This window comes from Muntiacus reevesi, chromosome 2, assembly GCF_963930625.1.
Source record: "Muntiacus reevesi chromosome 2, mMunRee1.1, whole genome shotgun sequence".
Lineage (NCBI taxonomy): Eukaryota > Metazoa > Chordata > Mammalia > Artiodactyla > Cervidae > Muntiacus > Muntiacus reevesi.
In genome coordinates, this window is record NC_089250.1 from 263,642,783 (window position 1) to 263,714,724 (window position 71,942).

General features: G+C 43.2%; 2 protein-coding genes and 2 non-coding genes across 5 annotated transcripts; 3 read left to right on the forward strand and 1 right to left on the reverse strand.

The window, feature by feature from the left end:
* Positions 1 to 811: 811 nt before the first annotated feature.
* On the forward strand, positions 812 to 31,255 carry LOC136158801 (seminal plasma protein PDC-109-like). 2 transcript variants are annotated; one of them, XM_065920614.1, is made up of 6 exons: positions 812 to 910; positions 2,204 to 2,284; positions 3,421 to 3,444; positions 3,941 to 4,072; positions 4,531 to 4,686; positions 31,142 to 31,255. In XM_065920614.1, exons 1-5 carry the CDS (start codon positions 835 to 837, stop codon positions 4,674 to 4,676), a joined length of 459 nt encoding a protein of 152 aa, XP_065776686.1. In that variant the 5' UTR covers positions 812 to 834; the 3' UTR covers positions 4,677 to 4,686; positions 31,142 to 31,255. The 2 variants fall into 2 exon arrangements, with proteins under 2 accessions (XP_065776686.1, XP_065776687.1); XM_065920615.1 differs by lacking the exon at positions 31,142 to 31,255 and adding an exon at positions 5,221 to 5,382 and having other exon boundaries at positions 4,531 to 4,692.
* Positions 27,053 to 31,266, forward strand: LOC136158802 (seminal plasma protein PDC-109-like). The gene is made up of 5 exons (XM_065920616.1): positions 27,053 to 27,128; positions 28,742 to 28,804; positions 29,693 to 29,824; positions 30,460 to 30,608; positions 31,131 to 31,266. The coding sequence occupies exons 1-4, from the start codon at positions 27,053 to 27,055 to the stop codon at positions 30,600 to 30,602; spliced, it is 414 nt and encodes a 137-aa protein (XP_065776688.1). The 3' UTR covers positions 30,603 to 30,608; positions 31,131 to 31,266.
* Positions 31,267 to 35,920: 4,654 nt separating this feature from the next.
* Positions 35,921 to 35,993, forward strand: TRNAW-CCA (transfer RNA tryptophan (anticodon CCA)). The gene has a single exon. It is a non-coding gene; the product is annotated as a tRNA-Trp (tRNA).
* Positions 35,994 to 48,472: 12,479 nt separating this feature from the next.
* Positions 48,473 to 48,544, reverse strand: TRNAA-AGC (transfer RNA alanine (anticodon AGC)). The gene has a single exon. It is a non-coding gene; the product is annotated as a tRNA-Ala (tRNA).
* Positions 48,545 to 71,942: the final 23,398 nt, after the last annotated feature.

A 71,942-nucleotide genomic window follows, 5' to 3' on the forward strand; every position in this document is an offset into this window, starting at 1 on the left:
TCGATTGGCTTTCCGCGTAAACCAGGGGATATCAGCCTTTCTCTCTCTTACTCTCCGGACCACCAGGTTCCGGTCCATTAAAGGACCAACACTCTCAGGTGTGTATCTCTGCCTGACTTCTGACCTACTAGATTCTTCTCGTTAGAGAGAATGCTCACACCCTCTCTCTCTGGGTGTGCATCTCTTGCCTAACTTCCGAGTTGGATAAACACACTTTTTCTGTGTGGTCTCGCATCTGTTGTGCAGGGTCTCTAATAATAGCCTTGGTACTTGTTTTTACAGTTTTTGATTCCTTGAAACTTTCTTGCTTCCAAACAGGGGCAGGAGCCAGGGCTCCTTAGCTTCTAGACCCTAGCCTAAGCTGGTTTAGTGGCTAGGACTCCTAGTTTTCATCCAGGTGACCCAGATTTAATTCCAGGGCAGGGAACTAAGGTCTCTCCAGAGGACTCCTCACTGCTCTCCCTCCGAGATCAGTTGCTTTAAGCCTGGGAGTTCATTAGTGCCTTTTCCTATTTATTGGTCACACGGTGCGACTTGCAGGATCTTAGTTCCCAACCAGAGATCAAATCTGTGCCTCAGCTGTGGAAGACGGAGCCCTAGGCCTTGTTTTAAATGCATTTCAAACCCCTGAGGCTTGGAGACATTAGACTGCCAGCCAATGTCCTGTACTTTGCATCTGAGAGATAAACTTGCCCTGCATACTCTCAGGCTGGGGAATAATCAGGCATCGACCAGGTGAGGCTGCTTCTTATCAGGTTGAAGGGATGTTGGGGGGGGTCACTGGTTAAATAAGAAGCAGATTGACATTGGTCAGCCACAGGAGAGCAAGCTACCATGGCACCGCGTTTGGGGCTCTTTCTGATTTGGGCTGGTGCGTCTGTATTTCTACAACTGCACCCTGTGAATGCAGGTGAGGGGGGGGGGAGAGACGAACTAGAATTGGTGACAGAGACCCTGCCCCAGACATGGCGATTGTGCAGCCCACTTGACTGTAGCCCATCAGGTTCTCTATCCATGGAATTTCCCAGGTTCTCATCCATGGAATACTGCAGTGGGTTGCCATTTCTTTCCCAGGGGGTCTTCCCGACCCAGGGAGCAAACCCACGCCTCCTGCATTGGCAGGTGGGTTCTTTAATGCTGAACCACCAGGGAAGCCCACCCCAGACGTGGACTGATGAGTAAAAGTCATGACAATAATAATACTGTGACCAATACCATGCCATCTCTTGAATGTGTCAGAAGGGTCAGCCGCTATGACACTTACATTTTATTTAATTTTCCAGCAATTCTATGAACTTGAAACCCAGGTGAGTCTGGCAACAGAGCCAACGGCCTTTCTGGGAGCTGTCTCATTCCTAAATCTCCATTGCATTGTCCCAGACATGGGCAACCTACGTCAGGGTTGGTTATGTTGTTCAAATGAAGAGTTTTTGATGTTTGTAGAGCTGACTGTTTGAAATATTGGGTTGGCCATAAAAAGTTCCTTCCTGTTTTGCTGTACCATTGTATTGAAAAACCAGGACCAACTTTTGGGCCAACCCAGTAACAGGGACCATGTGGTCTCAGGGCAGGTCCAAAGAACAGTGAGTGTCTGACTTTGTGGTTGAATCCATGTGACTCAGTAGGGGAGCAATGCAAATGTGTCAGGGTCTCCCTCACCTGTTCTGTTTACCCTCTAGTCATCGAGTATACCTGTTGAGGGTAAATAAGGACTTCAGAATATAAAAGAAAATAAAAGAGATGCAGGGCATGTCCTGCTACTGACAATAGTCTGGTTGTGGCTCTGCTTTGGGGTTTTTTGGTTGCTGTTGCTATTTTTTGTTGTTCTTATTTTGTTTTTTATTTTTAATTGGAGGATAGCTGCTTTACAATGTTGATTTCTGCTGTAAGACAATGCAAATCAGCCACATATATATATATATGTATGTGTATATATATATTTATGCAGTCTATGGTGTAGCAAATATATATATATTATATATATATATCCCCTCCCTCTCAAGCCTCCCTCCCACCCCCCATCCTCTAGGTTGATGCAGAGAGCTCCAGGCTGGGCTCCCTGTGTTACACCGCACCTTCCCACTGTCTGTTTTATTGTGTATATATGACAATGCTCCTCTCTCAATTCATCCCAACTAACCCTAAACCTGCTTTGTTCTTACTCCTCTTCCATCCGTCTCCTCTGCTCCTGCCTTTCTTCTAGATAAGCCGCTGATGGATGAGTACTACCTTCTTCCTCCGATTTACACTACAGAAGTTCCTGGCACCTTTGCTGATAGTAAAGGTAATCAACCACTGAAGAGAATGACAACAAAGCAACAATCAAATGCAACAAACTAACATGCGTGTCCTGGTCACTGTGACGGGGATCCTCCAAAGATACTTAAGGGCAGGAACTAATTTTAACCTCTCAGTCACAGGAGGAGGCAGGTGGGCACATTCCCCAAGAGGGCTTATCCCAAGAGCATCAGGGATATGCCTCTGTAGATGGTGAGGCTGGAATCTGAACCCAGGGTCCGGGATTCAGAGCTGGTGTCATGATAAAGTAGCAACTCCCCAGATTCACATCAGTACACCAATCCTCACAACTTATATACTTTTAACATGCCAACTAGCTACTCTTCACATTTATTTCTTTGTATCTATAGACACATGTATATCTCTAAATAAATTTTTTTTCACTGTCAAAAACAAAATAAAAACTGCCTACAGTCAGAGAACCCTTCCCAGTCCGTGAGGGAGGGACTACATCATATTGACCTTGACATCTCAAATGTATAGCTGGATGCTAAGGAAGATAAATGGAAGGAAGAGACTCTGGGGAGGATTAGTGGCAAGAGAAAGTAAGAGGGAGGCACAGAGAGGACAGCACAATCCTTAGTGTAGGCATGACAGAGCAGGAGTCGATGTGGGAAGAGCAAGGGCATAGGGGAGACAGTGCGTCCCGGTTTTGTGCTTGAATCCCGTGTGTCCTCCGGGAGCAATGAGAACATAAAAGTTAGAGATGCAAGGCAGGTCCCACTACAGATGCTCTTCTGGTTGTAGCTCTGCTGTGTTCTTTTGTTTTGTTATTTTTTCTTATTTTGGTTTTGTTTTTATTTTTAATTGCAGGATAATTGCTTTATAATCTTGTGTTGATTTCTGCCACACAACAACACAAATCAGCCAGAAGTATATCCATTTGCCCTTCTCTTGAGCCTCCCTCTCACCTCAGCCCCCATCCTACCCCTTTACGTTGACAGTACAGAGCGCCAGGCTGGGATCCCTGTGTTAAATAGCAGCTTCCCACCAGCTATCTATTTTACTCAAGATGGTGTATATATGTCAATGCTACTCTCGCAATTCCTCCCTCCTAATCGTAACCCTATTTTGTTTTTGCTCTTCCTCCGTCAACCTCCTCAACACCTGCTTTTCTTCTAGTGGAGGAGCCGCATAAGGAAGAAAGTACGTATCCCAAAGTCTACTCTCCTTATTCAATTCCTTGAGGTAATCAACAAGGAATAGAATGACAGGAAAACAACAATCAAATGCAATAAACTAACACATGTGCCCTGGTAACTGTGATGGGGATCCTCCAAAGATACTTTACAGGCAAGAGCGAATTTTATCCTCTCAGCCACAAGAGGAGGCAGGTGTACACTTTCCCCAAGGAGGCGACCCGGGAGAGCATCAAGGGTGAGCATGTGTAGATGGTGGGGCTGGAACCTGAACCCAGGGTCCGGACTTCAGAGCTGATGCCACATGCTAAAGTAGAGACTGTCCAAAGTTAAAGAAATCTCCTGATCCCTGAGGGAGGGACCACAATAGATGGACCTTGACATCCCCAGGGCTTAGCAGGGAACTCTGTACATGACAGTCTCGAATGGAGACTTTGCCAGAGTTACCCGAGATCATGAAAGCCTACGAGTCAAAGAAGGGAACAAGGACTTTCTTCTTCCAGGTCCTCCATGTGCTTTCCCATTTACCTATAGAGGCGTAAAGTATTATAAGTGCACGTCCGTAGATTTCGCAGCTGAATGGTGCTCTCTCGATGAACATTATGTAGGAAGACGGAAAACATGTAGTCGTGAAGGTAAGCGGGCAGCTTGTCTTCATATGATGAGCACGTGTCTTCCCAGATGAAGAGGGTTGGTTCCTAACTGTCTCCTAGATGGAAGCCTCAGACAGCTTCTGACCCAGCCCGATGAGTTCCATTCATGCCTGTTTCTGAGTCTTGTTGCGGCCTGTGGGCTTTCTCTAGTTGCAACAAGTGGGGGCTGCTCTTCCTCGTTGTGTGGGTTTCTCATTGCAGTGACTTCTCTTGTGGAGGTCAGGCTCTGGGTGCACCAGCTTCTGTAATTGCTATGTGTGGACTCAGTGGTTGAGGTATCCAGGCTTAATTGTTCCTCAGCATTGGTTTCTTCCTGGACCAGGGATTGAGCCAATGCCTCTTGCATTCCAAGGCATTCTTAACCACTGGACCACCAGACAAGCCCCCTTTTCTTTTTATAACCCTCCCACCATTAATGTTTTCACCCATTCTTTTTTCAGACCGTCCCAAATGTCACTTCCCCTTTACATATCGCAAGAAACGATATTTCCGTTGCACAACAGAAGGGAGTGCGTATGGTTACGCTTGGTGTTCACTCACTCCAAACTTTGAGCAAGATTACATTTGGCAGTATTGCGATCGATAAAAAAAAAAAGGTGAGAGTGTTCTGGGGAGGATGGTAAGAGACAGGGGTGAGCAGGGAAGAGGCAGAGCTGGATGAAGAGGTGGAGTCAGATGCCCAGTGAGGAGGGAGGAGGCAGGTGGAGGGAGGGGATGATGAAGAAAGATGCAGGAGGGACAGTGAAGAGCAGAGTTTCATGAGGAGAAACATACAGAGAGGATGAAGAGGAGAAAGGGGACGAAAGATGCAAACAGAGGAAGAGACAAAGGCAAAATGCAAACAATGGAGAGAGGAGAGTCCCAGAGGGAAGAAGAAAGAGAGTTTGCAGGATGACCAATGGAAGGAGGAGGATCTGGAGAGGATCAGTGCCAAGACAAGGTGGAAGAGAAGGTGAAAGAGGGGCAGAGGCAGGACAACATAATCTTGGAGCAGGCATGAGACAGCAGGAATCGAGATAGAAAGAGCAGAGAGCAAAGGAGAAATAGACCTTTGCCCTCTGTGGGACTGACTGAGAAACGAAACTGACTCGTTAACATTGACCCCAAAACTATGTTCTGTTACCATCCAGGGCATCCGTGGCCATTGATGCAGTCAAGCCTTTGAAACCTCAGTGAAGAAAATCAAGAACTCTCAAGCATGAAGGTGATGCTCTGAATGACAGAGGTGAAATCCTTTCCCAACTTCTCCACCATGCTCCCCCTGTGCGTGGGTCCAATCAATAAACACTTTCTCGGCAGGTGTGGTCTTTCTTTGTCCCACAGAGAAACCTGTGTATCAAATAAGAGCGTCTCAGCATGCTCAGGTTAACCAGGCAGGATCTTCTAGTGTTCCTTTCCCTTCCTTGGAGCCCCAGTGGAACATCAATACACATCACAATTGTCCCTCCTGGGGTTTGATTGACAGATGGAGACCCAGTGGTGAGATCTGAGGTGGGGGTGGGAGGAGAGTCCCAGAAGGGATGGAGGGCTGGTCCTTGTCGTAAACGATCTGTCTTTTCCCAACTTAGCTGAAATGTTATTTCTTCCTGGAGTTATTCTCTGACTCCCCAGTGTAAGGAGGCCCAATCGAGTCTTCCCAGTTTATCCTTTCTCTGCTTACAGTTAAACTGCCCATCTTTCCAGGTGGACAATATTGACAGGAAGGGAACAAGGAGAACTGTGCTTACCCTGGCCTCAGTCCTAACATCCTTTGCATTTATCAAAAGGACTACTCTCCTTTTAAAAACAAGTAAGAATTTTAGAGAATAGCACTGAAACATGTATATTACCCCATGTGAAATAGATCACCATTCCAAGTTCGATGCATGAAACAGGGCACTCAAAGCCGGTGCACTGGGACGCCCCTGAGGGATGGGATGGGGAGGGAGATGGGAGAACGGTTCAGGATGGGGACACATATACACCTGTGGCTGATTCATGTCAATGTATGGCAAAAACCACTACAATACTGGAAAGGAATTAGCCTCCAATTAAAATTAACTGATTAATTAATTTTAAAAAATTAAAAGGAAATACTGCAAAATAAGTGAATCATCTGGATGGTAGAATTAAATTTGATATGAATTTTGTAAAAAAAATAAAAGATAGGAATTTTAGACAAATATTTTTTCTATCACTAACAGGGCCTGACTGAATGAAGGTCAAATTCATAGGTGTCAGAAATAATGAAGGGCCTGAAAGGGCCTAAACACTAAATTTTATCCTCTTCAAAAACACCTAGAGTCTATCTAAGGATCCTCGGGATCTGGTGATGGATGTTCAGTCACTATCTGGGGAAGAGATGCACAGACTTTTAATCACTGTGCAGGAAGGAGGTATCGATACAGTATTTGTCCTCTGTGATTTAAGGCCAGAAACTTGGAGCCTCACTTAAAACCAGGACCTAAAAATAAATAAATAATTTTTAAGGTAATAAATAAAAAGTTTTCATTATAAATGTTTTAATAAAAATAATTAAAAGGAAACAATCATGATGATGTATGGCAGAAACCAACACAATATTGTAAAGCAATTATACTCCAATTAAAAATCAATAAATTAAGATGTTAAAAAAATGCCTAATAAAAATATACAAATAAGAAAAAAAAAAAACAGTGCTTCCCCTGGAGGATCAGTGGTAAAGAATCTGCCTGGCGATACAGGAGACGTGGGTTTGATCCATGGTCTTGGAAGCTCCCAGAAACCTCGGAGCAACTAAGCCTAACCACGACTATTGAGTCTGTGCTCTAGAACCCGGGAGGCAGAGTTACTGAGTCCCACAACCGCAGAAGAGCCTGTGTCCCACAACGAGAGAAGCCACTGCGCTGAGAAGCCTGCCCACCGAAACTGGAGAGCGGTCCCAATTCGCCACAACTAGAGAAAAGCCTGTGAAGCAAGGATGAACCAGCTCACCAAAAATAAAATAAATCATTTTAAAAAATTTTTTTAAAGAAAGAAAGCCAGACAATGTAAGCACTATGCAGTTAATAGGGATCAGAAGATCTCTCCTGGTCCTAGAGAAAGAACAAAAAAGCTTCCATTTTTGACTCTCTGAACAGATTCTATAGAAATATTGCCCTTTGGGTGAAGTCTTTTCCCAAACCCTTCACACAGTGGTTTACGGCACTAAAATCACACAAGTGAAAAATGGAAAGATCACACACACACACACACACACACACACACACACACACATACACAGACACATGCATTCCCAGTTGAAGAATAATGAAAAGTCTACAGCATTGGCAGAAAAAAAGATTTAGAACCAATCACGAAGGGAATTCCCTGGCAGTTAGTTGGTGGTTCAGAGTCAGCATTTTCACTGTCAGGGTCAGGTTCGATCCCTGGTGGGGAAACTAACATCTCAAATGCTGCTTGGTGCAGCCAAAACATAAATAAATAAACACAAATAAAACCAATCTTGATGCTTCTACCAAAAACAAACCAAAAAACTAGCACATCTCAGACAATGCATGCTAAATAATTGGTATATTAGATATCACTGGTCATGACAAAGAAAAAAATAGAAAATATTATATAAAAAATGAACCTTATTTTCATTCTTTATTTTTTACATCAATGAACTCTAATTGAAAGTCCAGAAATAATCCTTCACATTTGCAATTGATCTTCAACAACACATCAAGATAGTTTAATGTGGGGACTTCCCTAGAGGTCCAGTGGTTAAGACTCTGCAGTTCCAATGCAGAGGGTACGAGTTCTAACCCTGATCAGGGAACTAAGATCCCATATGCCACGAGGTGTGGTCAAGAAAAGAAAAGATAGTTCAACACGGCAAGAATAATATTATACTCTTTGCAACAAGTGGTTCTGAGACAAGCATATGTGTGTGTGTGATAGTTGCTCAGTCACATCACTTGCTCTTTGCGATCCCATAGACCATCGCCCGCTAGGCTCTTCTGTCCATGGAATTCTCCAGGCATGAACACTGGAGTGAGTTGCCAATCCCTTCTCCACAAGACAAGTATATCTGCATGCAAACTAAATAAACTGGATACCTACTTCATACCGTATGCAAAAGTAAAGTCAAAATGAGTCATATGCTTAATTTTAAAAGATGAATCTATATAATTCTTGGAAAAAATATACAAGTAAATCTTCAAGACCTTGGGTTAAGAAATGAGTTCTTATATGTAACACTGAAAGGACAAATGACAAGAAAAAGGTTTACAAATTGGACTTTATCAGAATTAAATTTATGCTTCAGTTTTCAGAGAAATGAAAACTGACAGAATGGGAGAAAAGTATTTGCAGGTCAGGTATCAGATAAAGAACTTGAATCTAAAACTTGTGGAGAATACTTGACACCTCAATAATAAAGTGACAACACAATTTAAACGTGAGCTAAAGCAATTGAATGGATACTTCCCCAAAGAATATGTACAAATGGCTAATAGACACATGAAAAAGTGTTCAACATCATTAGACATAAAGAAAATACCAATGACATACAATCTAGAAGCAGAAGATTAAGAAGAGGTGGCAAGAAAACACAGAAACAACACAAAAAAGTTCTTAATGACCCAGATAACCACGACAGTGTGGTCACTGACCTAGAGCCAGACATCCTTGAGTGTGAAGTCAAGTGGGCCTTAGGAAGCATCACTACGAACAAAGCTAGTGGAGGTGACGGCATTCCAGTTGAACTGTTTCAAATCCTAAAAGATGATGCTTTGACAGTGCTGCATTCAATATGCCAGGAAATTTGGGAAGCTCAGCAGTAGCCACAGGACTGGAAAAGGTCAGCTTTCATTCCAATCCCAAAGAAAGGTAATGCCAAAGAATGTTCAAACTACCACACAATTGCACTCATTTCACATGTAGCAAGGTAATGCTCAAAATTCTTCCAGCTAGGCTTTAACAGTACCTGAATTGAGCACTTCCAGAGGTACAAGCTAGATTTAGAAAAGGCAGAGGAACCAGAGATCAAATTGCTGACATCTGTTGTATCAGAGAAACAGAAAGAGAATTCCAAAAATCATCTACTTCTGCTTCATTGACTACCCTAAAGCCTTTAACTGTGTGGGTCACAAGAAACTGTGGGAAATTCTTAAAGAGATGGGAATACCATACCACCTGACCTGTCTCCTGAGAAATCTGTATGCAGGTCTAGAAGCAACAGTTAGAACTGGACATGTGACAATGGACTAATTCAAAACTGGGGAAAGAATATGTCAAGGCTGTATTTTGTCACCCTGCTTTTATAACTTCTATGCAGAGTTTTTGTTGTTCAGTCACTCCGTCATGTCCAACTCTTTGTGACCCCATGGACTGCAGTGCACCAGGCTTCCCTGTTCTTCACCATCTCCTAGAGCTTGCTCAAACTCATGTTCATTGAGTCAATAATGCCATCTAACCGTATCGCCCTCTCCTCCTGCCTTCAATCTTTCCCAACATCAGGGTCTTTTCCAATGAATCAGTCCTTTCATCATCGGATGGCCCAAGTATTGAAGTTTCAGCTTCAGCATCAGTCCTTCCAATGAATATTCAGGGTTGATTTCCTTTAGGATTGACTGGTTTGATCTCCTTGCAGTCCAAGAGACTCTCAAGGGTCTTCTCCAACACCACAGTTCTAAAGCATCAGTTCCTTGTGACTCAGTCTTCTTTCTGGTCCAATTCTCACATCCATACATGACTACTGGAAACTATAGATTTGACTATACAGACGTTTGTGGGCAAAGTAACGTCTCTGCTTTTTAATACACTTTCTAGCTTTGTCATAGCTTTTCTTTCAAGGAACAAGCATCTTGGTGTCGTAAGGGTGGTGTCATCTGCATATCTGAGGTTAGAGTACATCATGCAAAATGCCAGGCTGGAAGAAGCTTAAGCTGGAATCAAGATTGCCAGGAGAAGTATCAATAACCTCAGATATGCAGATGACACTACCCTAATGGCAGAACATGAAGAGGAACTAAACAGCCTCTTGATGAAGGTGAAAAGAGGAGAGTGAAAAAGCTAGCTTAAACTTAACATTCAAAAAACGAAGATCATGGCATTAGGTCCCATCACTTCATGGCAAATAGATGGGGCAAAAACTGGAAACAGTGACAGACTTTATTTTCTTGGGCTCCAAAATCACTGTGGGTGGTGACTGCAACCATGAAATTAGCTCTTTGGAAGAAAAGCTATGACAAATCTATAAAAGTGTTTTAAACACCAGAGGCATTACTTTGCCAATAAAAGTCCATATAGTCAAAACTATGGTTTTTCCAGTAGTCATATACAAATGTGAGAGTTGGATCATAAAGAAGGCTGAGTGCTGAAGAATTGATGCTTTCGAACTGTGGTGCTGGAAAAGACTCCTAAGAGTCTCTCGCATAGTAAGAAGATCAAACCAGTCAACCCTAAAGGAAATCAACCCTGAATATTCATCTGTAGGACTGATGCTGTAGTTGAAGCTCCAACACTTTGGCCACCTGATGTGAAGAGCTGGTTCATTGAAAAATACCCTGATGCTGGGAAAGATTGAGGGTAGGAGGAGAAGGGGGCAACAGAGGAAGAGATGGGTTGGATGGCATCACCGAATCAATGGACATTAGTTTGAGAAAACTCCAGGAGATAGTGAAAGACAGGGAAGCCTGGCATGCTGCAATCCATGGGGTCACAAAAAGTTGCATATGACTGAGCAACTGAACAAAACAGCAAATAGATTTAAAGGAAGATTTAATGATATTGATATATCAAATAGAGAATACCAATAATTAGAAATTTTTTCAAAAGGACCAAATGTAAATTCCTTAGTTGGAAAGCACAATAGCAAAAACAAAAAACCTCACTAGGAGGCCCCAACAGCAGACTTGAGCTAACAATAGAATCAGTGAGCTTGGTGATAGATCAATAAAGATAATCCAACCTGAAAAACTGGAGGAGGAGATGGCAACCCACTCCAGTGTTCTTGCCTGGAGAGTCCCCATGGAAAGAGGAGCCTGGTGGGCTACAGTCCATGGGGTAACAAAGAGTAGGACAGGACTGAGCGACTAAGCACAATTTTGAAAAAATAAAAGAATGAAGAAAATTCAATGAGGCCTGGGCAATCCATGGGCCACTATCCCGTTTAGCAACATGCACACATAGGTATATCAGCAGGAGAAGAAAGGGGCAGAGATGATAGTAAGATCAATTTGTCGAGTATTGCCATTATAACAATGTTAAGTCCCCTCATCCATGAAAATGGAATGTCTTTCTATGGATTTACATCTTCTTAATTTCTTTCTGCTCTGCACACATCAAACAGGTGGGTTTTTGATAGGCATGCAAACTATACTCAGCAAAGCTCTTTTTAAAAACTAGAATAGGGAATTCCTTGATGGTCCAGTGGCTAAGAATCTGCTTTGCAACACAGGGTGTACTGGTTCAATCCCTAGTCAGGGAACTAAGATCCCAGATATTGATGGGCAACTAAACTTGAATGCCACAACTAAAGACCCAAAACAGCCAAATAAATAAGTAAAAAGAAAGAAAGAAAAAATACAGACTTAAAAAAAGAAAGAATAAAAGGAAGTTCTGAGGGTGTTTACACTGGGTCCCATGGCCTGGACCATTATCCAGTCAGCCAGAGAGGTGGACAATGAGTTCTTCTCTTTTACTGATTGAATGTTCTTGATACTAATCAGAAAGTCCTAGACATCTCCCAGGGATTCATCTATATGCATATTACCCCTCCCCCCGCATCAACCTCATGAATTTTCATGACTGGATTTTTCCTTCAAACTAAGAGAACCAGGGGACACCTCCTCCTCTTATTGCCACAAAGCCTGCCTTCTGCAGCTCCTGCTTATTCACTCTGCCCCTAAGTGCAAACCCTGGGTGGCCCCACGTGATGTGGAATGTTCTCCTCTCCCAGACTGTGGATCTATGTGGCTCATACACTGCTGTCAACCTCATCTGTGCAGTGTTGGGTGTTGTACGTGTGGTCCATTCCTAATATTTAAGGTGGACTGAATAGAAGCTGATCAGAACAGCAAGGCTGTTTCCCTCATGATGCTACCAGTACTGCTGAATTGCAAGGGGCAGAAGGCCCACTTCTCTGGCAGCCTGCATACCTCCATCCTCCTCCTAATACTGGGAATCTGCTATGACTCTCACTGTTTCTATTCCCACATTCCACACTAAAAAAAAAAAAAAAAAAAAGCAAAAAACAAAACATCTGCCTTATTTTTCCTTTTTATTTCTCCCTTACTCCCATTGTTTCTATTACTCTCTACATCTGTTTCTATTGCTCAGATCTGGTATAAATTTCTTGATGAGTCCAGGTTTTCACAAAAAAACAAGAGTGTTTTTGTTGCTGTTTTTGTTTGGGATGGTTTTTGGTCTGGTTGGTTGTTTTGTTTTTTGCCTCGGTGCTTATGGGATCATAGTTCCCAGACCAGGGGTTGAACCTCGGTCCAAGGCAGTGAAAGTGCAGAGTCTTAACCATTCCGTCGGCAGGGAATTTCACTAGCTTGTCTTTTTTTTTTTTTTAACAGTCAAAGATGCTAGGAAAGGTTTCCCAAGTGGCTCAGTGGTAAAGAACCTGCCAGCCAATGCAGGAGACACGAGATTGAGCCCTGATCTGGGACGATCCCACGTGCCTCGGAGCAACTAAGCTTGTGTGCCACCACTGTCGACTCTGTGCTCTGGAGTCTGCACGTGGCAACAAGAGAAGTCTCCACAATGAGAAGCCTGAGCACTAGAACTAGACAGTAGACCCTGCTTGTCACGACTAGCAAAAAGCCTTTTCTTGTTTTTGTTCTTCATTGCTGGAGCAATGAAGATCCATCACAGACAAAAACAAGTAAATAAGGAAAAATTATAAATAAAGAAAAAAGAGGAAAACAGGAGACAGGGACTAATGGAAGGGAAATTCAAAAAGGAGGGGATATATATATATATATATATATATATATATATATATATATATATATATATATGTATGGCTGATTCATCTTGCTATGCAGTAGAAGCTAACACAACATGGCAAACCAACTATGTTGTTACTATTTCGTCACTATGTCATGTCCAACTCTTTTGTGACCCCCATGGATTGTAGCTTGCCAGGCTCCTCGGACCTTGGGATCTCCAAGGCAAGAATACTGGCCTGAGTTCTGTTTCCTTCTCCAGGAGACCTTCCCAACCCAGGGACCAAACTTGTGTCCTCTGCGTTGGCAGGACAATTCTTTACCACTGAGCAGCCACCAGGGAAGACCAAAGAACTATACTGCAATAAAAATTATTTAATTAAAAAAATACGATTTATATCATAAATCCTATACACTAACAATAAAAACAGTATAGAGGGATTTCCCTGGTGGTCCAGTGGTTAAGACTCCAGGATTCCACTGCAGGCCTGGGTCCCATCGCTGGTCATGGAACTAGCGAACTCCCATGCCACAAAAGGGGACCAAAAAAGACCAACCAACAACAACCAACAAAAGAGAGTAAGCACCCTGAGAGGTTGAGGGTTCAGCCTGCATTGTAATCAAGTTGCCAAATCAGCCAATGGCCAGATGAGGTTCTGTGTTTCATTTCCAGCAATTTCAGCCCTGCAGCTCTGGGAGAAAGGGGTCAAGAAACTCCCAAGTCATTTAGGCAGCACTTGGGCTGAAAGTTTGAATTCTTGAGTTCATCTTTTTATTTCACCATTTTGTGTGCTGATATCAGGAGCAACAAACCAAGGTCATCATATTCCTTAGTTTCCCCCAAAACGTTCAAAATTATCATCTACAGAGCCACATAACACCCTGTTTGTTATAAGTGATTGATTAGACACATCTAACAGATATTTTGCCTGGTCTGAAAACAGTTCACACCATGGACTATCAGTGGTCTGTTTATGACTGGGAAGTCAGTAGAGTCGTTTTTGGGCCACACCATGCTGCTCATGGGATCTTATTTCCCTGACCAGGGGTTGAACCTATGCCCCCTGCAGTGGAAGCATGGAGCCCTAACTCAGGCAGGAGATAGGCTCCAGGTTAGATATTTATAACTGGCTTCCTGTTTGGATTTAATGGGGCATGAAGAAGTAGGCTTCAGGCTGGATATTTAGACCTGTTAGGTTTTCCGAGACAAGAGATAGATGGACTCCTAAGTATTTACCATCAGCCTCCAGTTTGCTCTCTAGAATGGAAGTAAGAGACACAGGGTTAATAGAAAGTCTTTGTCTCTTGAGAAAATAGTCATGGCAATCATCAAGGTAATAATCAGGCAAAGACAAAGAGGGGAAAAACCCTGTTTGAGTACAGAATTAAGGGATTTCTCCCCCCTCGATTTTTGGGACAAGGGAGATACTCCGGGTGTGCAAAAGGGCTCCTTGTGGTCAAAAGTCAGGGGATAACAGCAGGCCATAAGGAGTCTTGCTCCTCCCGGAAGCCTTCACTTGAGATCCGTCTTGGTTGAGGGGTGCATGCGCTCCCAGAGGAGGATCCCACGGTAGGTCACGTGTAGGAAAAGAAACCGGATAACTGGCAAAAGACAAAGACCCTGAAGAACTGACTTATATACATGACTTAACCGCCTCTTTACCGCGGACACCCACACCCTCACTAAGGCGGACACCCACACCCTTTCCCTCTGGGTGTGCATCTCTGCCTTGCTTCTGTCTTAATTAAACAAACTCTTTCTCACTGCGTGCTTTCCCACTTGTGCTATGTCTCTAAGAACAAATTTTGCACCCACATTTATAGTTTTTGCCTCTGTTAAATGGATTTTTCACCGGGGGCAAAAATTCAGGGAAAATTTGCTGCTAGAGTCTAGCCTTTGCTGTCTGATGGCTAGGATTCCAGGTTCTTATCCAGGCTACTTCTATTCCTGGGCAGGGAATTAAGATCTCACTTCCTGCTGGCACTCTCTGCTGCCTCCTTGAGATCAAAAGGACTGGACCTTAGTCTCCTTTTAAATGTGTTTCAAACCACTGAGGCTTGGAGACATTAAACTGCCAGCCAATGTCCTGTACTTTCCATCTGAGAAGTAAACTTGAACAGCATGCTGTCATGCTGAGGAATGATCAAGCTCCGTCCAGGTGCAATTGATTCTTATCAGATTGAAGGGATGTTGGGGTCACTGGTTATATAAGAAGCAGATCGACATTGGTCAGCCACAGGAGAGCAAGTTATCATGGCACTGTGTTTGGGAATCTTTGTGGTTTGGGTTGGTGCGTCTATGTTTCTACAACTGGACTCTGTCATTGGAGGCGAGAGAGGGAAGACAGGCTAGAATTGGTGGAAAGACACTGCCCCAGATGTGGATTGACACGCAAAAGTCATAATAATAATAATAATAATCTTGTTGTTGTTCAGTTGCTAAGTGATTTCTCACTCTTTGCAACCCCATGGACTGCAGCCTGCCAGGCCTCCCTGTCCCTAAGTGTCTCCTGGAGTTTGCCCAAGTTGATGTCTGTTGAATCAGTGATGCTATCCAACCATCTTATCCTCTGCCATCCTCCTCTCCTTTTGCCTTCAGTCTTTCTCAGCATCAGAGCCTTTTCCAAAGAGTCGGCTGTTCACATCAGGTGGCCATGGTGATGGCAAACACGTCTACTGTTTCTTAAGTATGCTGGAAGGGCCAGATGCTATGAAGGGCTTCACATTTTATTTGATTTTCCAGCAATTCTATGAAATTGAAATCCAGGTGGGTTTGGCAGCAGAGACAAAAGCCTTTCTGAGAGCTGTCTCACCCTTGAATCTCCATGGCACTGTCCCAGACGTGGGCAACCCACACCAGGGTTGGTTACATTGCTCAAGTGAAGAGTTTTTGATGTTTGAAGAGTCCACTTTTGAAATATTGGGTTCAGTCTGTGTTTTCCCTTAACATCGTATGAAATAAGAGGGACAGTGTGGACTCAGGGTATATCCTATGAACGGCGTGACACAGCGGAGTCTGACCTTGTGGTTGATTTCATGTCTGTCCGTAGCTAAGCAATAAGAGCAGGTCAGGGTCTCCCTCCCCTGTTCTGTTAGCCCTCTAGTCCTTGAGTCTATCTGTCAGGGTAAACAAGGACTTCAAAATATAAAACAAAATCAAAGTTTGAGATGCAGGGTAGGTCCCACCACAGAAGGTATTCTGGCTGTGGCCTGCTTTGCTCTATTTTGGCTGTTGCTCTTTTTCTGTTATCTTGTTTTGTTTTTTATTTTTAATCAGAGGATAATCGCTTTCCTATGTTGTGTTGCTTTCTGCCATACCACATCGTGAATCACCCATAAATATGTATATATATACATATATGCATACATGAATATGTATATATTATATATACATATGGGATACAGATATCTCCTCCTGTTTGAATCTCCTTCCCACCCCGCCCCTCATCCTGTCCCTCTGTGTTGACAACACGGAGTGAGCCATTGGCCCCCTGTGTTATAACCGCGGCTTCCCACTAGCTGTCTATTTTACACAGGGTGGTGTGTGCGTATCGAAGTTATCCTCTCGATCTGTCCCACCTAACCCTAACTCTGCTTTGTTCCTGCTCCTCCTCCGTCCATCTCCTCTGCTTTTCTTCCAGATCAGCAGCTGTCTGAGGACTACTTCATTCTTCCTGAAGAGATGGAAGACGCTGCTTCTGGCGCAGAAACCAAAGGTAATCAACAACAGGAGAGAATGACAACAAACGACAATCCAGGGCAACCAGTTAACATGTGGGCAGGGTAACTGTGATGGGGATTCTCCAGAGATACTTTACAGGCAGGAGCTAATAGTACCCTCTCAGTCACGGGAGGAGGCAGGTGTGCATGTCCCCCAAGGGGGCATCCCCAGACAGCATCAGGGTGGAGGCATCTGTAGATGGTGTGGTGGGAATCTGAACCCAGGGTCAGGGCTTCAGAGCTGGTGGCACTAAAGTGCTAAAGTAGAAACTGCCTGATCTCACATCTTTACACCAGACCTCACAATTTATATATTTTTAACATGTCAGCTAATCACTCTTTACATCTAGCTCTTTGTATCTATAAACGGGCATATATTTTTAAGTAAAATTTTTTCACTGTCAAAAAAAAATTAATAAAGCAAACACTGCCCAAAGTTAGAGAACCCTTCCTAATCCCTGAGGGAGGGACCACACCATACTGACCTTGACATCCCCGATGCTTAGCAGGGAGCTCCGTACCCGGGAGGCTGAAACAGAGACTTTACCAGAATTACCACGGAAATCATGAAACCCTAAGAGACAAAGAACAGAACAATGTCTTTCTTCTTTCAGATATGAGATGTGTTTTTCCGTTCATCTATAGGAGCATCTTTATGTAATCCCATGAAGTTTTTTGACTGCATATTCCACAATTCCATATTCCTTTGGTGTTCTCTCAATGCAAACTATACAGGGAGGTGGAAATACTGTACTAAGACAGGTGAGTGTGCAGACTATTCTCATAGGAGGAGCCCATGGCTTCCCAGATGAAGGGGGAAGGTCAAAGAGCCTCCTAGACGGAAGGTTCAGACATCTTCTGATCCAGCCCCGTGTGTTCTATTCACATCCCTTTCTCCCTTTCTCTCTTTGGCTGCTCTGGGTCTTCACTGTTGTGCAAGGACTTTCTCTAGTTGCAGCGAGTGGGGTCTACTCTCTGTTGTGTGTGGGCTCCGGTGCAATGGCTTCTCTGGTTGAGGAGCACAAGCGAAAAGGGTGCTGGCTTCATTAGGTACCTCAGGTTGGCTCAGTACTTGAGATGCCCAGGTTTAATTGCTCCTCCGCCTATGGGATCTTTCAGACCAAGGATCGAGCTGATGTCCCTTGCATTGCAAGGCGTCCTTAACCATTGAACACCAGGGAAGCCTCCCTTTCTCTTGATGAGACTAAAAATGACCCTCCCACAATTAATGCTTTCACCCATTCCTTCTGTTTTTCAGACTATGCTAAATGTGTCTTCCTCTTTATCCATAGAAACAAGTCTTATCAGACTTGCACAAAAACTGGGAGTGTTACTAAAAGGTATTGATGCTCACTCTCTCCAAACTTCAACGATGATAGAGCTTGGAAGTATTGCTAGCAATAAAAAAAAAAAAAAAAGGTAAGAATGCCCACGGAGGGTGGGAAGAGACAGGGGTGAGCAGGGAAGAGGCAGAGCTGGATAAAGAGGTGGAGTCAGATGCCCGGTGAGGAGGGAGGAGGCAGGTGGAGGGAGGGGATGAGGGAGAAAGATGTAGGAGGAAGAGTGAGGGGCAGAGGTTCATGTGGAGAAACATGCAGAGAGGATGAAGAGGAGAAAGGGGACAAAAGATGGAAACAGAGGGAGAGACAGAGGCAAAATGCAAACAATGGAGAGAGGAGAGTCCCAGAGGGAAGGAGAAAGAGAGTTTGCAGGATGACCAATGGAAGGAGGAGGATCTGGAGAGGATCGGTGCCAAGACAAGGTGGAAGAGAAGGTGAAAGAGGGGCAGAGAGAAGACAACAGAGTCTTTGGAGCAGGCGTGAGACAGTAGGAGCTGAGATGGGATGAGCAGAGAGCAAGGAGAAACGGACCTTTGCCCTCTGTGGGACTGACTAAGAAACAAAAGTAGACTCGTTCACACTGAGCCCAGGCCCACGCTATGACGGTCCAATGCATCCACCCATGGCCAGGGTGCAGTTCAGACTTTGAAACATCAGTGAAGAAAATTAAGAACTCTCAAGCATGAAGGTGATGCTCTGATGACAGAGGTGAAATACTTTCCCTGAATCTCCACCATGTTCCCCTGTGCGTGGTTCCAATCAATAAACACTTTCTCTGCCAGTGTGGTCCTGGTCCCACAAAGAAACCTGTGTATCAAATGGGAGGATCTCAACGTGCTCAGGTTAACCAGGCAGGATCTTCTTGTCTTCCTTTCCCTTCTTCGGGGTCCCAGTGGAGCATCAGTGTACATCACAATTGTCCCTCCTGGGGGCTTGATTGACAGGTGAAGACCCAGTGGTGAGATCTGAGGTGGGGTGGGAAGAGAGTCCCAGAGGGTATGGAGGGCTGGTCCTTGTCATAAAGATTTTCCAGACTCAGCTGAAATGTTATTCCTTCCTGGAGCTATTCTCTGATGCCCCTGTATAAGGAGTCCCCATCATGTCTTCCCAGTTCATCTTTTCTCTCCTCACAATTAAACTGCCTGTCTTCCACAGGGGACTGGAATTTGGAGGAGCATCAGGAGGGACTGTGTTCACCGTGGGTGGCCTCACTCCTAAGCGAAGAACCTGACATACCCTTGGTATTGATCAAAAGGGCCACTCTCCTTTTTAAAACAAACAGGAATTTTAAACAAATATTATTTCCATCACTAACTGGGTCTGATAGAAAGAAGGTTCAATTCACAAGAATCTGAAACAATGAAGGGTCTGAAAGAGCCTAGTCACAAAATTTCATCTTAATCAAAAGCACCCAGTGCCTATCTAAGGAATCCAGGAGACCTAGTGATGGACTTTCGGTTACCATCCAGGGAAGAGGTACACAGACTTTTAATCACTGTGCAGGAAGGTTGTGTTGATAGAATATTTGTCCTCTGTGATTCAAGGCCAGAAACTCAGAGCCTCACTTGAAACCAGGACATAAAATAAATAAATTTAAACTTAAAACAGAAAAAAGTGTTTTAATTAAAAACACTTCAATCAAAATAAATAAAAGGAAACCAGGGGCTTCCCTGGTGGCTCAGTGGTAAAGAATCTGCCTGCCAACGCAGAGGACACTGGGCCATCACTTGGCCGGGAAGTTCCCACACGCCACAGAGCAACCAAGCCCACGGGCCACAACTATTGGGCCTGCGCTGTAGAGCCTGGGAGCAGCAAATGCTGAGCCCAAGGGCCACAATTTTGGAAGCCCATGCACCCTAAAGTCCATGTTCTACAACAAGAGAAGCCACAGCAATGAGAAGGGCGCAAAGTAGGGGATTAAGAAGTTAAAACCACTACGATAAAATAAATAAGGTACAAGGACATATTGTACAACATCAGAGCCAATTTGTACAACAGAGCCAATTGTACAACAACTATATAGCCAATAGTTGATAATAACTATGAATGAAATAAAACTTTAAAAGGTGACTCACTGCTTTGTATACCAGAGACATACAATGCTGTGTATTAACTTATCTCAATTTTAAAAAGGCAAAATAAAAATAAAATGTCCACATACACGTTGCTATATTTAAAATAGATACCCAACAAAGACCTACTCTATAGCACAGGGAACTCTGCTCAATTTTCTGTAATAACCTAAATGGGAAAAGAAATTGAAAAAGAATAGATACATGTATAATGGAACCACTGAAACTAACACAGCATTATCAAACAGCTCTAGCCAATATTAAAAAAAATTTTAATAAAGTGTTCGATTTCAACAAAAATTATGAGCTATGCAAACATTCAGAAAAGGGTACTTTACACGCACAAAAAAAATCAGTAGTTACTGTCTTTCGGAGATTCAAATGATAGACTTTTATCAGACAAAGATTCCAAAGTTTATGTTATGAGTATGTTCAAATAACTTGCTTTGCTCAGTACTACTACCATCTCTAGGCCCATCCATGCTGTTGCAAATGGCATTATTTTGCTCTTTTTAAAAGTCTGTTAACTATGTTATTGTTGTTGTCGCCGAGTTGTGTCCAACTCTTTTTCTACCCCATGGACTGTAGCCCACAAGCTCCTCTGTTCATGGGATTTCCCAGGCAAGAATTCTGGAGTGGGATGCCACTTCCTTCTCCAGGGGAGCTGTCAGACCCAGGGACTGAATCTATGTCTCCTGCTATGGCAGTCTCCCTGGTGGCTCAGACGGTAAAGCATCTGCCTACAACGCGAGAGACCCAGGTTCAATCCCTGGGTCGGGAAGATCCCCTGGAGAAGGAAATGGCAACCCACTCCAGTGTTCTTGCCTGGAGAATCCCATGGATGGAGGAGCCTGGTGGGCTACAGTCCATGGGGTCGCAAAGAGTCGGACACGACTGAGCGACTTCACTTTCTTTCACTTTCATGGCAGGCAGATTCTTTAGCACTGAGCCACCAGGGAAGCTCTCTATTAACTATACCCTCAATAAAAAAAAGAAAAGAAAAATTTGAGGGCTAAAAAAAAAACAATCCATGACATAGATTTAAAAGCAAATTTAATGATATTGATATATCAAAGAGAGAAAACTCACTATCTAATAGTGAGTTAGAAATTGTTTTCAAAAGGACCAAATGGAAATTCTTAAGTTGGAAAGTATAATAACAAAATTAAAAAAAAAAAGTCACTTGAGGGCCCCAACAGGAGATTTGAGCTAGCAAAATGAAAAAAATCAGAGAACTTGATGATCAATCAATAGAGATTATCCAACCTGAAGAAAAGAAAAAGAATGAAGAAAATTCAGGGGAGCCTTGGCAATTCATGGGATACTATCGGGTTTAGCAACATCCACACATGGGGATACCTGCAGGAGAAGAGGGAAAACAACAAAAATAAAAACAGTAAGATCAACTCGGTGAGTATTTTCATCTTGTCAATGTTAAGTCTCCTCATCCATGAACATGGAGTGTCTTTCTATCGATTTAGATCTTCTTAATTTCTTCCTGCAATATTCTGTACACATCAAACGGGTGGATTTTTGATCAGCAGGCAAACCATACTTCAGTAATTTTTTTGAAAGTTGCTCAGTTGTGTTTGACTCTTTGCAACCCCATGGCCTTCCAGACTCCTCTGTCCATGGAATTCTCCAGGCCAGAACACTAGAGTGGGTAGCCATTTCCTTCTCCAGGGGATCTTCCCAACCCAGGGATCTAACCCAGGTCTCCCACAGTGCAGGCAGATTCTTTTCCATCTGAGCCACCAGGAAGCCTGTACTTCAGTAAAGCTCTTTTTAAAAACAAGAATAGGAAACTATAAGCAAGGTGAAAAGACAGCCTTCAGAATAGGAGAAAATACTAGCAAAAGAAGCAACGGACAAAGAATTAATCTCAAAAACATGCAAGCAACTGCTGCAGCTCAATTCCAGAAAAATAAATGACCCAATCAAAAAGTGGGCCAAAGAACTAAACAGACATTTCCTCAAAGAAGACATACAGATGGCTAACAAATACATGAAAAGATGCTCAACATCACTCATTATCAGAGAAATGCAAATCAAAAGCACAATGAGATACCATTACATGCCAGTCAGGATGGCTGCTATCCAAAAGTCTACAAGCAATAAATGCTGGAGAGGGTGTGGAGAAAAGGGAACCCTCTTACACTGTTGGTGGGAATGCAAACTAGTACAGCCACTGTGGAGAACAGTGTGGAGATTCCTTAAAAAACTGGAAATAGAACTGCCATATGACCCAGCAGTCCCACTGCTGGGCATACACATCGAGGGAACCAGAATCGAAAGAGACACGTGTACCCCAGTGTTCATCGCAGCACTGTTTATAATAGCCAGGACATGGAAGCAACCTAGATGCCCATCAGCAGATGAATGGATAAGGAAGCTGTGGTACATATACACCATGGACTATTACTCAGCTGTTAAAATGAATTCATTTGAATCAGTTCTAATGAGGTGGATGAAACTGGAGCCTATTATACAGAGTTAAGTAAGCCAGAAAGAAAAACACCAATACAGTATACTAACACATGGAATTTAGAAAGGTGGTAATGATAACCCTGTATGAGAGACAGCAAAAGAGACACAGATGTATAGAACAGTCTTTTGAGCTCTGTGGGAGAAGGTGAGGGCAGGATGATTTGGGAGAATGGCATTGAAACATGTAAATTATCATATGTGAAATGAATTGCCAGTCCAGGTTCGATGCATGAGACAGGGTGCTCGGGGCTGGTGCAGTGGGATGACCCAGAGGGATGGGATGGGGAGGGATAGGGGAAGGGTCTCAGGATGGGGAACACATGTAAACCCATGGCAGATTCATGTCAATGTATGGCAAAACCAATATAATATTTTAAAGTAAAAATAAATTAATTAATTAATAAAAAAATAAACTATTCCTCTTACTTCCTTCACCTTGTAAAGAAAAAAAAAAAAAAAAAAAAAAACAAGAACAGGAAATTTGCTGGTGATCCAGTGGCTTAGAATCTGCTTTGCAACTCAGGGGTTGTTCGGTAGCCAAGTCCTGTGTGACTCTTTACAATTCCATGGACTGCAGCACTCCAGGCTTCCCTGTCATTCACTGTCTCCCGAGTTTGCTCAAACTCATGTCCATTGAGTCAGTGATGTCATCCAACTATCTCATCCTCTGTCCCCCTCTTCTCTTCCTGCCCTTAATCTTATCCAGCACCAGCGTCTTTTCCAATGAGTCGGCTCTTTCCAACAGGTGGCCAAAGTAGTGGAGCTTCAGCTTCAGTGTCAGGGTACTCGGATTCAATTCCTGGCTATGGAACTAAGATCCCACATGTTGATGGGTAGCTAAGCCTGTGCACACAACTAAAAGACCTGGAGCAGCCAAATAAATAAACAAAAAGAAAAAATATATATGCTTTAAAAAGTTACAAAACAAGAATATAAGAAAGTTCCTTGGGTGCTCACAGTGGGTTCCATGGTTTGGACTATTGATCAGTCAGCAGGAGAGGTGGGCAATGAGTTCTTCTCTTTTACAGATTGAATGTTCATGATACGAATCAGAAATTCCAGACATCTCCCAGGGATTCACCTACATGCATATTATCCCCCTGCATCAACTTCATGAGTTTTCATAACTGGATTTTTCCTTCAAACCAAGAGAACCAGGGGACACCTCCACCTCTTGTTACGACAAAGCCTGTTTTGTAGTAATAATAAGCCTGCAGCCCCTGCTTATACACTCTGCACCTAAGTGCAAACCCTGGGTGCCCCACGTGATTGCAATGTCCTCCTCCCCAGACTGTGAATATACATGGCTCATACACTGCTGTCAACCTCATCTGTGCAGTGTTGGGTTTTGGGTGTTTGGTTCTTTTCTAATACTTACGGTAGGCTGGACAGAGGATGATCGGAAGAGCACGGCTGTTTCCTTCTTGATCCTACCAGTACTACTGAATAGCAAGGGGTAGAGTCAATGGTCCGCTTCTCTGGCAGCCTGCATACCTCCATCCTCCTCCTAAGACTGGGAATCTGCTATGCCTCTCACTGATTCTGTTCCCACACCCCAACTTAAAAAAAAAGAAACCTTCTCTCTCCTTTTGCTTTCTCCCCTACCCTCTTTGTCTCTATCTCTCTCTCTCCATTTATTTCTATCTCTCAGGTCTGGTACAAGTTTCTCATTGAGTCTAGGCTTTCATCTAAAGCAAGAGTTTTTTGTTGTTATATTTTGGGTGGTTTTTTTGTTGCTGTTGCTGTTCTTTTGGCATGGTGCTTGTGGGCTCATAGTTCCCGGACCAGGGATTGAACTTGGGCCCTGGGCAGTGAAAGTGCAGAATCTTAACCATTCTATCACCAGGGAATTCCACAAGAAGTTATTTTTAACATCAAAGATGCTAGGAAGGGTTTCCCTGGTGGCTCATTGGTAAAGAATCCATCTATCAATGCAGGAGGCCTGAGGTCGATCCCTGATCTGGTAAGATTCCCATGTGCCTTGGAGCAACTAAGCTTGTGCGGCCCCAGTACCAAGTCTGTGTTAACACAGACTCTGCCCTACAGCAAGGGAAGCCACTCCAATGAGAAGCCTGAGCACTGGAACCAGAGCATAGCCCCCCCTTGCCACAACTCGCGAAAAGCCCTTGGAGCAGCGAAGACCCAGCACAGGCAAAAACAAAGAAATACATGAGAATCGTTTTAAAAAAAAAAAGTAAAGACAGGGACTATTGGGAGGGAAACTCAAACTCAGAAAGGAAGGGATATGTGTGTATGTATGGCTGATTCATTTTTCTCCGCAGTGGAAGCTAACACAGCTAAGCAGTTATGTTGCCGTTCTTGTTCCTGTTTAGTTGCTAAGTTATGTCCAACTCTTTTGTGATCCCCATGGACTGTCGCCCTCTAGGCTCCTCTGACCTTGGAATCTCCAAGGCAAGAATAAGGGCATGAGTTGCCATGTCCTTCTCCAGGAGATCTTCCCAACCCAGGAATGGAACCTGTGTCCTCTGCATTGGCAGGTGGATTCTTTACCACTGAGCTACCAGGGAAGACCAAAAAAAGAAATAAAGTTTTATATCATAAATCCTATACACTAAGGACAATTAAAACGATAGACAGGGACTTCTTTGGTGGTCCAGTGGTTAAGACTCCAGGCTTCTACTGCAGGGGCCTGGGGTTCCACTCTGGTCTCAAAATTAACAAATCCCCAGGACACAAAGTGAGATCAAAAGAAACAAAGAAACAACAAATGTAGGCTATAGAGAGGCTGAGGGTTCACTTTCATTGCAATCAAGTTGCCAAATCTGTCAGTGGAAAGATGAGGTTCTATCTTTGATTTCCAGATTTCAGCCATGCAGCTCTAGGAGAAAAGGGTCAAGAAACTCTCAAGTCGTTTAGGCAGCACTTGGGCTGAAAGTTTGAATTCCTGAGCTCACCTTCTTCTTTCACCATTTAGTTTGGTGACATTAGGAGCAAACAACCAAGTCACTATGTTTCTTAGTCCCCCCACCCCACCCCACCCCCCCAATATCCAGAAGTATCATCTACAGAGTCACATGGCACTCTGCTTGCTTTAAGTGGTTGGTTAGGCAAATCTAACAGATATTGTGCCTGACTCTAAAACAGTTCACACCACGGACTATCACTGGTCTCTACAACTGGGAAGTCAGTAATGTCTTTGTCTCTTTTTTTGGCCATACCCTGTGGCTGGCAGGATCTTAACTCCGTGAGCAGGGATTGAACCCATGTCCTCTGCAGTGGAAGCATGGAGCCTTAACTCAGGCAGGAGATCAATGAGTTCCAGGTTAGATATTTACAGCTAGCCTCCTGTTTGCATTTCATGGGATATGAAGAAGTGAGCTTCAGGCTGTTAGCATTTTCTGAGACAAGAGATAGATGAGCTCCAGTTAAGGCACTTACCATCAACCTCCTTTTGCTCTCAGAAGTGGAAGTAACCATAGAAACAAGGTTAATAGCCAGTCTTTGTCTCTTGTAAACACCTTAAGGTAATGTTCATGGCAACTGTCAAGGTAATAATCAAGGCAAGGACAAAGAGGGGAAGACCCCTGTTTGAATAAAGGATTAAGGGATCACCACACTCCCGATGCTCCACTGTTGGGAACAAGTGAGTCACTCTATGCGTGCAGAAAGGCTCCTTGTGGGTCAAAAGTCAGGAGATAACAGGAGGCCATAATGAGCCTTGCTCCTCCCAGAAGCCTTCACTTGAGATCCATCCTGGCTGAGGGGGTACATGAGCACCCAGGGGAGGGCCCCAGGGTAGGTTAGGTGTAGAAAAAGAAACCAGATAATTGGCTAAAGATAAACACACACCCAGAAGAACTCACTTATGTAAGTGACTTAACAGTCTCTGCTGCGCTCCTCTTCTCTAAAAGGGACACCCACACTCTTTCTCTCTGGTTGTGTATCTCTGCCTTGCTTTTATCTTAACTAAACTGTTTTTCCATGTGCTCTCCCACTTGTAGTTGTATTATGTCTCTAACACTAAACTTTGTACTTGCATTCAAAATGTTTGCCTCTGTGACAAATGCATTTTTCACTGGGAGCAAAGATCCAGGGAAAAATTGCTTCTACAGTCTAGTCTTTGCTGTCAGATGGCTAGGATTCCTGATTCTCATCCAGGTTACCCAAGTTCAATTCCTGGACAGGGAATTAAGATCTTGCTTCCTGCTATCGCTCACTTCTGCTTCATTGAATTCATAACCACTGGACCTAGGTCTCCTTTTCAAAGCATTTCAAACCACTGAGGCTTGGAGACATTAAACTGCCAGCCAATGTCCTGTATTTTCCATCTGAGAGATAAACTTGAACTTCATGCTCTCAGGCTGGGGAATGATCAAACCCCATCCAGGTGAGCTTGATTCTTATCAGGTTGAAGGGATGTTGAGGTCACCGATTATAAAAGGAGCAGATGGATGCTGGTCAGCCACAGGAGAGCAACCTACCATGGCACTGCATTTGGGGCTCTTTCTGATTTGGGCTGGTGCATCTGTGTTTCTACAGCTGGTCCCTGTGAATGGAGGTGAGAGAGGGGAGATGGGCTAGAATTGGTGAGAGAGATCCTGCCCCAGACATGGACTGATGTGTAAAAGTCATGGCAATAATAATAGTGGTTACAAATATGTCTCCCATTTCTTGAGTATGTCCCAAGGACAAGACGTTATGAAGGGTTTCCACATTTTATTAATTTTCCACCAACTCTATGACACTGAAACCCAGGTGAGTTTGGCAGTAAAGCCAAAGGACTTTTTGGGAGCTGCCTTATTCCTAAGTCTCCATTGCACTGTCCCAGACGCTTTATCACCTGAGCCACCAGAGAAGCCAACCTACTCCCAGAGTTGGTTATCTTGTTCAAATGAAGGGTTTTCCTATCCTTATAGAGTTTGCTGTTTGAAATGTTGGGTTGGCCGAAAAGTCCATGCAGATTTTTTTCCCGTAACGTCGTGGGAAACAAGAAGGACAGTATGGTCTCCAGGCAGGTCCTATGACTTATCTGCTACAACAGTGTCTCTGCTTTGTAGCTGAATCCACGTGGGTCCACAGGCAAGCGGTGAGAATGTGTCAGAGTCTCCCTCACCTGTTGTGTTAGCCTTCTAGGCAGCAAGTTTACCTCTTCAGGGTAAACAAGGACTTCAAAATATAAAAGAAGATAAAAGTTAGAGACGCAGGGCAGGTCCCACTACAGATGATATTCTGGTTGTGGCCCTGCTTTTTTCTTTTTTGGTTGTTGTTATTTTTCTGTTATCACATTTTTGGTTTTTTATTTTTAATCGAAGGATCATTGTTTTACAGTGCTTTGTTTGTTTCTGTCATACAGCATCTCCAGTCAGCCATAGGTGCATGTATATATATAGATATGTGTGTGTGTGTGTGTGTGTGTGTGTGTGTGTGTGTGTTGAGTCGCTCAGTTGTGTCCAACTCTTTGTGACCCCATGGACAGTAGCCCACCAGGCTCCTCTGTCCATGGGGATTCTCCAGGCAAGAATACTGGAGTGGGTTACCTGGCCCTCCTCCAGGGGATCTTCCCAACCCAGGAATTGATCCCAGGTCTCCCGCATTGCAGGCAGATTATTTACCATCTGAGCCAGGAGGGAAGCCCATATATATGTGTGTGTGTGTGTACATATATACATATATATTTATATATGCACATGGGCATCTCATGGGGTTGGTGGTAAAGGAATCCGATTGTCTATGCAGGAAGTGCAGGAGACACTGGTTTGATCCCTGGGTTGAGAAGATTCCCCTGGAAGAGGAGATGGCAGCCCACTCCAATATTCTTGCCTGGAGACTCCCATGGGCTTAGGAGTCTGGCGGGCTACAGTCCATGGGATTGCAAAGAGTTGGATGTGACTGAGCACGCACACACACTTACATATGCATATGTGTGTGTGTGTATATATCCCCTCCCTCTGAACCTCCCTCCCACCCCCACCATCCTGTCCCTCCAGGTTGATAGCAGCGGGCTGGGCAGGGCTCCCTGTGTCTTATAGCGGCTCCCCACTGGCTGTCTATTCTACACACGGTGGTGTGTATATGTCCACGCTACCCTCTCAATTTGTCCCACCAAACCCTGACCCTGCTTCGTTCCTGCTCCTCCTCCATCGGTCTCCTTTTCTCCTGCTTTTCTGCCAGATGAGAACAACGGTGTTTCTACTGAACATACCGGAGACGAGTCTGCTGCTGAATCAGCTGAAGGTAGTGTTCCTGGCGCAGATACCCAAGACAATCAACAAGGGAAGAGAATGACAACAGAAGAACAGTCCAGTACAACAAACTAACGTGTGCGGCAGGGCAACTGTGATGGGGGTCCTCCAAGACACGTCACAAGCACGAGCCAACGCTACCCTCTCAGTCACACACACACCCCCAGGAGTTATCCACACCAGCATCAGGGGCGAGCATTCTGGACTCTGAACACAGGGTCCAGGCTTCAGAGCTGGTGTCAGATGCTAAAGTAGAAACTCCCCCAAATTCACATCAGTACACAAAACCTCCCAATTTATATCTTTTGAACATGTCGACTAGTCACTCTTTACAGCTTCCCAGGTGGTGCTAGTGGTAAAGAACCTGCCTTCCAGGGCAAGAGACACAGGTTTGATCCTTGGGTGGGGAAGACCCCCTGGAGAAGGAAATGGCAACCCACTCCAGTATTCTTGCTTGGGAAATCCCATGGACAGAGGAGCCTGGCTGGTTACAGTCCACAGTCTCAAAGAGTCGGACACAACTGAAGCAACTTAGTAGTCACTCTTTATATCACTTTCTCTGTATCTATAGACAGACGTGACTAAGCAACTAAGCGCAGAACAGCACACAGACAGGCTTATATTTCTAAATAAAATTTTCTTCGCTGGCAATAAATAAATAAATAAAGTAGAAACTTCCCAAAGTTAGAGAAGCCTTCCTCGTCCCCGAGGGAGGGACCACACCACACTGACCTTGACATCCCCGATGCTTAACAGGGGGCTCTGTACAGCGCAGGCTTGGGGGTGATGGGCAGGCGTGAAAGGAGATTTTGCCAGAGTTACCACAGACATCAGGAAACCCTAAGTGCCAAAGAAGCGAACAATGTCTTTCTTCTTTCAGATGATAATTGTGTTTTCCCATTCATCTATGGAAACAAAAAGCATTTTGACTGCACATTCCAGGGTTCCATATTCCCGTGGTGTTCCCTCGATGCAGACTACACAGGAAGATGGAAATTCTGTACTAAGAAAGGTAAGCATGCAGCCTGTCCCCATGCGAGAAGCACCTGGATTCCCAGATGAAGGGGGAAAATCCATAACTGTCTCCTGGAGGGAAGCCTTGGACACGAGTATGAGCAAGCTCTGGGAGTTGGTGATGGACAGGGAAGCCTGGCATGAGGCAGTCCATGGGGTTGCAAAGAGCTGGACATGACTGAGTGACTGAACTGAATTGAACTGAGAGGGCAGTCTCAGGTGTCTACTGACCCAGCCCCATGTGTTCCATTCATGTCCCTTTCTCTCTCTCTCTCTCTCTCTCCCCTGCTCTGGGTCTTGTTGCTGTGCCCAGCTCTTCTCTAGTTGCAGTGAGTGGGGTCCACTCTCCGTTGGTGTGTGGGCTTCTCATTGCAGTGGCCTCTCTCGTTGGGGAGCAGAGGTTTCTAGGAGCACAAGCTTCAGTAGTTGCAGGGTGTCAGCTCAGTAGGTGAGGTGCCTGGGCTTAACAGCTCCTCCACCTGCTGGATCTTTCAGACCAGGGTTTGAACCCATGTCCCTTGCATTGCAAGGCATTCTCTACCATGGACCACCAGGGAAGCCCCCTTTTCTCTTGATATGATTAAAAATAACCCTCCCGCAATTAATGTTTCACCCATTCCTTCTATTTTTCAGACTATGCCAAGTGTGTCTTTCCCTTTATCTTTGGAGGCAAGAAATATGAGACGTGCACAAGAGATGGAAGTCTTTTGGGGTATTGGTGCTCAATCTCTCCAAACTATGACCAGGATAAAGCTTGGAAGTATTGCCAGTCATAAGAAGAGGTAAGAGTGTCCGGGGAGGGTGGGAAGAGACAGGGGTGAGCAGGGAAGAGACACAGTTGGATAAAGAGGTGGAATCAGATGCCCAGTGAGGAGAGAGGAGGCAGGTGGAGGGAGGGGATGAGGGAGAAAGATGCAGAAGGAAGAGTGAGGAGCAGAGGTTCACGTGGAGAAACACGCAAAGAGGATGAAGAGGAGAAAGGGGACAAAAGATGGAAACAGAGGAAGACTCAAAGGCAAAATGCAAACAATGGAGAGAGGAGAGTCCCAGAAGGAAGGAGAAAGAGAGTTTGCAGGATGACAAATTGGAGGAGGAGGATCTGGAGAGGATCGGTACCAAGACAAGGTGGAAGAGAAGGTGAGAAGAGGGGCAGAGACAGGACAAGAGTCTTAGGAGCACGGTGCAAGATAGCAGGATCGAGACAGGAAGAGCAGAGAGCAAAGGAGAAAGAGACCTTTGCCCTCCGTGGGACTGACTGAGAAGCAAAATAGGCTCGTTAACATTGACCCCAAAACTATGCTCAGTTACCGTCCAGGGCATCTACCCGTGGCCGTGGATGCAGTCAAGCCTTTGAAACCTCAGTGAAGAAAATCAAGAACTGTCAAGCATGAAGGTGATGCTCTGAAAGACATGTGAAATCCTTTCCCAGCATCTCCACCATGCTCCCCCTGTGCATGGGTCCAATCAATAAACACTTTCTCTGCAGGTGTGGTCTTTGTTTTCTCCTCCACAAAGAAACCTGTGGATCTATTGGGAGGGTCTCAACGTGCTCAGGTTAACCAGGCAGGATCTTCTTGTTTTCCTTTCCCTTCCTTGGAGTCCCGATGGAAAATCAATACACATCACAATTGTCCCTCCTGGGGGCTTGATTGACAGGTGAAGACCTGGTGGTAAGATTTGAGGTGGGGGGAGGAGGGTCCCAGAAGGTATGGAGGACTGCTGCTTATCATAAAAGATTTGTCTTTTCCCAACTTAGCTGAGATGGTATTCCTTCCTGGACCTGTTCTCTGACGCCGTAGGATAAGCAGTCTGAATTATGTCTTTCCAGTTCATCCTTTCTTTCCTTAAAACTAAACTGCCCATCTTCCATGGGGTGCTGTAATTTGGAGAAGGGTCAGGATGGACTGTGTCTTCCCTGACCTCAGTACTAGCACAGAATCTGACACATCCTTCGTATTTATCAACAGGACCACTCTCCTTTTTAAAACAAACAGGAATTTTAGACAAACATTTCCATCACTAACTGGGCCTGATTGAAAGAAGGTTAAATTTATGCATGTTAGAAATAATGAAGGGCCTGAAAGGTCCTGATCACTAAATTTTATCCTGGTTAAAAACACCCAGTGCCTATCTAAGGAATCCATGAGACCTTGTGATGGACTTCCCTTCACCATTCAGGGAAGAGGTACACAGACATTTAATCACTGTGCAGGAAGGATGTGTTGATAGAATATCTGTCCTCTGTGATTTCAGTCCAGAGACGCAGAGCCTCACTTGAAACCAGGACATAAAATAAATAATGTTTTAAACTTAAAACATAAAAAGTATTTTAATTAAAAAGACTTCAATTAAAAACAAATAAAAGGAAATCAGGGGCTTCTCTGGTGGCTAAGTGATAAAGAACCTGCCTGCCAATACAGGAGACACTGGTTCCATCTCTGGTGTAGGAAGATCCCACACCCTACAGAGCAACTAAGCCTGTGTGCTGCAAATATTGAGCCTGAGTTCTAGAGCCCCAGAGCTGCACCTGCTGAGCCCACACACAACTGCTACTGAAGCCCGTGGGTCCTAGAGCCCGTGCTCCGCAACAAGAGAAACCACAGCAATGAGAAAGAACCCTGGGCATCGCAACTGGTGAGTAGCTCCTGCTCGCCACCGCTAGAGAAAAGTCGACACAGCAACAAAGACCCAGCACCGCCAAAATCAACCAATAAAGATTAAAAATTTAGAAAAGGAAACTGGGGCATTGTAAGAGCAATGCAGTTAATGGGAATCAGAGGATCCTCCCTCCTGGTCCCAGAGAAACAGCAAAGAAGCTTCGTTTTTTGCCTCTCCGTGTAGATTACAAGGAAATATTGTCCTTGGGGAACATCCATTCTCATACCCTTCACACACTTGTTCATGGCACTGAATTTACACAGGTGAAAAAGGGCCCAAATTATACATATAGCATATGCGTGTACACATGCATATACACACAGTACACATGGCATATACACAAACATGCACATATACACACATGCATTCCTAGCTGAGGAGTGACAAGAAGTCTACAGCATTGGCAGGAAAAAAGATTTAAAACCAATCTATAAGGGAATTTCCTGCCAATCCAGTGGTTAGGACTAGGTGTTTTCACTGCCAGGGCCAGGGTCGATCCCTGGTGGGGAAGCTAAGATGTTACAAGCTGTGTGGTGCAGCCAAGACATAAAAAAAATAAAAATAAAACCCGTCTTGACGCTTCTGCCGAAAACAAACCAAAAATTCAGCACATCTCAGATGTGTCTGATATATGAGGTCTCACCAGCTAAGACAAAGAACAAGTAGAGATTAAGTTATAGAAAAAAAAATGAACCTTATTGTTATTCTTTATTTTTTAGATCAAGGAACTCTATCTAATTGAAAGTCCAGAATTAATTCTTCACATTTGCCATTGATCTTCAATAACATATCAAGATAGGTCAGTGTGGGACTTCCCTGGCATTCCAGTGGTTAAGATGCCACACTTCTAATGCAGGGGGTGGGAGTCCAAACCCTGGTCAAGGAACTAAGATCCCACATGCTGCCAGGCACGGCCAAGAAAAAGAAGGTAGTACAACATGGCAGGAATAATATTATAATTGCAACAAGTGGTGCTGAGACAAGCATATTTGTATGCGAAGTAAGTAAGCTGGGTACCTTCTTCATACCATGCACAAAAGTTAAGCCAAAATGAGCCACAGACTTAATTTGTAAAGGTGAAACTATAATATTCTTAGAAAATATAAGATTCAATCTTTAAGACCTTTGGTTAAGAAATGAGTTCTTACGTACAACACTAAAAGGACGAACAACAAAAGAAAATGTTTATAAATTGGACTTTATAAAATTAAACTGTTTATGCTTTAATTTTCAGAAAAATGAAAAGAAAACTGCCAGAATAGGAGAAAAGTGTTTGCAGGTCAGGTGTCAGATAAGGAATTTGTACTAGAACATGTAGAGAACACTTACACCTCAATAATAAAGTGAAAAACAACCCAATTTAAAATTGAGCTAAGAGACTGATGCTCCTCTGGTGGCTCAGATGGTAAAGAACCCGCCTGCAATGCAGGAGACCTGGGTTCGATCCCTGGGTCGGGAAGATCCCCTGGAGAAGGGCATGGCAACCCACTCCAGCATTCTTGCCTGGAGAACCCCATGGACTTGTGTGCTATAGTCCAAGGGGTCCCAAAGAGCAGAACATGAGTGGGTGACTAACTCTTTCTTTCTTTTCCTTCTAAGAGATTGACTAGATACTTCACCAAAGAATATGTTCAAATGGCCAATAGGCACATGAAAAAATGTTCAGTATCATTAGAAACAAAGAAAACCTCAGTGATATACCTCTTCATTCCAACAGGATGGCCAACAATGGATACTTGCAGCCCAGTATTCACAGTAGCATTACTTATAGTTGCCAAGATACAGAAGCAACTTAAATGTCCATCAGGTAAATGGATAAAATAGATGTGGGCTGTATATACAATAGAATACTACTCAGACATTTTTATGAAATGTTGTCATTTGCAGCAACATGCTTGGACTTGGAGGGTATTATGGTAAGTTCCTTGGGTGTTTGCATTGGGTCCCATGGTCTGGACTGTTATCCAGTCAACAGGAGAGGTGGACAATGAGTTCTTCTCTTTTACAGATTGAATGTTCTTGATACTAATCAGAAAGTCCCAAACATTTCCCAGGGATTCATCTATATGCATATTACCCCCGTGCATCAACCTCATGAATTTTCAAGACTGGATTTTTCCATCAAACTAAAAGAACCAGGGGACACCTCCACCTCTTATTACTACAAATCTTGCCTCCTGCTTATTCACTCTGCACCTAAGTGCAAACCCTGGGTGGCCCACGTGATATGCAATGTCCTCCTCCCCCAGACTGTGAATATGTGTGGCTCATACACTGCTATCAATCTCATCTGTGCAGTGTTGAGTGTTGTGTATTTGAAAGTATTAGTCGCGTCCAGCTCTTTGTGACCCCATGGGCAGTAGTCCGCCAGGCTCCTCTGTCCATGGGATTTCCCCGGCAATGAAGGAGGTAGCCATTCCCTTCTCCAGGGCATCTTCCCGACCCAGGGATCGAACCTGGGTCTCCCACATTGCAGGCAGATTCTTTACCTTTGAGTCAACAGGAAAGCCCTAGGTTTGTCCCTTTTAGAAAGATAGCTACATGGAGGCTGGACAGGAGAGGAGATAAGCTGGGAAGAAACTGCAGTAGTTCAAGTGATCATGAAAGCCTAGAACAGTGGCTTTCAAACTGTGGGTCACAGCCCACAAGTGGATCTTAAAATGATTTTTATCAGTCACACTTGCACTGGGAAAAAACAGGCTCAAATGGAAAAGAAAATATTAAAGAGTCTTTTGAAATAGGTGGTGGGGTGGGGTGGCGGGGGAAGCAGCGATCAGAACACAGATCTCCGCTATCTGGAAGGCAAGCAGGCAAATTGCTCCAGGAACACAGGCATGGCAGCCTGTCACGTGGGTGGGGGTGGTGGATGAGTACCTGCTACTGTGCAATTGACTGAAATGAACCACAATTTACATCAAGCCTTCCCCTGGAAGTTAAGCCTGTCGACAGACGCTGGTGCTGTGAGAGCATGCGCAGTCGTGTCCGCCTCTTAGCGACTCCATAGACTGTAGCCCGCCAGGCTACTCTGTCCACCGGATTCTCCAGGAGAGAATACTGGAGTGGGTTGCCATGTCCTCCTGCAGGGAATCTTCCCAACCCAGGGATTGAAGCCGCGTCTCCTGCATTGGCCAGCGGATTCTTTACCACTGAGCCACCTGGGAAGCCCTCCAAAATAGTTATATCCGACAGATTCTGCCGGTGCAGTTGTTGTCTAGGTTGGAGAGACAGACTTCTGGTGCTTCTCTCTGTCACCTTCCCACTGTCTGCCAGAGTTATTTAAGTGGCCTAGACCAGCAGTTCTAAATGCTAAGTAAAAGGGAATTCACAGGGCAAAATGTGAAACAACAGCACAGGATGTAATCAGCAAAACCCAGGCTGCAGAAACTCTGAATGATAGTGACCTGGATTTGTCAAAAATTAATTTTAGTTTGGGACTTCCCTGGTGGTCCAGTGGTTAAGACTCCAAGCTCCCAATGCAGGGGGCCCAGGTTCAACCCCTGGTCAGGGAACTAGAACCCACATGCCACAACTAAGAGTTTGTGTGCCACAACTAAAGGTCCAGCTAAGAGCTGGCATAGCCACAGCAATAAATATTAATAAATTTTTAAAAATAATTTTAATGGGATAAAAGGAGAGAGAGGAAGGAAGCTATAGCTCCAAAAGAGACTTAAACACACAAAATCAAGTGCAGTATGTAAAACTCACTTGGCTCCTGACTTGGAAAACCAGGAAAAATACTTTTATGAGACAGGTAAGGAAATCCATTCCTTGATTGGCTATTTAACCTGCATGAGGTATTTTAAATTCTCTTAGACAATGCATTTGGAACTATGCATTTCAACATGACTTAATGGTTTGTTCCAAGAAAATCTTACCCAGAAGGATGTCTGTAAAATAATACATAACTCATTATTTACCCCCAGGAAATTCATACAAACCAGTTTATCTAAGAAAACAGTTTATTCACCTCAGCAAACAGGTCCTTTTTCAGGATAACAGATTGCTCATGTAGGCAATGAGTTCACTTATTACACAAAAGTTTGCTTATCAAGGCTTGTTGCAAGATTGTCGTTTCCTTGTGTTCACCAACCCTAAATTATTGTGCCATAATCTTGGCTTAATCTTAGCTACTTACTCGCTTAGAAAAACTCATCCCAAATAGCCTTACTTAATTTCCCCTTTTGTGGCGCTACTGAGACTCTGGTGGTCTTTGTGAGAACCAACTGTTGATATTGTATAATCACATTGTGTACAATAATATTAATAATATAATAATATTTTATATTATAATAAATATTTAATAATTTCTAGTGGCATGTTTATTTTAAAAGGGAGGGGAGCTTAACATATCTGGACAAACCTGCTTTCTTGAGTAATCATAACTTACAGGGGTCTCCCATATTTTTTCTATTTATAATCCCCAAGTGGGATTCACGGTTTAATCACCTACTTTGTCCCTTTGTTGCTGCTGTCCAGTCGAAAAGTTGGGTTCGACTCTTTGCAACCCTATCAGTCTCCTGTGGCCCATCACTTTCCTCAATCCATGGGATTTCCCAGGCAAGAATACTGGAGTGGGTTACCATTTCCTACTCCAAGGAGAATGGAATATTATTCAATCATAAAAAAAGAATGAAATAATGCCATTTTCAACAACATGGATGGACCTAGAGATTATCATACTAAGTGAAGCAAGTCAGAAAGAGAAAGACAAATATCATAGGATATCACTTATATGCGGAATCTAAAATATGACACAAATTAACACAGCTATAAAACAGAAACAGACCCACAGAGAGAGCAGACTTGTGGCTGCCAAGGGGAAAGGCAGGGTGGGATGGAGTAGGAGTTTGGGGTTAGAAGATGCGAATGATCATATATAGAATGGATAGACAACAAGGTCCTACTGTATAGCATGGGGGACTATATTCAATATCCTGTGATAAACCAGAATAGAAAAGAATATGAAAAACAGTGTATATGTGTAACTGAATCATTTTGCTCTACAGCAGAAATTAAGACAATGTTATAAATGAGCCATACTTCAATTTAAAAAGAACAAACAAAGGAGTTATGCTTGACCTTCCTCTCTTCCTCACCTAACCTATACCCAGTAGGTTAGCATATCTAACCATCAAACTTCCTCTAGAATCTGACCATTTCTCATGACCTTCACTGCTACTTCCTTGGTCCAATTCACCACCCTTTCGCTCCTTGATTATTGTTGTGATTTCTATGTTGCAAACTTACCCCTTCCCCAATCCCATTCTATTTTCAACACAGCAGCCAGAGAGACCCTTTTCAAAAAATAAGTCTAATCTTTTTGAGCATGGATTACCCATCTGATTATGCAGCAGGAGGGAGGGGGGGATCCTACAGAGGTCATGGAAGGCTCTTTTGAGTTAAGTCTAGAACTGAGCCTTCAAGTATGTATAAGAATTATATAACCAGAGAGGATGCTTCAGATGGGAAACAGCATGAGCAAAGGTACTGATAAAAAAAAATACATTGTATATTTGGCTGTAGCCTTTTGAATATCAAGTTTAAAATTTGTTAAATCACCCTTCACCTTTTGCTTCTATAACCAAGGAGGACACTATGGGGCCTTGAGGGGGAGCAGGCCCTTTCCCCGCGTCCTCTGCTTTAGCTCCTCTCGGCAGTATCTAGATAATAGTATTTGGTGCACATTTCCTGAGTTGTTTTACAGAAATAAAAACCCCACCAAATGGAACGTGTTGACTACCTGATGACACTGACCCCAGGTCTACTGGAGTCTGAGGATTGATACTGTTAACCCCTGTGACACGACCCTGTTCCCTCACCATCAATCAATCAGAGAGTTGTGCACAAGCTGATTGTATACCCTGGGACACCCCCTCACCTGGCCACTAAAAATGCTTTGCTGAAAGGCCTCCAGGGAGTTTGGGGTTTGGGGGAGGGGCACAAGCCACCCATCTCCTTGTCTGGCCCTGCAATAAATCTTTCTCCAATCTCTGAAAAATACATAAATAATAAGTCTAGGGGACTTCCCTGATGGCACAGTGAATAAGAATCCACCTGCCAACGCAGGGGACCCAGGTTCGATCCCTGGTCCGGGAAGATCCCACATGCTGTGGGGCAACTAAGCCCAGGAGTCACAATTACTGAGCTCATGCTCTAGAGCCTGTACTTCCCAACAGGAGAAGCCACTGCAATTAGAATCACAAGACCTGAGGCAAAGAGTAGCCCCTGCTCGCTGCAACTGGAGAAAGTCCATATGCGCAGCAACGAAGACCCAGTGCAGCCAAAAATAAATAAAATAAGTCTAAGGAATACCCCGGTGGTCCAGTGGTTAGGACTCAGCACTTTCACTTTCACTGCCTGGGTCCAGGTTGGGGAACTAAGATCCTACAAGACAAGAAGTGCAGCCAAAAAAAAAAAAAAAGTCTAGACAGACTCAAGGTCCAAGTTCTTACAGCAGCCTGCAAGGTCCCACACTCTTTGCACTACCTTTTTCTCTCTCTGCCCTCCTCTCCTAAGTCAGGTCCTTGGGGTCCCTCTCTTCCAGCCTCACCAGCCTGCCTCCTGTTCTAAGGCACCAGGAACACTCCCACCTCATGACTTTTGCACTTGCTGTTCCTTCTGTTCCATGCCTCCACCTCCTTCACACAAAGGTCCCCTTCTCAAGCAGACCTTCTCTGACCCCCTAGTTAGAACTGCAGGGACTTCCCTGGTGGTCCAGTGGCTAAGACTCTGCACGCTCCCATTGCAAGAGGCCCGAGTTTGATCCCTGTTTGGGGATCTAGATCCCAGATGCCACAACTAAGATTAAGTGCTGCCAAAAAAAAAAAAAAAAGAGTCTGCCTTTCCATGCAGGGCACATGGGTTTGATCCCCAGTCAAGGAACTAAGGTCCCATATGCCGCAGAGCAAATAAGCCTGAGCGCTACCATTATTACGGAGCAAAAAAAGCAACCGAGACCTGACTCAGTCAAATAAATAAACATAAAAAATAAAATAAGTTATTTTTAAAAATAAAATAAAACTGCAACCATCTTTCCCAACCCAGGCACTCCTGCTTCCCCCACCTGTTTTCTCTCCTTCGTATCCATAGCCATTACATGTCATACTTGCTTACAGTATTTAGCATCTCCCTCCTGGGAAGACAAGCCCCACATGAGCAGGGATGTCTGTCTATTCCATCCCTGCTGTAGCCCCAGTGACTGGAAGAGTGCCTGGAACAGAATAGGTGCCCGGGAAATATTTATTTATCCAGTGACGCTGGTCACCATCATACTTCCATAAGGTGTCCTCGGCCACTTCACAGTTCCTCCAGGGTTCAAATTTAGATGCTAAATCCGGATGGGACACTTAGGAAAGAAAGTCTTGATTAAAAAAAAATTATCCTAAGGGAAGAGAGGCAGGGTCTTCACACTGCAGTCTACAGGTTTGCACCTAAATGAGGAGCCCTGGAGCAGAACTCTGTGAATTCACCCGGTAGCGTGGTGCCCCCTAGCGGTGAACCCAGGTCTTTAAACAAACGGCATTACCCATAAAGGTTCAAACTAGCAAAGAATGCTCAAACTACTGAACAACTGTGCTCATTTTGCATGCCAGTAAGGTTATGCTCAAAATCCTTCAAGATAGGCTTCAGCAGTACCCCCAAGAACTTTGAGATGTACCAGCTGGGTTTAGAAAAGGCAGAGGAACCAGAGATCAAATTGCCAACATTCCTTGGATCATAGAAATTCCAGAAGAACATCTACTTTTGTTTCATTGACTACACTAAAGCTTTTGATTGCATGGATCACAACAAACTGTGGGAAATTCTTAAATAGATGGGAATACCAGACCACCTTACCTATCTCCTGAGAAACCTGTATGCAGGTCAAAAAGCAACAGTTAGAACCAGACATGGAACAACACACTGGTTGAAAATAGGGAAATGAGTAAGACAAGGCTATATACTGTTACTCAGATTATTTAACTTATATACAGAGTACATCGGTGTGAAATGCCAGGCTGAATGAATCACAGTCTGGAATCAAGATTTCCCGGAGAGATATCACCAACCTCACATATGCAGATACCACTCAAATGTCAGAAAGTGAAGAGGAGGTAAAAAGTTGTTTGATAAAAGTGAAAGAAGAGAGTAAAAAAGTTGGCTTAAAAACATTCAAAAAATTAAGATCATGGCATCTGGTCCCATAACTTTAGGGCAAATAGAAGAGGGAAAAGTGGAAATAGTAACAGATTTTATTTTCTTGGGCTCTAAAATCACTGCAGATGGTGACTGCAGCCATGAAATTAAAAGACGCTTGTTCCTTGGAAGGAAAGCTATGATCAACCTAGAAAGCACTTTAGAAAGCAAGAGACATCACTTTGCCAACAAAGGTCCGTATAGTCAAAGCAATGGTTTTTCCAGTAGTCATGTTTGGATGTGAGAGTTGGGCCATAAAGAGGGCTGAACGCTGAAGAATAGATGCTTTTGAACTGTGGTGTTGGAGAAGACTCTTGAGGGTCCCTTGGAGGGCAAGGAGATCAAAACAGTCAATCCTAAAGAAAATCAGTCCTGAATAGTCACTGGAAGGACTGATGCTGAAGCTCCAATACTTTGGCCACCTGATGGGAAGAGCTGACTCATTGGAAAAGACCCTGATGCTGGGGAAGATTGAAGGCAGGAGCAGAAGAGGGCAGCAGAGGATGAGATGGTTAGATAGCATCACTGACTCAATCGACATGAACTTGAACAAACTCTGGGAGATAGTGAAGAACAGGGAAGCCTGGAGTGCTGCAGTCCATGGGATCCCAAAGAGTTGGACATGACTTAGCAACTGAATAACAACAACAACAAATAAATTATCTAGTGTGGTAGCAGATTGGAAAAAAATGTTACTTTTCCTTCCCTAGAAACCCAGGAAATACAAACTAAAAAACAATATATTACCTTGGCAACTTTTCAAACAAGGGAGGAAACTAGTCAAAAATAAGCAAACTTCGTTCAAGACAAAATTTTAAAGCAGTGTTTTGATTTCTTCAGCATGTCTCAAGACACATGGCTCAAGTTTCTGACTCGTTTTAAAAGACAGAAATAATAGGTGACCTCCCTGGTGGTCCAATGGTTAAGACTCCGAGCTTCCACCGCATGGGGCCTAGGCTCAATCCCTGGTCAGGGAACTAAGATCCCGCATGCCACATGTCACAGAAAAAAAAAAATTACATTGTGGAGTTGAAAAATACTAGTAAGCACTTGGAAAAAAAGTTTGGCAGGACCTACTGAGACTAACGTGTGTCTGCCCTATGACTTTGTAATTCCACATCTGGGTATACACCCAAGAAATATGAGCACATATATCCATGGACAAGGATGTTCATGGCAGCTGTATTCATAATAACTAAAGGCTGGAAACACCCCCAATATCCATCAACAATGTGTGCATGTGTGCTAAGTTGCTTTAGTTGCGTCTGACTCTGCGACCCTGTGGACCCTACGGGCCCTACGGACAGCCCTCCAGGCTCCTCTCTCCATGGGATTCTCTGGGCAAGAATACTGGAGTGGGGTGCTGTGCTATCCTCCAGGCTATCTTCCCAACCCAGGGATCGAACCCACTTCTCTTAGTATCTCCTGCACTGGCAGGCAAGTTCTTTACCACCAGTGCTACTTGGGAAGCCATCCATCAACAATAGTCTTGGGTAGATAAATGTGGTTGCATTCATAAGATGAAATGCTTCACAGAAATATTTTTTTTTTTTGGCTGCACCTAACAGCTTGGGGGATCTTATTTCTCCCACCAGGGATTGAACCTGGGTCCCTGTCAGTGAAAGCAACGAGTCCTAACCACTGGACCACCAGGGAATTCCCTTCACAACAACTTAAAAAATACCAGTACAGCTACATGCAATACCATGGCTGAACTCACAACATAATGTCAGTGAAAGAAGTTAGAGGCAGAAGACTAAATACCTGAATGATTCCTTTTATATAAGTATCAGCTCATGGTGACAGAACTGAGAGTCACCCCTGGGTGTTATTGACTGGAAGAAGGCACAAGGAAACCTTCTGGAATGATTAGAATGTTTGATATCTGGACCTCGGTGGTGGTGACATGAATGAACATATATATATATATTATGATATAATATTATTATGTTATTATATTATAATTATAATTAATTATAAATTAATATAAATAATAAATTAATAATAAATTATCAATAATTCATTATTTAAAATAAATTAATATAAATAATTTAATTATAACATATTATAAATAATATATAAATATAATATTTATAATATAGTATTATATTAAAATATTTTATTTTAAAAAATTTTTTAAATTTAAAATTTAATTTAAAAATTTAAAATATTTTAAACATATTTTTAAAATATTAAAATAATATTAAAATATAAATACAATATATGTTTGTGATACTTTATATTATATATTATATTATATAAGATATATTTATATTTATTAATACAAATATAATATATATTATAAATATATATTTATTTTATATTATATATATTTATAACATATATTATTATATATGCTATGTATATTACATATATGTTATATATTATATATAAATATATATTACATTATTTTATTATATTATAATAATATAGTATATACAATAATATTACATAGTATAATAATATAATAATATATTATATTATACTATAATATATATAATATAATATATATATATATTATAATATTATAAATATTTAAATAAATAATTTAAATAAATTTTAATAACAATTAATAAAATAATAAAATTAAGATAAATTAAAACAGAAATAAATAAAACTAAATTAAAATATAAATAAATAAAACTAAAATAATAATAAATATTTAAATAAATAATTATTATAAATTATTTATATATTATATAATGTGTTATTATAATATATTATATAGTATAGTATAGTATATTGATCTAATAATATATAATATGGCTTCCCTGGTGGTTCAGACAGTAAAGAATCTGCCTGCAAGGTAGAGACCCAGGTTCAATCCCTGGGCCTGGAAGATCCCATGGAGAAGGGAATGGCTACCTATATTCCTGCCTGGATAATTCCATAGACAGAGTAGCCTGGCGGGCTACAGCCCATTTTATATTTATAAGTGTATGTATATATCGAGCTGTACACTTCAGTTTTGTGCTCGAGGTTATACAATAATTAAAAATGTAAATTTAAAAAATTTTTAATGAGTAGAATAAACAACTACTATGTTGGTGCATTGAAGACATGAAACACCAGAATGCAGGATGGTCCCGTGGAGTGCACACTAGGAGAGTTGGGGGCCCGGTTCTCAGACGCCCTGTCTCACCACAAGGCGGCTCTCTCCTCCCTCAAGACTCTGATCAAGTCTCTGGGAGGGAAAACCAACCCAAGATGACGTGGCTCACTTAGAAATATTCCTGGAGGTGGAGGGCTGCGTGCTCCAGAAAAGAGAGCATAGACCTAGGGTGGAAATGCTGTGCATCGATGCTGGCCTCATTACAGAGGATTGTAGCTCTTTCAAAACAAGGGACTGAATCCCAGCTTTGTCATTTCCTAGCTGTGTGACCTTGGAAGTGTTCGTTAACTTCTCTGTGCCCCAGTATCCTCATTTGTACCGTGGAATAATCATGATTTGTAGTGTGGTTGTTGTTGCCGTGCATGTGAAATGACTTAGTCTTCATGAAGCTCTTAGAGCATCACCTTGTACAGAAGAGCTCAAGGATTTCCCTGGTGGTCCAGTGGTTAGGACTCTGCCCTTCCACTGCAGGGGGCTCAGGCTGGATCCCGGGTTGAAGAACTAAGATCCCATAAGCTGGGCAGTGCGGCCAAAAAGAAAAAAAAGGAGAAGAGCTCAAAGTCATTATCGGAATAATATTGAGATGAAATCTCAGTGATGAATAGGGGAAGACCTGGCAACCTGCTTCTTCAGGGACCAATTGGATATGGAGAGCCTCGCCAAGTGGGAGATGCCATTTGGGTTCTGCGTTCTTTTGCCAGAGCCTGATGGCCCACTCACAGTCACCACAGCCAGTGCTGATTCAGATCTGTGACCCAGAGGGTTACACAAGTCTTTCTGTAGGTACCAAAACTGTGTGGCTTGGTGTGGTAGATAGAATGGCGTATGCGTGTGCTCAGCTGTTTCACTCATGTCCGACTCTTTGTGATCCCATGGACTGTAGCCCGCCAGGCTCCTCTGTCCATGGGGTTCTCCAGGCAAGAATAATGGAGTGGGTTTCCATTTCCTACTCCAGGGGTTCTTCCAGACCCAGAGATTGAACCTGCGTCTCTTGTGTCTCCTGCATTAAGCAGGTGGATTCTTTACCGCTAGTGCCACCTGGGAAGCCGGGGAGATAGAATAATGCCCCCCTAAAAGGTCCACGTCCTAATCCCTAGGACCCGTGACTATGTGATCCTGTGTGGCAAAAGGGAATTTACAGGTGTGATTAACTCAAGCATCTTGAGATGGGAAGATTATCCTGACAATTATCAGGAAAGGTTCAGTGTAACTACTTGGGTCTTTATACAAAGGAGGCAAGAGGATCAGAGTCAGAAGGAGATGTGTTGACAGAAGCAGAAATCAGAGTTATGTGGCTGGGAGCCAAGGAATGCAGGCAGCCTCTGGAAACTGGAAAAGGCAAGGATTAGATTCCTTCCTAGCCTCCTTTTTTTCCCCCTTTTTAAAAATATTTATGTGTTTGGCTGCACTGGGTCTTAGTTGCGACATGTGGGATCTTTAGTTTCAGCATGCGAACACTTAGTTGCCTCATGTGGGATCTAGTTTCCTGACCAGAGAGTGAACATGAGCCCCCTGCAAGCCACTGGACCACCAGGGAAGTCTCAAGCCTCTTGAAAGAAGATGGCTTTTGATTTTAGCCCAGGAAGACCTGTTTAAGATTTCTGACCTCCAGAACTGTAAGATAATAAACTTGTGTTATTCTAAGCCACTAAGATTGTGGTCATCTGTTATAGCAGCAGCTGGAAACTAATACACTCAATGTAAGCAACGTCTGGGCAACTTGGTGGTGTTTGTAGCTGCACATCTCAATTTTTTTTATTTAAACAGTAAATACAATCCCCTGGTTCAAAATTCAGTAAGTGTATATAAATACTTGAGAAAACTGTTTCTCAGTATTCTGCTATATATTCTGCTATATATATAACTGTTTCTCAGTATTCTGCTATATATTCTGCTATATATATAACTGTTTCTCAGTATTCTGCTATATATTCTGCTATATATATAACTGTTTCTCAGTATTCTATATATACCTGTATATATATAGGTGTGTCCACCAAAGGACTCTGACAAGAATGTCCCTGGCAGCAATATTTACAGTTGCCAAAAACTGGACATATGGGACTCTCAGAACTCAACCTGGTTCAAGGCTCTGTCTGGAAGCACTTTCTGATCATTGGGCTGTCCCTGCACGTGGGCAGCCTTCCCGGGAGGTTGGTGGGCGCAGGCTGAGGGTGCCAGAATGTGAGCTGATAATGTCCTTCCAGCTCCAAGCTGGGTGCAGTGAGAGGAGTGGGAAGAGCCTGGAACATCACCATGTTACAAAAGCCCAACACCGAACCCAGGTCCTTTGCCCTGGGCCAGAATAATATCTCTGCGTGGCCGGGACCTCCCCATGTACCTCCCACTGCTTTTAGATAAGGATCAACAAATTTGAGTTCTGACTGGTAAAACAGAGGGAAATTAACTAATACTCCAGATGCATGATGTGTGCTGTGTGCTAAGTTGCTTCAGTTCTGTCTGACTCTTTGTGACCCTATGAACTGCAGCCCGCCAGGCTCCTCTGTCCGTGGGATTCTCTAGGCAAGAATGCTGGTGTGCATTGCCATGCCCTCCTCCAGGGGATCTTCCTGACCCAGGGATCAAACCCAAGTCTCATGTCTCCTGCATTGGCAGGCGGGTTCTTTACCATTAGGGCCACTTGGAAAGCCCAAAATGCATGATACGGCTTCCAAATGTGAAAGATTGAGCTTGGGCTTGCCAGATTAGCTGTAAAAGGATTGCTGTTATTCCGGACTTGACTTTCGCAAAGTCTATGAGCCCTGAGAATAGGGAGGCTACTCCAGACCAAGAGTCAGGAAAAACCCACACCCGCAGTTCCTGTCAGAATGACAGCTACAGAGGAGACCAGCCCCTCCGTCCTACATCCTGGGGTGCCAGAGAGACGGGAGTGTGCCTGCATCCCGGTCGGGCCTCTGTGCCCAGACAGCTGTCTCCATTCTGCGGCTGACAGCCCGGTGAGCCTCGCTTTAAAAAAAAAAAAACACCCAGGGAAGTTCTAGAATCATCTGGGTCCAATCATTTTTACAAGCAGCAAAAATTCTGGGAAATTTACTTGTGGAAACCACTCAATTTTCTTTGCCCGTCAAATGGAGGTAATCATAATCTGGCTATAGGGAACTGCTGGAATGATTAAGTGGCTTCCGCAGGGCACACAGGAAGGAATGCGAGTTTGCAGAGCCCAAAGCTTACACAAGAACTAGGAGGAAAGATTTCGAAATGACTCCAAAGATCTTAGGATGCATGAAACCCTCATCTGCACCTTTATTTACAAAGCAAGCCTTTATTGAGCTAAAGACAAAAATTCAGAAAAACATGGTCCATGTGTAATTGATTGATAAATAGATAGATCTGAATTAATACATTTAGATTAAAAACCTCAAATCAGATAATGCAGGGACCTCCCTGGTGAGCCAGTGGCTAAGACTCAGGTTCAACCCCTGAGTTGGGAACTAGGGATCTAGGGAACTAGATCCCACATCCTGCAACTAAGAGTTCGAATGCCACAAGTAAAAGATTGCTCAGGCTGCAACTAAGACCCAGGGCAGCCAAACAAAAATAAGTAAACAAATAAATATTTTTAGAAAATAGATAATGCAATGATATGATCAAATAAGGAATTCACTCTTCAACAACCAGCAAATGTGGATGCCTTCCAAGCTTCCTGCCAGCTTCCTCTAGACAGCCACACCCAAATGAGAAATGCAGACACAACAGCTTCTTCCCCCTGCCATTCTCTCTATTTTGTTCCCTTCCCCATGAAAACCCTGTCCACCCTGAGCCTGAGAGTTTTCTGCAAAGAGCCATGACATGGGGAGCTCTCTGGGGTTCTTTCACAGACAAGCTCTGATGTCTCCTGCCAGGGAGCAGAGCCCAAGATCTTTGAGCTGATGATAACTGTTGGCCCCCAATTGCTCACCCCTCCCTGTATTCACGCTCTTTACCATGTAACTTTGTAGTTACATGACTCTGGGTTGGCTGTGTGACCTGCTTTCACCAGCAGAATGAGTTGGAAGTGACAGGGCGCCAATCTCCAGCCTATGTCTTAATTGAGGGGCCCCCACCCATTTCAGCCTGTACTTTTGTTGCCATGAGACCAGGCTAGATCAGCCAACAGCTGACATCCCCCACCCACCACCCCGCCCCAGACAGACTTGTGGGTAAGCGCAGCTGAGTCCAGGAAAACCATTCAGCCAAGCTCAGCCTAAATTGCCCTGGTACCACAAACTTGTGAGCTAAATGAATGTTATTGAGGGTCAGGGCTGGTTTGTTACACAGCATTGTTACAGCAGAAGCTAAATGGTATGGGAAATCTGCAGGTCCAAACTGAATTACAAGGCGAAGTCCCAAAGACAGGGTACTTTCCCAAACGGGTCCTGACCTATTTCCGCAGCTTCCTTGGCCAGGCTCCCTCCCACACAAAGATGCACCCTTTCCCCAGAACAAGGGGGATTCTCTCAGGCCTTGGCTACTTGTCCTTTAAAGCTCTGCTCTAATGTCACCTCCTTCAAGGAGACATCTTGTAACCTGGGCAGTGTCCACAGCAGAATTTAGTTGAATGATGTCACTGAATGAGCCAAATATTAAATAAAACATGAGTACTCTGCAGAGCCAGGGAGCTAATGTTCAGGGGATTTCTCATGAAAGAGTGAATACAAGGGTGTAGACAAGCAGCCCTTCTTCAAGGCAGGAGCTCCTAAGTGGAGGTGCTGGGGTTTGAACCCGGGGCCTCATGCATGCTAACCAAGTGCTCTACCACTGAGCTACACCTCCCCCCCCAAACCAGAGATACTGTAGATGCTAACTTAGCTGACCGTGCTCCACCCAGCCACCAGAGGGCGTTTTCAAAACACCAACCTGACTTCTTGACTTAAAATTCCCACAATGGCTCCGGCTTATTCTTGATTCCTGTCGGTTAAAATCCTGGGTTCACCGCTTAATTCATTCTGAAACTCTGGACTAGAGACCACCTCTCCAGATCTCTATTTCTCCATGGGGTCGTTCAGTTCAGTTCAGTCGCTCAGTCGTGTCCGACTCTTTGCGACTCCAATAACCACAGCACACCAGGCCTCCCTGTCCATCACCAATTCCTGGAGTCCACCCAAACTCATGTCCACTGAGCCCATGATGCTATCCAACCATCTCGTCCTCTGTCGTCCCCTTCTCCTCCTGCCCTCAATCTTTCCCAGCATCAGGGTCTTTTCCAACGAGTCAACTCTTCGCATCAGGTAGCCAAAGTATTGGAGTTTCAGCTTCAACATCTGTCCTTCCAATGAACACCCAGGACTAATCTCCTTTAGGATGGACTGGTTGGATCTCCTTGCAGTCCAAGGGGTTGTCAAGAGTCTCCTCCAACACCACAGTTCGCATCAATTCTTCGGCGCTCTGCCTTCTTTATAGTCCAACTCTTACATCCATACATGACTATTGGAAAAACCACAGCCTTGACTAGACGGACCTTTGTTGACAAAGTAATGCCTCTGCTTTTTAATATGCTGTTTAGGTTGGCCATAACTTTTCCTTCCAAGCAGTAAGCGTCTTTAAATTTCATGGCTGCAATCACCATCCGCAGTGATTTTGGAACCCCCCTCCCAAAAAAGTCAGCCACTGTTTCCATTGTTTCCCCATCTATTTGCCATGAAGTGACGGGACTGGATGCCATGATCTTAGTTTTCTGAATGTTGAGCTTTAAGCCAACTTTTTCACTCTCCTCTTTCACTTTCATCAAGAGGCTCTTTAGCTCTTCTTCACTTTCTGCCATAAGGGTGGTGTCATCTGCATATCTGAGGCTATTGATATTTCTCCCCGCAATCTTGATTCCAGCTTATGCTTCTTCCAGCCCAGCATTTCTCATGATATACTCTGCCTATAAGTTAAATAAGCAGGGTGACAATATACAGCCTTGATGTACTCCTTTGCCTATTTGGAACCAGTCTGTTGTTCCATGTCCAGTTCTAACTGTTGCTTCCTGACCTGCATACAGGTTTCTCAAGAGGCAGGTCAGGTGGTCTGGTATTCCCATCTCTTTAAGAATTTTCCAGTTTGTTGTGCTCCACATAGTCAAAGGCCTTGGCATAGCCAATAAAGCAGAAATAGATGTTTTTCTGGAAATTTCTTGCTTTTTCGATGATCCAGCGGATATTGGCAATTTGATCTCTGGTTCCTCTGCCTTTACTAAAACCAGCTTGAACATTTGGAAGTTCATGGTTCATGTATTACTGAAGCCTGGCTTGGAGAATTTCGAGCATTATTTTACTAGCGTGTGAGATGAGTGCAATTGTGTGGTAGTTTGAGCATTCTTTGGCCTTGCCTTTCTTAGGGATTGGAATGAAAAGTGACCTTTTCCAGTCCTGTGGCCACTGCTGAGTTTTCCAAATTTGCTGACATATTGAGTGCAGCACTTTCACAGCATAATCTTTTAGGATTTGAAATAGCTCAACTGGAATTCCATCACCTCCACTAGCTTTGTTCATAGTGATGATTCCTAAGGCCCACTTGACTTCACATTCTAGGATGTCTGGCCCTAGGTGAGTGATCACACCATCATGATTATCTGGGTCATGAAGATCTTTTTTGTATCAGTTCTTCTGTATATTCTTGCCACCTCTTCAACGACCCCGATGGGGTCATTGGGTGAATTAAACAGAGTGTTTCCTGTAAAGTTGGAACAGTGTCTCTTAGGATGTTTTCAGTTCTGCTAGCTACTGCATCCTTCAGTCTGGGCAGAAAATAGACATCAAATCCAAACTGAGTGAATGGCGCAAGTTTAATAAAAAGACTACTTACCATTACTCAGCCACAAAAAAAGAATGGAATATTGCCATTTGCAGCAAAATAAAGAGCCTAGGGATTATCATACTAAGTGAACTAAGAGAAAGACATATATGATATCATTTCTATGTGGAATCTTATAAACAATACAAATGAATCTACATACAAAACAGAGTCACAGACATAGAAAACAACCTTATGTTACCAAAGGGGAAAGCGAGGGGGAAGAGGGTTAAATTAGGAGTAGTAACGGATACAACAGAGAAGGCAATAGCAGCCCACTCCAGTACTCTTGCCTGGAAAATCCCATGAACAGAGGAGCCTGGCAGGCTGCACTCCATGGGGTCGCTAAGAGTTGGACATGACTGAGTGACTTCACTTTCACTTTTCACTTTCATGTATTGGAGAAGGAAATGGCAACCCACTCCAGTATTCTTGCCTGGAGAATCCCATGAACAGAGGAGCCTGGTGGGCTACAGTCCATGGGGTTGCAAAGAGTCAGACAGGACTACTAACATAATACTCTAAATCAACTAAAAATCAATTTTAAAAAATCAATTAAAAAAAAAAAGACTATTTACAAAAGTGGAGCAGTGAGCAGGGAGACCACAAGGGTGGTGCAGCATTCAGGGCAAGAAAGATGGGAGTTTTGATTACCCCCAGGCCTGGAAGAACACAGATGTGTGTGAAGTGGACCCCCAGACAGGAGCTGTGACCTTGGGTAGAAAGATACAACCAATTGGAGGCAACTCCCACATCAAGCAGGGTGTTGGAGACATAAACACCCCTCCTTTCAATCTCTTGTCAGTGTCCCCATTGGCCAACCCAAACAGGAAGCTAGAGGTCAAGAAAGCCCTTGGTGGGACTTCCTTGGTGGTCCAGTGGCTAAGACTCCAGACTCCCAGTGCAGGGGGCCCATGTTCAATCCCTGATCAGGGAACTAGATCTCACATGCCGCAACTAAGAGTTGCTGAAACTCAAGTTTCTACATGCCACAACGAAGACTGAAGATCCCACATGCCACAACTAAGACCTATACAGCCAAATAAATAATATTAAAAAAAAAAAAAAAAAGCCCAGGGTAGTCCATAGTGACTAACCTCCCTACATTTATCATAGTGGATCTGAAGAGAGCAAACAAGAAATACCCAGTATACTATCATCATCACCATCAGTTGTATTAGTCTTATTATTAAACTACTTGTCAACTACAAATTGGCACTTACCAAGAGCACTCCCAACAACTGAACAAAAAAGACATTTGCCATCTGCCTCTAGCTGTTGACCTTCAACAACCCCTGAGGGAGTTCAGGGTGGAGTGAGGTACTCTGTGCTCCAGGGAATCTGGTGGGACAGGTCTTTAGATAGTTGAATGTTTTTAGGAACAGATTTTATGATCTCAATCCTTGCATCTCCTCATATCTAGAGAAACCCTTCATGGTGACATCAGATCCTCATGGCTAACAGAAAACTTTTGTAAAATGAGTGCTTCATGGCCTTGAACTTCACCAAAACCTTATATGTTGACTTTCCCCCACTGCGGCTTTGGAGCAGTCTCTCAGAGCTATCTGAGATTCTGCCTCCTGGGCTGCAGTCCTCATTTTGCCCCAAATAAAACTTAACTCACAACTCTCAAGTTGTACATCTTTTTTTAGTGGACATACTCATCATGGTCTAAGAGGGTCTTCAAAGTCTGGCCTCCCTCTTTCCACCACATTACCCCTACCTCCCCTATTCCTCTCTGAAACCTAGTAATGGACCCAGAAAGTGTGCAAGGGAACCCTCTGAAAGATGGTAAGGTTCTGATTCATGATAGGAATCTGGTTAGCATGGATCTACATGCTTGTCATAAGTCTAAGAGTGCTTAAGATTGTGTATTTTGGTGTATTTAAACTCTATATGAAAAGTAAAATCTAAAAAAGTAAAATAAAACAGAAAATAAATATTGAACACTCTATTTTTACACATGGGATAGCATTGAGAAAGAAGTGTACTTTGAAAGGCAAAAGAAAAATCAGAGGGAGTAACGGATAGAGAGGTGAGTGGACATGTGATAAAGCAAATAGCATTAAATGGTAATCGTTGAATCTAGGTGATGTGGGTTCACTGTGAAATTATTTCAGATTTTCTGTGTTTGAAAATTTTCATTAAAAAGATTGGGGAAAATGTAAAAATAAAAGTTGATGAGGATGGCTTCAGCAAAGAAATTGGTTAGAGGATCCAAGAAAACAAGAATTTCTCTGGGACTTTCCACAGAAACCACAGCCACTTCCCTGCAGTATTCAGGAATGAATTATGCCAGCTGTCAAGTGCTGGATCAGAAGAAAGGCTCCCACAGAGAAATGAAGGGAAAATAGCAGGAGAGATATCGCCCCACTTCTCAGAAACCCTGTGACAGAGAGCTCTATTTAACATCTGAATATGTTTATTATTCATTCAACAAACATTTCTTGAAACCCTCCTCTGCACCCAGCCCTGCCCTCAAGGGACTCCAGTGGTGGAGACAGACTTGTTCCTCAGATAGAGATAATCTAGAGTGATCAGAACAGTTATGGACGAAGCCCAGGGACTGTGGGTGTTCCAAAGGAAGCCTCTGAGCCAGACTAGAGGTCAGAGAGGGCTTCCTGTTGGAGAGGATATCTGAGGTGAGTCTTAAAAGAGGAGTAGGTGTGAGCCAGGTAGAGAGAGAGAGGGCAGGACCCGGGAAAAGCATTCTGGGTAGAAGGAACAGCACACAGAAAAACCAGGAAGTGAGCTTAAGACTACAATGCTTCCGGTAAACAGAAGTTCAGGACAACTAGAATACAAATGTAAATAAGGGTGGGGGAGAGGCGTAAGGGGCAGGAAGGCGTCTGCATCACGTAGAAGGGTAGGGAGGGCCACAAAAAGCACTTGGACCGTCTCCTGACAGTGCTAGGAGTCATGAAAGGGTGATAGACAGTGAACTCAGCCTGATTTGCAAGAGATTCCAACTGCAGGGCAAGTGAAGGGGGTGAGGAACACATCTGTCGGGATAGGCTAGGTTTTGCTGCGGAGACGGCTCCAGAATTCAGTGGCTCAAAGAAGGTTTACTCCTTGTGAGCATCATTCCTCACTCTGTTCCACGACGTCTTCACACTATGACCCTGGCTGACAAAAGCTTTTCCATTTGGAAGGCTGGTGGTCATAGCAACAAGGACACAGAAAATGGAGACGCATGTCAGTTTAAATGCTTCCACCCTGAAGCATCATGCGTCACTTCCGCTCTTCTTTCATTGGCCACAACAAGTCACGTGGCCACGTGTTTCTTTAAGGCGGGAAAGAGTGATCCTCCCAGAAGCCCAGAAGTAAGGAAGGACTAACTGTTGGGACCTGGATTGATGACCGCAAGCAGACCTGAGCACAGAATCTTGGAGAACAGCGGGAGCGGGCAAGAGAAGAGGTAGCCCAGACTCAAGCAGTAGAAAGGGAAGAAATGAGTAGATTTGAGAGATATTCAAGAATCACACAGAATTCTGTAAATGCTGGCCATCTGTCCTAATTTCATAATCTAAAAACTAACCAACCGGGCTTCCGTGGTGCCTCAGTGGTAAAAAATCCTCAAGGGACACAGGTTCCATCCCTGATCAGGGAAGATCCCACACGCCACAGAGCAACTAAGCCCCTAAGCCACAACTACTGAAGCCTGGGTGCCCTAGAACCTGTGCTCCACAACAGGAGAAACCACAAAATGAGAAGCCCGCCCACCACAACTAACGACAGAGTAGCCCCTGTCCTCTGCAACTAGAGAAAAGCTGGAGCAGTAAGGAAGACTCAGCACAGCCATAAATAAATAAATAATACATTAAAAGACAAAAACAAAACCCACAAAGCTCCTAAGGGTTTGGATCTGTATCTGCTTGTTTCCCAGCTCACACTCAATAAATGTTTAAAAGATGAAAAAACCAACCAAGCAACAAAAACCAATCAAAAATAACCATCAGACAAAATGGGTATATATTGGTCAAAGGGGACGAACTTGTTTTTATAAGATGATTAAGTTCTGGGAATCTAGCACACAGCATCAGTTCAGTTCAGTTCAGTTGCTCAGTCGATTCTGACTCTGTGACCCCATGGACTGCAGCACACCAGGCTTCCATCACCAACTCCCGAAGTTTGCTCAAACTCATGTCCATAAAGTCGGTGATGCCATCCAACCATCTCATCCTCTGTTGTCCCCTTCTCCTCCCACCTTCAATTTTTCTCAGTATCAGGGGACTTTTCCAATGAGTCAGCTCTTCGCATCAGGTGGCCAGAGTATTGGAGCTTCAGCTTCGGCATCAGTCCTTCCAGTGAATATTCCGGACTGATTTCCTTTAGGATAGATTGGTTGGATCTCCTTGCAGTCTAAGGGGCTCTCAAGAGTCTTCTCCAACACCAAGTTTCAAAAGCATCAATTCTTCCGCACTTAGCTTTCTTTATAGTCCAACTCTCACATCCATGCATGACTACTGGAAAAACCATAGCTTTGACTAGGTGAACCTTTGTTGGCAAAGTAATGTCTCTGCTTTTTAATATACTGTCTAGGTTGGTCATAGCTTTTCTTCCAAGGAGCAAGCATCTTTTAATTTCATGGCTGCAGTCACCATCCACAGTGATTTTGGAGACCAAGAAAATAAAGTCTGTCACTGTTTCCATTGTTTTCCCATCTATTTGCCATGAAGTGATGGGTCCAGATGCCATGATCTTAGTTTTTTGAATGAACACACAGCATGGTGACTTTAATTAATGCTGTGTACTATTTACTTGAAAATCGCCAAAGAGTAGATCACCACACACACACATACACAATGTGACTACATGAGGTGGTGGTGGTGGTCAGTTGCTAACTCATGTCTGATTCTGTGCGACCCCATGGACTGCAGCATGCCAGGCTTCCCTGTCCTTCACTATTAACCTGATTGTGGTAATTCTTTCACAATGTATATGTATATCAAATCATCATTTGTGCCCCATAAGCACATACACTTTTTGTCAATTATACCTCAATAAAGCTGTGGAGAAAACCAATCAGTGACTGTCAGAACCAAAAATGGGCTCTGAGGGCTACTTGAAGTAGCAGCTAATGTTCGGGTGCCCCCAGTTTTTCTAAACCAGCGCCATCCAACAGAACTATAACGGTGAGCTTCAAATGTAATTCTACATTTTCTAGTAACTACATTTTAAAAAAAGCAAAAAGAAAAAGGTGAAATAAATCATACTTTAATCCAACACATTCAGAATATTATCATTTTAGAATGTGCTCAACATAAAAATTACGAATGACTCACTGTACTTTCTTTTATTTTTTTATACTGTGAGGAAAGAGCAAGTTGGCTAAGATAGCGTGTTCGGGCTCTCTGGCTCCACATTTTGTAAATAATGACTGTGTAACAGCTGAGATCATTTGGAGCACTGCACATGCGCGTCATGAGGTACTCGCTTAGTCATGAGCTACTGCCGGCTGAAGGGATGCGTGAGCTCCACCTGGAAAGGGGCCGCATCACTGCTGCCTCAGGCCTGCGTCTGTTGGGTCAGCCATGAGAGGAGCGAATACAGCGACCTACTGCTAGGGCTGCTATACCAGCCAGGAGTGAATAAATAACTGCTTCTTGCATTTTCTTCCAGCCTCTTAACTCTCCCCTTGCCTACCCTGGGTTCAGCGAACAGCGGGACACCCGGCACTGTGATCAGGATCAGCCATGCACATACGAGGTCTTCCAGATGCAGTCCCTACTTCACATTGAGAGCGCACCTCTGGTGAGAACAGCCACATTTAAAGGGCTGGATAGCTAGTGGCCACCCTCTTGGACAGAGCAGGTCTAGGCACATTAGCTAATTATGATGTCTTCTTCCATTTTGCAGATGAGGAAACCGAGACACAGAAAGATGAAGGGACTCAGCCAAAGTCACCCAAGGGTAGAGGAGCAGGATTTTGGACCAGGCAGTGGAGCCCCCGCCATGTAGAACTGAGATGGGCTGACGCAGGTCACTTATTAGGCTGGGTGGGTGACAGCCCACAGGAGCCCACTCCTCACTCACCAGAGGTCTCTGCAGAGAGAGAACCCTGATGGTTCTTAAGACTTCTGGAGGGGAAACCCACAGTAGGACCCAAGCCTGAGGGTGAACGTGGGAATGCAGAGACATGGGAAAGAACTGGGTTATCATGCCCCTTACTTGCCAGAGATTGCCAAAAAATTAAGAAAATCCCCTTGTGCATCTGACTGCAGACTGATAGCTGCAAATGCTACTGACTTTTTTTTTGAGGTATAGTTGATTCACATACTACGTTATTTCCATGTATGCAGCAAAGTGATTCCATTACACACACACATATATATTCTTTATTTCTATTCTTTTCCATTAAATTTTAGTACAAGATACTGAATATGATTCCCCATGCTAGACAGTAAAATTCTTGTTATCTATTTTATGTATAGTAGGCTGCGTCTGTTAATCGATATTCCCAATTTACCCTTCCCCCACCTTTGGTAACCATAAGTTTGCTTTCTATATCTGAATCTGTTTCGATTGCATAAATAAATTCATTTGTGTCACAGTTTAGATTCCACATTTAAGTGAAATCATATAACATTTGCCTTTGTCTGATATGCTTCACTTATGATAATCTCTAGGTTTATCCATACTGCTGCAAATGGCATAGTTCATTCTTTTTTATGGCTGAGTAATATTCCAACATATTCCACATCTTCTTTATCCATTCACCTGTTAATAGGCACTTAAGTTGCTTCCATGTCTTGGCATTACTGGAAATAGTGATACTATAAACAGTGAGGTGCAGGTGTCTCTTTATCACCAGATAAAGCAGAAAGTTGCAGTGAGTTCTCTATGAAGCCCCAGACTGGGGGGTGGAGGTAGGAGGGTGACAAGGCCTCTCACTAAAAGCCATTCTGTGCCAACTCCAGAAAAAGAACTCCAGTGTCCCTTGTCATGACCCTTCCTTTCCAAACGGGGAAACTGAGGCTCAGGAAAGACACAGGAAGGATAGAAAGGATGCATCAGGAAGGATGGGAAAATCTCCTCCCACACTCATTCCATGGCCACCCAATCTCTTTCCAAGTCAGAACTAGTTATTGCCTTGTGTGAATTTCCTGAGGTGTTTTAGGCATATACAAGTGTTCACACATGGATCGTTTTTTTAACACGATGTATGCGTGCTCAGTCGTGTCCGAATCTTTGTGATCCCACGGACTGTAGCCCGTCAGGCTCTGCTGCCCATGGGATTTTCCAGGCAAGAATACTGGAATGGGTTGCCATTTCTTCCTCCAGGGGATCTTTATTGCATTGGCAGGTGGATTGTTTACCACTGCGCCACCTGGGAAACCCATTTAACACCATGGTGGCACACAATTCTGCATCTTACTTTAATTTTTAACTTGAGATTATCTTCAAGGTTTCTCCAGACTAATACATAGGCTGTGCCTTGTGTTTTTTTTCCCCCTTTAGCCACAAACTCAGTTTTAATATTTGCATTATTATTCTATACACAGTTTTAATTTCTTACAAAACTCTATATGTGCCTCATGTTTGTTTTTTTTTAATGCCCTTAGAGCATCAAGCAGTCTAAATGTACCATAATTAACTTAACCAGCCCCCTCTTAATAAACACTTAGGAGATTCCTAGTTTTTGCCACTACAAACATTACTGTAATTAATATCACTTGGGCAGACCTCATGCTGGCCATATGATCCATGCCTGTAAGATAAATTCCTAGGAGGGGAACTGCCAAGTCAAAAGTGATGGGCATTCGTCATTTTGAAAAACATTTTCACATTGCCTTCCAAATTCCTCCCTCTGTCACTGGTTGACTGACCGTTTCTCAAAAGGGCTTTTTGCTCTCTCTATACATTGCTTGAATGTTTTTACAGCGAGAAGGTATTCGTGTATCATTTATGTAACTGACATTAAATGAGCCCTTCATTAAAAACACAAACTTGAGAAGAAGAGAAACCAGCAAGACCAGTTCGGGCAGTCCCTCCCTCTGTCCCCGTCACACCCACCTCACCCCAAAACGCCCTGCCTGATGTTGAAATCCATTTCTCAAGCACAAACGGGGACCTCGAAGGTCCAACCTGGGGAAAAATACAGGGATGAGATGATGTCGGGGCTTCCCAGGTGGCTCAGGGGTTAAGACTCTGCCTGCCAATGCAGGAGACACAGGTTTGATCCCTTGGTCAGGAACATTCCCTGGAGAAGGAAATGGCAACCCACACCAGTACTCTTGCCTGGAAAATCCCATGGACAGAGGAGCCTGGTGGGCTGCAGCCCATGGGGTTTCAGAGCAGGACACGACTGAGCCCGCGCGCAGCACACACAGGCTGTGTCATTTCCCCCTGTTGTTTATGTAACTAGATTCTGCTGCTCTTCATCTTCTTCCCCTTTCTCCTCCTTTTCCTTTTTTCTCTGACTTCTGTTACAGTGAGCATCACACTAAAAAGATTTTTAAGCTATGTCCAGTTCAGTAAAAGGACACTTAACTTACGTGCAACCTAGTATCAATAACAAGAAACAGAAAGGGAAAGAAAAGAATAGCTAGGAGCTTCTATGTAGAACTTGGAAGAGTGAAACAATAATCTATTTTATAAGGAAAGGAAGTTTTTAAAAATACTTATTTAGCTGCTCCGGGTCTTTGTTGCGGCACACAGGATCTTTAGTTGGGACATGCAAACTCTTAGTTGCGGCCTGTGGGAACTAGTTCCCTGACCAGGGATCGAACCCAGGCCCCTTGCATTGGGAGTGCAGAGTCCTAGCCACTGGACAACCAGGGAAGTCCCTATTCTATTTTAAACCCATCGATCTCTTCCTTTCCTTTCCCTTCCTCAACACAAGCAAGTAGTTGTCTGGAAGAGGGGTTGGAGTAGCCAGGAATAGGATGTCAGGGCTCAAATGGAATAGGAATCCGGCCCAGGGCCCAGGGGAGCAGGCAGCGGCAGTCATAGGAGACTGGTTACTCTCAGGAGGATCCAGCAAATAGGGAAATATATCAAGAGCACCAGGAGCCAGATTTTTCACTGCCAGAAAAGTGAGCTACAATGCTGTAAAGGGGGAAACCCAGGATGAGCCCCATAGGGCTGGGTTGGAATTGGAGATCGTGTAAACTCCTGACTTTCAATATAGAAAGACAGACATAGAAACAAATACAGGTGGACTATTACTCAACCATAAAAAAGAATGAAGTAATGCCATTTTCAGCAACATGGATGGCCCTAGAGATTATCATACTGAGTAAATCAAGGCAGATAGAGGAAGACAAATATTATATGTTATCATTTATATGTGAAGCCTTAAAAAATGATACAGATGAACTTATTTGCCAAGCAGAAATAGACTCAGAGACATAGAAAACAAACATGTGGTTATCAAAGGGGAAAGTGGGGGAGGGGAGGGGATAAATTAGAGTTTGAGATTAAAATATACACACTATTATATATGAAGTAGATAACCCATAAAGACCTACTAGAAATCACAGGGAACTATATTCAATATCTTGTAATAACCTATAGTAGAAAAGAATATATAAAAGTATATATATATATTTGTTTATATATATAAACACATGTATGTATATATGAATCACTTTGCTGTACACCATTGTAAATTAATTGTGTTTCAATAAAAATTTTAAAAAAGAAAAGCCTAGGCTTCTCATCAAAGATTGAATAAAGAAACCCATATCTGTATGTTTTAAGTTAACATTTTTTTAAAAGAAATATAGATGTAAATCTCTGGTTCCTCTGCCTTTTCTAAACCCAGCATGTACGCCTGGAAGTTCTTGGTTCATGTACTGCTAAAGCCTAGCTTGAAGGATTTCGAGCATAACCTCGCTACCATGTGAAATAAGCACAATGGTACAGTCGTTTGAACATAATTTGGCATTGCCCTTCTTTGGGACGAGAACGAAAACTGACCTTTTCCAGTCCTGTGGCCACTGCGGAGTTTTCCAGATTTGCTAACATATTGAGTGCAGCACTTTAACAGCATCATCTTTCAGGATTGTAAATAGCTCAGCTGGAATTCTATCATCTCCACTAGCTTTGTTTGCAGTAATGCTTCCTAAGACTCACTTGACTTCACACTCCAAGATGTCTGGCTCTAGGTGAGTGACCATGCCTCTGTGGTTATCTAGGTCCTCAATACTTTTTTGTATAGTTCTTTGTGTTGTTTTCACCTCTGCTTAATCTCATCTACTTCTATTAGGTCCTTACCATTTTTTTTCCCTTTATCATGCCCATTCTTGCATGAAATGTTCCCTTGATAGCTCCAATTTTCTTGAGATGTCTAGTCTTTCCCATTCTGTTGTTTTCCTCTATCTCTTTAAATGGTTCATGTAAGAATGCCGCCGTAACCTGTATCTACACACACACACACACATTCCCTACCTCTGCCCACTGAGAGCCTGGATGCAGTAAGAGCCAATAACAATGACCACATGTAACTTCCAACTCTTGGCTTCTAAATGTCACTCTCCAGTGAAATAGATCAGGGCTTCTCGGAATAAAGACCACGTCTAGAACTGGGACAGAGCAAACATCAGGCGAACCTATATTGGCGTGCTGTGTGTGTGTACGCTTAGTCGCTCAGTCGTGTCCGACTCTTGCTACCCCATAGACTGTAACCTTCCAGGCTCCTGTGTCCGTGGGATTTTCCAGGCAAGAATACTGGAGTGGACTGCCATTCCCTGCTGTGCCAGGAAGCAAAAGAACGTGTAAAGAATGATGGGATACACAAAATAGATAACTAACAAGGACCTACTGTTTAGCACAGGGAACTCTATTCAGCACTCTGATGGTCTATACGGGAAAAGATTCTAAAAAAGAGTGTGTGTGCGTGTGTCTGTGTGTACATAGGCATGTGTGAAGTGAAGTGAAACTCACTCAGTCTTGTCTGACTCTTTGAGACTCCATGGACTATACAGTCCATGGAATTCTCCACGCCAGAATACCGGAGTGGGTAGCCTTTCCCTTCTCCAGGGGATCTATAGGCATACATTTATTAATATATGTGCATATATATATATAAATGTGTATATATATATATATATATGTGTATGTGCGTGCTCTGTCGCTTCAGTCATGTCTGACTCTTTGGGACCCTATGGACTGTAACCCACCAGGCTCCTCTATCCATGGGATTCTCCAGGCAAGAATACTGAAGTGCGTTGCCATGCCCTCCTCCAGGGGATCTTCCCAACCCAGGGATTGAACCCACATCTCTTGCATCTCCTGCACTGCAGATGGATTCTTTACCACTGAGCCACCAGGGAAGCCCAATATATATATGTGTATATTAGTAAATGGATGCACTCATATGTGTGTATATATATATATATATATATATATTAGTAAATGGATGCACTCATATGTGTGTGTATATATATATATTAGTAAATGGATACACTCATATGTGTGTATAACTGATTCATTTTGCTTTACACCTGAAATTAACACAGCAGTGTAAACCAACTCTACTCCAGTAAAAAAAAAAAACAAAAAAAATTTTTTTTTAAATCACTTAGCTTCTAAAATGAAAAAAAAAAGAAAACAGGATGATGGGAACAGGCCAAAATGACCTGGAACCAGCTGGAAAGGGCTTCCACAGGTCAAATTGGAAACAACTGGAACATCAAAATAAACAGTGATTGTAATAGATTACAGTCCTTTGACACTATGAGTTTATCCTGATATGACTAAATAAATGAATATATAGGGAGTTTTGACGAGGAACAGGGTATTTACATGACCCCAAAAGACCTTCCTGGAAAACACGTTAATCACGAAGAGGAAAAGAGTAACTTTACAGTGGAGAAGGCTGAAAGGCTCCACCTTGGCATCAACATCCTGATGGATGTAAGATCCTAACATCACTTCTGTGACCCTCCTGCCAGAAACGCGTGACTAGAATCTGATCAGGAGAAGATATCAGATGAACACAAATTCGTGGACATCCTAGCCAAAACTGGCCTTGTAATGTTCACAAGTGTCACGGAGGTCAAGGAAAGAATGAAAAACTTTTCCAGACTAAAGGAAGCGAAAGAGACATGATAACAGAATGCACTGCAGGAATCTATAGTGGGACCTCTGCTGCAAACACCATTCCTGGGACAACGGGGGACACTTGAATGGAGCATGAAAATTGGTGCTCAGTCTGTCAGTCGTGTCTGACTCTTTGTGACCCCATGGACTGTAGCCCACCAGACTCCTCTGTCCATGGGATTTTCCAGGCAAGAATACTGGAGTGGGGTGCCATTTCCTTCTCCAGGGGACCTTCCTGACTCAGGGATAGAACCTGAGTCTCTTACGTCTCCTGCATTGGAAGGCAGGTTCTTTACTACTGAGCCACTTGGGACGTCCCAGCATGAAGATTAGATGGTAGTAATTCATCACTGCTAATACGTTTTTATTTCTGAGGTTATACTTTGGTTATGTAAGAGATGATCCTGTCTGTCGGAAACACATTAAATATCTGTAAGTGTCGGAGCATAAGTTTGGCAACTCATTCTTATATGGTTTAGGAAAAATAAAAGTTGCAACTTTTCAGCAACTGTGAGATCTTTCCAGTTTAAAAATATCAAAGGAGTGCTTTTGAAATTTGTTTGAACACATTGGGGTAAGAAATTTATTTGACACCAAAAACAGTACAAAACATATTTGTGAAACTGAAATAAATGCATCATGAAACAAAGCATAGCCTTGCTTAAAAAGATCATAACACATAAATTAAAAAAAAGATCATAACACATAAATCAAATATACTTCAATAAATTTTTTAAAAGTATAATAGTGAATGGATTATCATATTAAGTGAAGTAAGCCAGACCAAGACAAATATTATATGATATCACTTTTATGTGGAATCTAAAAACTAATACAGATAAATTTATAAAACAGAAACAGACACAGGAAACAAGCTTATGGTTACCAAAGAGGATGGGAGGAGGGATAAATTGGGAATTTGGGACTAACAGATACACACTATTATATATAAAATATAAACAACGAGGACCTACTGTATAGCATAGAGAACTATATTCACTATCTTGTAATAACCTATAATGGAAAATAATCTGAAAACAAGAAGTACACCTGAAATGTTGTATATCAACTTCAGTTGTTTTTTTTTTTTAATTCTTTATTGAATTTGTTACAACATCACTTCTGTTTTATGGGCTTCGTTTTCGAGTTTTTTTTTGGCTGAGAGGCATGTGGGGTCTTTGTTCCCTGACCAGGGATCGAACCTGCACCCCCTGCATTGGAAGGCAAAGTCTTAACCACTGGACCACCAGGGAAGTCCCCTCAACTTCAGTTTTTTAAAGAAGGTAATATCAAATATGGTTTTATAAATGGTTAACATAACACAGGAAAAAGAAATTCTAAGACACACAGAAAAGAAACAGACTCCAAAAGCACTGGTGGAGACTTACTAAATTGATTTCCTGACCTACAAATTTTGTCCACAAGCATATTATTAATATAAGAGCAAATACATATATAGAGCAAATACATATATATATCACGCCCTGGGGACTGTTCTAAGTACTTGACAAATACTGCTTAATCCTCACAACAATCTTAGGAGGAAGGTAACATTCACTCCCATCTTAAAGGTAATGATGCTGAAGCCGAAAAAGTTTAAGTAATGTGCCCAAGGTCACGCAGCCAAGAAAAGGTGGGGCTGGCTTAGAATTTTAGGCTGCCTTCACAAAAGGCCTTGCAAAAGGAATATGATTATCCCTCATTTGACAGATTGGGTAACCAAGGCTCAGAGAAACTAAATGGCCAGTCCGTGGCCAGGCTGATTCTGAAAGCAGAGACTAGTTCTCAAGAACAGACTTGCATAATCAGGGAGAAATGATGTCAGTGCTTAGATCCCAAACCAGGAACCACTGTTTGCTCATCCAACCCGGTTACAAGAACAAGCCTCCTACTTTCACCAGCACTCAGGCTGTCGAACGAAAGCTTCGCTGTCCAGCATGGTAGTCACAAGCCACAGCGGCTGGTTAAATTTAATTCAAATTAAACAAAATTAAAACTTTGATGTCTCTCACTCACCACCTTTAAACATGCAGCTCATCGTTACCACAAGGCGCAACATAGGCTACAGACCATTTCCATGGTCACTGGAGGTTCTGTTGGACAGGGTGGAATCTAGAGATTGCCTTGCAAGGGCCTGACAATTGTTTTTTCAAAAGCAGGGACTGGGATATTCTGGATTTTCTTTAATTATATGCTAGAGCACATCCTATCAGATTTTTTCCTAACAACCACATTTAAGTGTGTTTTTACTGAAGTCACGGTCTTCCCTGGTGGCTCAGATAGTTTAAAAGTCTGCCTATAATGCAAGAGACTCAGGTTGGATCCCTGGGTCAGGAAGATCCCTTGGAGAAGGAAATGGCAACCCACTCCAGTATTCTTACCTGGGAAATCCCAGGGACAGAGAAGTCTGGCAGGCTACAGTCCATGGGGTCACAAAGACATGACAGAGCATCTTTCACTTTTTTTCATTCATTGAAGTCACACTGTAAGATTTTTCATATAAACTAACAAGGTGGTAAGTAAATAAAGCCCACAAACTCCAACTCCAACTTGGGTTTCAATCCATGGCCGTGATTCCTGATGGCACTTGTAAACTCCCACTTTATAAATTTCTTTTTTGTTTTTTCTGTCATGTGGAACTTCCCCAATCAGGGATCGAACCTCCACCCCTTGCAGTGGAAGCTCTGAGTCTTAACCACCACCAAGGAAGTCCTACCTTGTAAATTTCTAATTCAGTGGCTTGAAACCCCAGATCTTGCTTCTGAATGTGGAACTCTGGGCCACATGATGTTTGTATTGCCCTGAAGAATTACAAGTGCAGAACACAGAAAGCAAAGCGTCTGCAAATGACAGCAGCTACCAGTCATTAAATGTTCTACCCACCTAGGTCTGTTACAGTCCTAATCTTCACTATTTTCATGCTAACCCTAAGAGGGCTTCCCTGATAGCTCAGCTGGCAAGGAATCTGCCTGCAATGCAGAAGACCCTGATTTGATTCCTGGGTCAGAAAGATCCACTGGAGAAGGGATAGGCTACCCGCTCCAGTATTCTGGCCTGGAGAATTCCATGGACTGTAAAGAGTCAGACACGACTGAGGGACTTTCACTTTAACCCCTAGGAAGCACATGTGATGATCTTCATTTTACAAAATGAGACCCAGTGACTCACAGAGGTAAAGTCACCTGCCCAAATCCACATAGGTAATAAACGTAGAATACAAACTAGATCTTTCCACCTTAAACTCCACGTTCATCTTCTTCCTTTACCCGACCTAAAGAAGGGCTTCCCAGGTGGTGCTAGTGGAAGAGAACCGGCCTGCCAATGCAGGGCATCCGAGTTTGATCCCTGGGTCAGGAAGATCCCCTGGAATGGGCATTGCAACCCACTCCAGTATTCTTGTCTGGAGAATTCCATGATCAGAGGACCCTAAAGTCGCACAGAGATGGACACAAATGAAGTGACTTAGCACGCACACAACCTAAAGCAAACCAAGGAGAGGCACGATTCTAGCACAAAAATAACTCTGATCCAGCCCACTGGAAATTCATCATGATATGGATCAAAGCAATTAGGGTTACAATAGACTAGCAACTGAATTTATGCTGATGATAGACATGTCAGAGGGAGGGTGGAGGGTAGGAAAAAATAACAGGCATATGGGGGCAGATGAAAAAAGCCTGCAAAAAAAAAATAATAAAGTTTAAAGCTAAAAGTGAGGAGAGGAAATGTCCAACTGGCTAAATTTTTCCCCAGTCTGTTGCTAACACACCCTCTAACCGGGCCCCAGTGCTCATCAACATCACCTCTGCCGTGGGGACTGAAATTATACACCTTTTCCATCTTACCCACTAGGGCCCAGTGCTGTGACAGAAGAAATTTTCACATGTTGAGATTCAGGGAACTCTTTCTGGCTTATATATGAGCTAACAAACTTTCTCCTTTTTTGGCCTCGCTGCTCAACTTGTGGGATCTTAGTTCCCCCACCAGGTATCGAACCCAGACCTTCAGCAGTGATAGCGCAGAGTCCTAACCACTGTACCACCAGGGAATTCCCAAGCTAACTTAAATTTTATGTTAGTTAGAACAAGTTTTGTGGCATATCAGAAGAAGTTCATCTGCTTTAACCATGAAAGAAAATGCATTTAAAAATTCAAATGGCGTAACTGTGGTTCAGTCATTAAAAATGGAGCTGAGTGGACACTGCGGATGTGGTTTCACATTCCTGCATCACTTGAGAACTTGCATTTTTTGAACTGTACCAGATTTGAGGATACCTCCAGCCATTTTCAAAACAATATCCACTAGCAGCTGCCAGCTGCAACCTTATGGTCTCAAGAACTCCCGTGGTAGCTAAGCAACCCACTTTGGATCCCAACCAGTCCTTGCTTAAACAGCACCCTTACTACTCGCCAGCTCCAGTCCTGACTCTTGACAAACAATTTATGTAATTTTGTGGTTTTTGCTTTTACAAGCCTCCCTCATTTTGTAGTCTAGCGGAACACAATTCAAGTGCTTCTGGAATCTGTGTCTCCTGGGTTATTGCTCTGCTTGGCTCAAACAAAAACTCAAATTTTCTATTCCCATTACAGTTTGTTTATTGCTTATGTCCATTGACAGCTGTAATAATGGGAAGTTTTATGTCTGTTCATACAAGGGCCACAGGTAGTTACCTGAGCACTCAAAGAGCACTGAGACATTGAACTTAAATTTTTATTTAATTTTAATGATTTAAAGTTAAATGTAGGGACAGGACTTCCCTGGTGGTCCAGTGGTGAAGAATCGGCCTGCCAAGTGATTGGCCTCCAACTAATAAAATAATATTAAAAAAAAAATAAAAATAAAATAAAAATAAAACTCTTGACTTATGTTAAAAAAAAAAAGAATCGGCCTGCCAATTCGTGGGTCACAGGTTCGATCCCTGGTCCCGGAAGATCCCACATGCCTCACCGCATCTAAGCCCTAGCGCCATAACGACTGAGCCCTGCTCTGCAACAAGAGAAGCCGCCGCAATCAGAAGCTGGAGCGCAGGGGCCAGAGATTAACTCCCGTTCAGCCACAACTAGAGAAAGCCTACTAGCCGCAGTGAAGACCTAGTACAGCCAAAACAACAAATAAAGTTTTAAAAGAACAGGAAGTGGAATCTAAAAATAAGTTAGATATATGTAGCCACATGTGGCTAGTGGCTACCGAATTGAATAGCATAGCACTAAATGGTAAGATGCAGAAGTTAGGGCAGGGCTTTCCCATCTGCGTCCCCCAAAACCTAACGTGTGAACTAGTTGTTTTAAGGGGCACTGTCTGAGGTCAGACTCCCTGGGTCCAAATGTCTGTTCTGGGAAACTTTGAGGAAGCACTTAATTTCGTTTGTACCTCAGTGTTTGCATCTGTAACATATATGTGTGTATATATATATATATATATATATATATATAAAACAGTATTACTCAGTCATAAAAAGAATGAAATAATGCCATTTGCAGCAACATGGATGGGCCTAGAAATTATTGTATTAAAGTGAAGTAAGTCAGAGAAAGACAGATATCATATGACATCATATTCTGGCTATTGTAAACAGCCCCAATGAATATTGGGGTGCATGTATATTTTTGAATTATGATTTTTTTTCCGGATACATGCCCAGGAGTGAGATTGCTGGGTTATATGATAGTTCTATTTTTAGTTCTTTAAGGAACCTCCATACTGTTCTCCACAGTGGCTGTACCAATTTAGAGTCCCACCAACAGTGCAGGAGGGTTAAATCCACTAGTTTAAACTTGCATGTTTTTTCCAACACTACAAGCAAGTAACTCAATTCTGACATTATCTACTGAGAGATAGCATCAGATTCCATAGGTTAAAAGCTCAGTCCAGCCCTCCTGCCACCAACTACAGATGTCAATCACAAGTCCAGGTTGTCACCTGTGCTTCTGACTGACGGGCTACAGTTCAGAGGTTCCCACAACCCTCTCCTTGGTGTTGGTTAGTGAGCAACTCAAAGAACTCAGAGAGGGATTTCCCTGGTAGTCCAGTGGTTAAGACTCCTCTCTCCCAATGCAGGGAGCCTGAGTTTGGCCCCTGGTCAGGGAACAAAGATCCTGCATGCTGTGCTGCCAAAATAGAAGAAGGGGGGAAAAAAGATAATATCTTAAACTGAATAAAATGAAAATACAACATAATCAACTTTAAAAAATTTTAATAAAGAACTCAGACATTTTACTTACTGGATTACTGGTTTATTACAAAAAGATGGAACTCAGAAAGAGTCAGGAGGAGGAGATGCATAAGGCAAGGTACCAGGAGGGGGCGGGGGAGTTCCAGACACACCATCCTCCTAGCACCTCCTCAATTGACCAGGAAACTCTCTGAACCCCATCTTTTTTGGGGTTTTGGTGAAGGCTTTTGGGGTTTTGGGTGGAGGCTTCATTAGACAGACGTGACTGATTAAATCATTGGCCATTGGTGATTGATTTCAACCTCCAGCCCCTCTCTCTTCCTGGGAGATGGCGGTTGGGAGGGCCTGAAAATACCAACCTCTCTAATTACATGGTTGATTCCCCAGTAATCAAATCAAATCAAATCAATCAAACCAGCCCCCATCCTTAGGTGCTTTCCAAAAGTCACCTGGTAAGCATAAACTCAGCTGTGGTTAAAAGGGGTTTATTATAAATATCAAGACTCTTTTACCACTCTTATCACTTAGGAATTTCCAAGCGTTTTAGGAGCTCTGCGTCAGAAACCAGGATGAAGACAAGTATAGGTTCCTTATTATAAATCACAATATCACAGTATCTATGGTTGAATCTTGCTTGAATTGTCGTTATAAAGGTTGTCAAATGGTGACCTGTATAATGATAATTATTCCTTCTACATCATTCTTTAATTTGTAACTCTTAAGAATGTGCTTTTGCTCCTTTTTATTTATTTTAAATCAGTCTGTAGTCATGAATTCTTATTCATTCAGTGGATTAAAGTCCTTTTTTTGTTGCTGTTGTTTAGTGGCTAAGTTGCGTCCAACTCTTTTGCGACCCCATGGACTGTAGCCCGCCAGGCTCCTCTGTCCATGGGATTTCCCAGGCAAGAATACTGGAGTGGGTTGCCATTTCCTTCTCCAGGAGAAGCTTCCCAACCCAGGGATCGAACTCAAGTCTCCTGCATTGGCAGGTGGATTCTTTACCACCACGCCACCAGGGAAGCCCGATAATCCTTTACTATCTTTATTTAATCTGATGTTCAATTTGTTTCAGATTTGGTCATAAGAAGCCTCTTTAACATGTCTTCCTGTGTCCTTCTGACATCCCCATCATTCTTTGAATATTTCCTTACTTCTAGATTGCTTTTCTTTTAAAGATGGAGAAACTGAGGCACAGGGAAGTTGAATAACTTGCCCAAGTGGTCCTGATATTAGCTGGCAGAATCAAGATTTGAACGCAAGTAGTGCGGTTCCAGAATCCAAGCTCTTAACCACTCAACCATATTCCACCTCACAGGGGCAGGGATCGTGACTTTTTCTTGGTAGCTAGTTCCCTGACCAGGGATTGTACCCTGGATGCCAGCAGTGAGAATGTGATGCCCTCACCACTGGACAGCCAGGGAATCCCCCTTAATATATATATAAAGTGGGCTTCCTGGGACTTCCCTGGTGGTCCAGTGGTTAAGACTCCACACTCCCAATGCAGGGGGCCTGGGTTCAAACCCTGGTCAAGGAACTAGATCCCACATGATGCAACTAAGAGTTTGCATGCCACAATGAAAAGATCCTGCATCCCAAGACTAAGGATCCCGCATGCAGCAACAAAGATTTAAGATCCTGAGTGCCACAACTAAGACCCATGGAGCTAAATAAACAAATAAATTTAAAAAAATTAAAATAAAAAAATAAAGTGGGCTTCCCAGGTGGCTCTGTGGTAAAGAATCCTCCTGCCAATGCAGGAGATGTGGGTTTGATCCCTGGGTCAGGAAGATCCCCTGAAGGAAGAAATGGCAACCTGCTCCAGTATTCTTGCTAGAGAAAAAAGTCCCATGACAGAGGATCTTGGTGGGCTATAGTCCATGGGGTCGCAAAGAGTCAGACACGACTGAGAAACCGAGCACATACACGCACATGTATGTTAAGTATACATGCTTGGATTTATTCTGGCATTCTTTTTTTTTAACTGAAGCATAGTTGATTTACAATATTGTGATAGTTTCAAGTGTGCAGCGATGTGATTCAGATACACATATATCTATATCTATATTATTTTTCAGATAAACCATGATGTCTTGTTCAAAGATATATCCCCACCACTCAGCATGATGCTTTACCCATGGTAAGTATTAAATATAATATGTTAACCCTAACCCTAACCTATAATATGTTAAATAACTGAATAGATTGTCTGTCATGCCCCTCAGGTCCTAAAGTCCCTCCCTTTCAACCCTAAATTCTACTCTTCAGCCTTAGAATCACATTTTTGCATACACTCTCAAATCCCTGACTTGATCTTGTTTGTAAGGCAATCTGCCAATACCCAACTTTCTACCCACTCAGTGCTTGTACCAGAGTGATGTAAGTGACCAGAGCTGGTGTCAACCCCAAAAAAAGAATGCAGGAGGCTGCAAATTTAAATAAAGAGTTTATTGGTGGCTTTACGAATTGCAGTTTGGGAGACACGGACCAGGTTAAGGCAAAAAAGTTCCGAGGAAGAGAAAAAGTCAGAGGCTCATAAACACAAAAAGCCACAAGGTTGGTAAAAGTTGCCTGGCGAGAACTGTGATTGACTCTAACGGGAGTCAGAAAATATTTGTCCTTAGGGAATCACAAGTTGTTTTAGGGTAGAAGTCCAACAAGTAGACAGATGGTCACGAGTCATTTTAGGGCAGTGTGTGGTAAGTATCTTGATTTTCTGGCAGGTGATCTGATCAAAAGATCAGATTCCATCCAGGCTGAGCATGCAGAAGTCACACTTCCTTACTGGCCTCCTGGCTTCATCTCAGAGTCCCCACTTAGCCATACCAGCTCCATTTTATAAAAACTTTTTATCTATATTGGGGCATAGCCGATGAACAACATTGTGATAGTTTCAGGTGAACAGCGAAGGGATTCAGCCATACATACACATGTATCCCTTCTCCCCCAACTCCTCTCCCATCCAGGCTGCACAAAACAATGAGCAGAGTTCCATTTGCTATACAGTAGGTCCTTGTTGGTTATCCATCTTAAATAGAGCAGTCTGTACTGTACTATATTCCAAACTCCCTAACTATCCCTTCTCCCCATCCTTCCCCTGGACAACCATAAGACCAACTCCATTTTTACCTTCCTCTAAAACTAGAAGAAAATCATTCTACCCTGTTGAAAATTCTGACT

Coding starts and splice junctions, on each gene's coding strand:
- LOC136158801 (XM_065920614.1), top strand. CDS start 835: ATGGCACCGCGTTTGGGGCTCTTTCTGATTTGGGCTGGTGCGTCTGTA. Junction 911..2,203: donor ACTGCACCCTGTGAATGCAG/GTGAGGGGGGGG, acceptor CCTTTCTTCTAG/ATAAGCCGCTGATGGATGAG. Junction 3,445..3,940: donor GGAGCCGCATAAGGAAGAAA/GTACGTATCCCA, acceptor TTCTTCTTCCAG/GTCCTCCATGTGCTTTCCCA.
- LOC136158802 (XM_065920616.1), top strand. CDS start 27,053: ATGGCACTGCATTTGGGGCTCTTTCTGATTTGGGCTGGTGCATCTGTG. Junction 28,805..29,692: donor TGCTGCTGAATCAGCTGAAG/GTAGTGTTCCTG, acceptor TTCTTCTTTCAG/ATGATAATTGTGTTTTCCCA. Junction 29,825..30,459: donor GAAATTCTGTACTAAGAAAG/GTAAGCATGCAG, acceptor TCTATTTTTCAG/ACTATGCCAAGTGTGTCTTT.